Below are 53,075 nucleotides of genomic sequence, written 5' to 3'. Positions count from 1 at the left end.
TTCCGGGTTTTATGCAGTATGGATCGGATGCGTGCTTTCAGGAAATTAATTGTATTTTACCACCCACAATGCAGTGCGAAATTAAACGTAAATCGTCACGTCACGTCCGCCTCCAAATCCAAACAAACATGGATTAATATAATACATTTTTAATCTACAGTTAAAATCCTGACTGAAATCGCTACTTTTAATTAACAATAGAAAATAAAACAAATGTTTGCATTATTATAAAACCTTTCCCCCTCTATCTAAATAATGATTTGACTATTCAAATGGGTCTTTATTGGTTTATTTTACTTTATATTTTGTATATTACTGTCTTTCATTAGTACTTTTCTTTATGTAGGCTACTGTATGTTATTTAGTTATTTAATCTGCCTTTTACTTGATTTACATTGTGATATTGTTTTTTGTTTCCCTGACTGTATATGAGCATTACTCTTCTTGAAAAAAGCTAAACAAAGTGCAAATTGACAGATAGTTTACAGACTTCGAGAGAAATGAGAGGCTGGAGTAAATTCAAATGCTTTACTGGTGTCATCATACTCATGAAGCTTCTATCATTGTAAAACTGAAAAATACAAAATAAAACAAGCACAAATTAAAGGATGCTATCTTAAACATTAGCATTTTTAGCTTGTAAATTATCTGTCTTTAAACTATACAAAATGCATCAAATATATCAAATAGATTGTATGTATAAATATAAAGATCTGTTCTTGCGAATTAACTTACAAGGGATGCTTTCCAAGGCACACAGACAGGAAGGAAAGAAACAGCTGGCCTGTCCACAAAATAAATGAAGCCCCTCCTAACTAGAGTCTCATAACTGAGTCACATGACTTAAAATGACCAATCAGAAAATACAGTGAAAAATAAAGAGCAACAATTAAATTATCTCAAATGACCAGCAGGGGGAAACAGAATTAAAATGAATTGAAACATTCCTGCTATACATGAAAGAAAGTGTATAAAACTGTTTTATGGGGGATTTGGAACAAATAAATGACTCATTGCGCTACAGCTTAAGGTTTCACAAGTTTGAAGGGCTTGAACAATGTTCTTTCAAAATTGGCCTACGATTCCAAATAATGTAATTTAAAGTATGAATATAGAAATACTGTATCTTACTGTGTCAAAAGATTTCTAACTCGGTGGTTGACCTCCTGTACTGAAGTTAAACCACATTTAGAAATCTGACATTTGGTCAAACTCTACAATTTCCTTGTACCAGTCCAGGGGTATGAAAACTTCAGCTGTTCAAAAGCTCCATCCAGTGGCAGTACTCTGGAAGTGCCTTGGCACCTCTAGCTACTAGACCAACTTACATATTTTGGTCCGTACCAGGACTTGATCTGGTGACCCTCCGGCTCTGATCTCAGGTCTGTGAAAATAATCAAGTTCAGCTGAATGTTATACAAGTTTACAGTAGTATTTGTCACACAAATCAAGTGGTCATCATCCAAATGTTTGGTCCGCTGAAGAGGGGCCGGAGCAGGCTGTGCGTGAATGAGGATGGTGATGTCATGTAACTCAGCCCTCATTGCTTTCTAAACTAGTCAGACAAAACCTTATAAATTGAAGGTTGAATGTTTTTATTGATTTCATTAGTGTTGCAAAGTTATGCACTCAATTGTAAAGCTTGTCATAAAAACAGCCCAGTCATTGAGGTTTACAGAAGTGAACAGTTAATATGATTTTAATCATGATTATTTGCATTGAGATCATGATGACAATAAAACGTTTTTCAGGCTGGTGCACTACAAGGCAGGGAATAAAGAAGTCATGATCTCCAGTTCAACAAGCCCCTTCTCTCTAGCTTTACATCCTCAATCACTTCCGATCAGCCAGTCTTTGAAGCAGGGCGATGACCGTGTCCTGTTTCGAGGAGAGCAACTCGAGGGCCGTCGCTATCCTACCGAGCGACTCCGCCATCCGCACCTCCCGTCTCTCACGTCTCTTCTCTCTGGCTTCCACTCTGCGCCGAGCCACCCGATCCAGGTAGGACTGCTCCTCCTGTCGCTTCAGGATCTCCTGGACCCCGGTGGTGCCGGATTGCTCCTGGTCTCCTTTCTGGTACTGTCCTTCTGAGCCGGACAACGGCGCTGCAGATAAGGTGGAAAGAGAAGACGGAACACTAGGGGGAAAAGAGGAGGCGAGGCCGAGGAGATTCTGATTGCTGCTGATTGGCGCATTGCTGAGGCGAAAGGGGATGACACCCGACGGGAAAGGATGAGTTTTACGGCATGTGTAGTGTGATGAGTGGAGGTCTGTGTTACTGGTCAAGCCAAGGGAAGGGGAAGTAGAAGCTGTCTCTGTAAAGCAAGGTGCAGAGATAAAAGGCGGAGATGGCACAATGGATGCTGGGTGAGCACTTGTGGTGACAATGTCGCTGTTGAGGACAATCAGGGGCTTGAGGTCAGGAGCTTGTGTTGGGCTAATGCTGGCTATGGACATTGAAGAAACAGCAGCGGTGCTACTGATCATTTGACTGCTGATTGTTTCCTGACCCGCCAAGTCAACACCCTCAGTGGAAGCAAAGTCCCCGTTAGGGCGGATGGTGGTGGCGGGCGCTGGAAACTTTGGCTTTGCCGCTATCTTTGCTAAGGGAGCAGGTAGGGTGGAGGCAGCGCTTCCGCCTTTGTGTCTCTTGTTGTTGATCTGAGTGCCGACCGTGTCACAGAGCGTGGCATCCATCAGCTAGGCGACACAAAGAGACAGAGAAAGAAAATAATACATCCAAGTTCTTTTTGGCACCACAGTCAGTAAATCACAGGCTGATATCTGAGCGCCGAGGACACAGCCATTCACACGAGAGGGCAGAGCATTGGTATGAAAGGCTCCATATGCTGCAGCTGTTAATTGGTTAAAGAGCTCACATTCTGCCCTTTTTGGGGTTCGTATATTTAATCTATGTTCCTACTTTTGTACGTTCACAATAGCTAAAGTCCGAAAAAAGTGTCTGTTTTCATGTACTGCTCCTCCTTGCTCCCTCTACGCTCTGAGTCCGTCAGCTGCACTCTGTTGAGCCCACACTGTTAGACCCCACGTGGGCCAAGTCTGCTCTGATTGGTCTTCCCGATCCGCTCTGTCGTTATTGGTCAGTTGCTCAGCACGCGTCTCGGAAATTTCAACATGAGCTGCAGGGCTTGCCACAAAGAGCCAATGGGCTTAGATCAGTGATCTCAGACTGACAATGACGTCGCACTGACGCATTTTTATCGAGGGGGGCAAGAACCGAGCGTTACATGCGGCTAACGCTACAGCTAACAGGAGAACGTAGGACTTTGAATTTTTGCACATAGATGAGCCTAAACATGCACAGAACACTTGGAAAACACACTAAAGAGCATATAAAACCAGAAAAAGCATAATATGGGACCTTTAAAGACTGAGCTTCCTGTACTGGGCCATATTACACAACATTGCTAATTCTACCTGCTACAATAAAACATGATGACGAGAATACTTTGGACTGGAATTATAGTCAAACCTATAGTTTATCACACAGCTTTTTTGAATACTTTAGTCTGATTGGTTAAAGACAACATTGTTATGTCTTCACAACAGACTGCTGCTTTACACACTGTTTTGACGAGCGTCCAGCCTTGATAGTAGAGATGGGACCGATTTGATCTTTAAATCAGTATCTAATTCGATATTGAAGTAATTCACGTATCGTATATCGGTCGGACGATATGCGCTATTGAATCCAACCGTTTGGAAAGTGTGGAAAGACTCCCATGATCAGACTTACGTCAAAGAACTCCCAGGACGTCTTAGCGTGGCCCGTCTCCCGGCTGCGGTCCTTCACCCTCTTGTACGTGACGATGAGGTTGTTCCACTTGCGTCGAATCTTTTCCACGGGGAGCACGTGCCCCTTGGAGGCCATCTCCTCCTGGACGCTTTGGAAGAGCTGAGAGCGCTCCCTGGTTTCGTACAGGCCCCAGCGGCGGCCGACAGCCTCGATCAGACACAAGACAGCTTTGGACGAGAAATCTGAGCCCGTGGGGAGCGTCTTTTCTGAAGGAACAGGAGGCATTGCTGAAGCTGAGAGACGACATGGGTTTAAAAACATCTGTTGGTGTCACTTCAAATACTGACTATTATTATTACTACACATTAAACTAATATACACTGAAATTCATTTTAAGGGCCCGGAAGTGTCTTGCATCAGCCAACCCCCTACAAGAGCCCATTTTATCTCATCCACAGAGTCCTTCAAAAAAATATAATCTGCTGAGCTTTTCCCCTTCAAGTTTGACCATATCATGGGAAAATATCTTTTTTTTTTTTAACTTGCTTTTTTTTACTGCAGTTATTTAGAAGTCTTCAACAACAAGAAAATAAATCTGTTAATTCTCTTAACTTAGATGCGCATACCTGGAGCTATCTTCAAGTACGTTTTCCCGTCCCCTGCTGTGGTGAAGAAGCGGTCTGTACCCACGGGGTCTAATGGTGAGAACAGGAAAACAAACAGGTTGAGACAGATTTTTATTGGTTATTCAGTGTTCTACATGGTATAAGACTGATAATAAAATAAGTAGAATGTACCAAAAATGTTTGACCCAGGGGTAGTATAAGCAAATCATAATGCACAATCAGATAAATACATATGACACTACCAAACAATACAGTGTTGCACTAAAAAGGTCAAAGGAGACGTGCACCATGTGAAACATTATTATCAAAAGAGCTCTTGTCTGCACTCACACAGCAGCACAGGAGTAGTTGTCGCGGCTGCAAGCAGCTCTGTGTCAGCCAGCTCCTCTGCAGCCTGATCCACTCCTCCCACTCCTCCTCTGCATGCGGTACTTCCACAGGGCGCAGGCGACTCCTGGCTGCCCAAATGAACCAGCGCAGATGTGTTCTCGTCGACAGCTTCGATCTTCACACGCATCGCCGCGACATCGCCGCTGTCTCCCGTCGGATTCCCCTCCATCGCTCGCTCAGACGGACAAAAAACATGAGCTGAACCGAGGGGGGGTGGAGGGGTGGGGGGGAGATTTGCTTGTCTGCGCAGGCGTTGAATTGGAAGAAAGTTTTGCGGTAAAGGATTTCATATGCGGCGACGCAGAGTTCGACCTCGGCGTTTTGCTGCAGGACTCACAACTCCCGCACGTCTTGTCAAAGTGTGTGCCGGAATAGCTTTCCCCCCCACCACCACCTTGTATGTTTTGTATGAGGGGCAGAGAAATGGCTGCGCTGTCCCCCCCAACAGCCGACGGATGCGCATGGCGGCTGCGCAGCTTGCAGTACAGATTTGCTGCTGGCAACGCTGACGTCAGCTGACCGCACGCATTCACAATGGCGGCGGTGAAGGGGGGGTGGGGGGGGGGAGCAGCCCCTAAGGAAAAGCCCCCTTCAGCCAGTAATTAAATATGAATATAATAAATAAATAATACAATTAAATTTAAAACATTAACATCAAGAGGCATCAACCTGGCTCAGCTACATTTTGATAACTAAAATATTTAACATTATTTAATTAGAATTTGTGATAATCACACCACCAATATTTAATTGATTTATTATCTGTGTCAGAACTTTAAAACACTCACCTGATCTGAATCAAATAATTTTTTAGGCTTAGCTTGCAAATAACTAGCCAACCGTAGCCTATCAACTATCATCATCCAGCTGTATGTGTCTTACCGTTAAGTGTCAGACTGGATCAATCAACAAAATACGGTTGTGCATTGTTGTTTTTAAAAGCTAATCAGCTTTTATGTTTATTTATTTATTTACTTTTTTTGATGAAACAAGGGGGGGGGGCTAACACCAGCAATGTATGTTAACTTAATAAGGACATTATATTAAAGGCACAGTAAGTAGATTCCTCAATCAATACAATGACAAAAGACGACATTGAGGCTGGAGGGGAATCATGGGAGTTCTCTCTGCTAAATGTAAATTCATATCAATGGGTAACTTGTGTCATGTGCTACAGCCAACAGGCAGCTACTAACTAGCTGGGTTAATCTTTATTTTAGTAGAACTATTATATGACTGCTTAAAATGTTATATTTAACTCAAGCAGTACCAACGTCTTGTTTGCTCATAGTTCAAGTATTGCGACAATCCCTAAATGATTATTGTGGTAAATGTTATTAGAATTGTGATCAATACTTTGTGTTGCATTTATATAGTTTCACGCCTAAAAAACAACCTGCAACACCAGCTCCCAAAAATTACAAAGATCAGCCACACAAGTGCTTTCCTTTGAGGTTCAGACAGGTCACAACTTTATTTTTCCACACACAACATTAAAAGCAATACTGCCAAAGTCTTGTGAACCCGTCTTGTTTTGTCAAAAGTGCACTCAAGTCAAAATTTAAAAAAATGTTAACAATTATTAGAAAACATGGAAACAACAATAATAAAACAGAACATAGGAAGAAACAAATGAAAATAGGCAAACACATCATGTATCATAAAAAGTTTTTCCTCATTGTAAAAAAGTTTTCATGCTTTAAATGAAAGATGCATTTGAGATTGTCAATATCACCCAAGGTAACAGGAAAGATGAATATACTGACTCCACATTCATATTTGCATGATTACACTGTTTTGCTTTTTTGACAAAGGAAGTTTATTTTCCTCACAAATCTTATATCTGAAAAGCAAAAGCTGCATGATGGTTTATATTTAAATTCATTCATTATGAATAACTATCCAATCATAAATTATCGCCTTGATTTTAAGGTGTAACCAGACCTTTCATTTTCTTAAAGCTTAATATCTTTTGTGTCGGCTCGTATTTGAGTGTGTAACTGTGATGACTTGGGGACTTGACCGTGCGTCCCTTTTATTTATTATTTATCTGTCTTGTAAACTAAGCACACTTCTGCATGTGTTATTGTGATGTTATGTACAAGAGATAACCGTGCTTAAGCCTGGTTAGTCCTGGAGCAGTGTGTGTGCTTAAGCACGGTATGGGACAAGTGTGAGTGCGCCCCATGGTCAGGGCTCCTGCCTTGCCTGCAACAAAGTTTATGCCAGGTCTTAAGGTCTTAAAAATTCTTATTTTAGTCCAAAACCATTTCAGTTAAAGGCCTGTAACTTATCTCTTTGTAAATTGAGATTTAATTAAAAAACTAAAAATACATCAAGGCTGTAACCCACAATAATAATCTATTTTTCTCCCAGTACCTGAGTGTGTGAACTAAACACCGTTCATCAGTCATTACTCTCTTCACGTATGTTGAACACCTTCTTGAGTTCACTGTCAAATAACTCCTTCAGTTTGTTGCTCATGGTTAGGAATCCATCATTCTCCTGCAAGAGAACATAACAGTACCTGTCAGTGTTTACTAAAAAATGACATCTTTGATATTGATACGTTGTTAGCGCGTTTGCTTACTAGGTTGTAAAAAGCACTGTTGGTAAATATGAGCTGAACGTCAGACACAAACTCCCCAACAGTTTGGTAGAGGTTGTTCTGGAGTTTGTCAGTCACTTTTCCAGTCCACATGGGCATTTGGATGATGGTGGAGTAGTCTTTCAACTGTGGGTGCAAAGCAAAAACGTAAAAAAAAAACTAAAGACTCATAAAACCCTCAGCTTCATATTAAGTTTGCATCAATTTCAGACTTCAATTAACAAAAAACTGAAAGTGCAATCCCACCAGTCTCCAGGTTATTAGTACTTCTTATTGAATAGGAAAATCATCAAAAGGAGTATGGTAACAGAAAATATCGAAGACTTACATAGAGGCTTGGATTTGTAGCAAAATGTTGTTCCTTATCAGCACTGCACAGATATAGGAGAAGGTACTGGCACCTCTGTTGATGGCAGGAGGAAAAAATAAATGATGGCAAAAATAGATATGAGATACAGTGTAACAGATAGAGTCATAGATTATGCCTACCTTCATGTGTTGTGATATCTGTTCGGACATTGCTGCTTCCCTTTCCATTTCTTCCCTGAACATCCACTTCTGAGCTGTTCTGAATTCACAGAAGGTACACATCCAGCGGCTTTTGTCCCTGCTCTCAGTCAGAAACACACACACTTGTAAAGTCAAACATTTATCAGTGTGTTTCAAAACAGCATATGCCACTCATATGCCACGGCATTTGCCGGCCTGACACAGCACATGAGTGGACCAGAACGGCATGTGCCACTCATATGCCACGGCATGTGCCACTCAAATGCGACATATGCCGTGGCACATGAGTGGACCAGAACAGCATATGCCACGGCACATATGCCGGTCAATCAATCAATGATAAACTTCAATTTTAAGCTTTAAGCTCACCCTAAAATGATGTCGACAGGAGGGAGGTGACATTTCTGATGGAAAGAGAGAGGGCATATATCACACACCACCAACTCTTCTCCTTCTTCTCTTTTACAGATGAAACACTCGTCATCGTTCTTCTGATTCTCCTGCAAGGTCAAACACCACAGCAACTCTGTTTACTTCACATCAATAGTGCTGCAATGGAAATCGGTTTATTCATGCAGAACAAAAGTGGATGTAGCAGGCAAAAGTGCAGCTTGAAGCTGAACCGGGAACTTACCAAGTCTTTTAACCCTGGCATGCACAGTTCGCAGGAACAATTCAGTGAGTGCATTTGCAAGATTCTTTCCTGAAAAACAGAAAATAACAGTTTCTTTCACTTTGTAAGGTTGTTTTAGATTTGACAAACACTGTCCCTCTCTCTGACACTGCTTTTGAGGAAGTGAGAGCTTTTCAAAAGGGTTGACTTTAGGTTCTGTGGGCTGTTTTTTACTGGAGATGTTCAAGGCAAGTTGACTAAATAATCAAACGTTGTCGCCCTCACTAGTCAGCACCAGAATTACAAATCTATAAAATGAATGAGTGTATTTTTATTCATGTAGACCCACAATGCCAGTAAAATGTTGTGTCTAAGCTGTAACGCAGTCACTGGATGGCGCTTTAGCTCTGATTAATGGACCTGCTTTTCCTGTTTTTACTGCCCAGCACAATAGACAGATGACATTTCATAGCAGCAGTGCAGGTAAACTGGCATTTAACCAATTGAATAGAGCAACAGGCAACCAGTCAGCACAGACATGTGGAAGTTAACTTGCATGGAGGACTGAAGGCCGGTTGTTAAGATACCCCTCAGTAATTTAAAGAGCCCATGTTATGCCCTTTTTGGGGTTCGTATATTTAATCTATGTTCCTACTTTTGTACGTTCACAATAAAAGTGTGTTTTCATGTACTGCTCCTCCTTGCTCCCTCTACGCTCTGAGTCCGTCAGCTGCACTCTGTTGAGCCCACACTGTTAGACCCCACGTGTGCCAAGTCTGCTCTGATTGGTCTACCGATCTGCTCTGTCGTTATTGGTCAGTTGCTCAGCACGCTTCTCGGAAATTTTAACATGAGCTGCAGGGCTTGCCACAACGAGTCAATGGGCTTAGATCAGTGATCTCACACCGACAATGACGTCGGACTGACACATTTTTATCGAGGGGGGCTAGAACTGAGTGTTACATACGGCTAATGCTACAACTAACAGGAGGAGGTAGGAGAAACACACTAACACACTTGGAAAACACACTAAAGGGCATACAAAACCAGAAAAAGCATAATATGGGACCTTTAAGTGACATTCAAAATAGCCTTTAGTTCTCTTATTGAAGAATGTGATGAACTGTTTCAAATAGCAGTTGAATAAGCTACACACAGTGTGGTTTGGGAGAGTGACAAGCCATGTTAAAGGTGTAATACGTAGAATTTTTACACTTGAATATCTACATCCATTAAAAGTTGACTAGACCTACCGTATGTTGTATTTTTTGTTGAGTACTTACATTAAATCGGATTTTTCCAACAGTAAATCCATAATTCTATAGTTTTAAAGACTTGTGTCTTTCATGGCGGCCGCTATTGACAGAGCTGTCATGACAGACACTTCATGTTTATCGTTGCCATGGAAACACCGGAAGGGTGGTGGTGGGGGGGGGGGGTTGCGGTAGCAGAGAGATTCAGCCATGACATCATCTTTTGTTAATATTGTGATTGAGAGCCCCCTGCGGTGGCGGAATTTACTTACTGTGCGTGTTTTCTTACCTTTACACTAGTCAGCTTGCGTGAATTTAGATTACTGTGGGGAAATTAGTCGCTAGGAACATCCCTAGATTTAAAAAGAATGTCCCTTCTCAGTAGGGATTTCAGATTAGACTAGACTTTGATGACACACCTCCCAGACCCCCATTACCTCTGTGAGGACACAGAGCGGGTTTCCCTCCCACATGATGTCTCTCCTCCACGAGGGATCTGTCTGATGTGATGCCCACGTAACAAACTCCAACGGGGTCATCCAGCTTGTCTCAGTCCGAATACTTTTCCCACAATCCCCTGGCGGAGAGAACATGTTCAGAAGCTGCGTCTAGATGGCTTATACAAAGTTAATTCTACTGACATTTAATGGGCTGCACCACAGACGTGTTCAGGTCAGAGACAACTTGAACTATTACAACTGAATTAAAAGAAAATGAAAGCATAATTATTTACACATTGGACAGATCAAGAATTGCATCCATATTTCTGTTCATAACTTCAAAAAGGGAACAAGTAGTCGAAGCTTTGTATCCAGTTTATCTGACAAAACCTGATGGGGTTACCTGATGCAAATCGTTTCACATGTAAGGTGGCAGCTTTAGTCCCACATGTAACGTTGAACACCTTTTTGCTAACGTCAGGATGCTGCTCAGCTTGTTCCACCTCCTGCTCTTCCTCATCTGTAAATGACAAATAAAAATGGGGGCGCAGATGGCCTAGCAGTTAGGTGACGTCCGATGTATGAAGGCTATAGTCCTCCAAGCGGGCAGCCAGCGTTCAAGTCCGACCTGTGGCTCCTTTCATTGTCATTCCCCGCTCTCTCCCGATTACCTACACTATCCACTGTCCTATCAAATAAAGGCAAAAAGCCCTAAAATAAATCTTTAGAATATAAATAATAATAACAAAAATAATAGTAGTAGACAGTTAGACATTGACTTTGTGTTGATGCTGTGTTAGGATACAAATCTATTCATTTCTGTTATAATAACATAATTTACTTCTTCCCCAGCTCCCCCTTTGTAGAAAACAGCACCTGAGACATTTGCTTTTCGACTTGAAGAACCCTGCTCTTCCTCCTCATCTTCCTCCTCATCTTCCTCCTCATCTTCATCCTCATCTTCATCCTCATCTTCACACACTAAGAAAGGAGGAGGTGATAAGCAATTGTAAAATTATGATGTATGGAAAACGACATGGAGAGATAGAAAGAGATTGATAAAAGAGAAGTCGATTTTGATAGATATAAAGACAGACTTATTGACTGAACAAACCTGTGATTAAATCAGATGGCGATAGCAACCTCTTTGCCTACAGGCATAAAAATAAGAGCACAGAGTAGATCAAAATCACCGAAAACAAAACAAAGTCTGACTGTATGTGTGTGTTTTTGATTTATTTTGGGGCATACCGTTTTTCTCCTGACTATGAAGCCCGCTGAGTTCAGGTGACCTTCCTGCAGGAAAAACAAAATCAAATACCATCAAGCTTCAAATAAAGGCCCATCAAAATTTAAGGCTCAGTCTCTTTTACTAGCCTGGTGTTTCTGCACGCACATCTCAGTTAGAGGCCACTTTGCATTAAGTGTTGATAAAGTTTTGGATCAAATGATAACAGCAACTTACAAAAAATAAAGACGAATTTGTGCTTGTTTAAGAGATGGAAATAAAGGTTGACATAGTGCACAAGAGGGTCTCTCTCTCTCCCCTCACACTGATGGGCGGTCTTACAAAGAAAGATCCAATTAGTGATTAGTGATTAGTAATTGAATTTGTTTTATCGATATCCTCGTTTTGTACACATTGAATTATTCTTTCTGGTATAAATTTACAGTTTTAAATTCTTTCCCGTCTTTGCTGTGCACAAGTTTTGTTTGAACATACTAACAGGCCCGTCTCGTATTGATGCTTGTGCTGAATAAAGGCAGGGTCACTTCAGAGTCTGACTTAAATCAAAGGTTGGGATATTAATTGAAGTTTTACGGTAAATTCATTTCAAAGGGCCCAACAATCTGATTCCACTTCAGTAAAAGAAGAACAATCTTAACAAACCTTTATAAGTTTTCCAAGGCATACATTCGCACATCGAATGCTCATCTTCCAGTTCCTACAGTTCTCCTTCCCTGCAAAGCTCTCAAACTGAGGGGGGGTGAACCACTCTCTGCCGACTGCAATGCACTTCTCCCCTGAGACAACAGGAAGGTGTCGATGTCAACAACATCCACTGAGACGGTCAATGTCACATTTGTTTCCTCAGTAATAATTACAATTAAATGTGTTAATGCTTTACAGGATACAAAGTAAAAGAAAACACAAAAACAGACAGATAATCAAACAAGAAGTAAATAAAACACACAGATTTAAGACCCCAAACATCATTAAAAACACTTTATATCAATAATAAGATGATGTAAAAGTACAACAAAGTCAGCGGTTACGTAAAAGCCTGATGATAAAAGTGAGTCGTATAATGAGATTTTAAAAGGAATTTCTTAGGGTTTTCAAATTTGCAGAAAACTCCTGAAAAAGAGCATGTGTGAGTGCAAACAGCCATATTTTTCCCTCGGACTTCACCCGGAGTTTCTCCTGCCAGACCCCTGGTATTTTTTCCGCAGCGAGTCCGAGTGAGCTGATGTGAGAACGCAGCAGGATGTTATATACTGTGACTGCTGCACTGGCACCCTAACAGAAAGGTAGCAAAAACTAGAATGTAGTGATCGGTTATTTTGGTTCCATTCCCGACTTTTGACAGTGAAAACACCAATGAATGCGAACCGGACTGGTTAGTGGAAACAGGCCTTTAGGAGGGCCCTGCTTGGAGATCTCAGGCAGTGGTCTGGGACTAAGCAGATCACAGAGGTAGGCTGAATCCTGGCCTTTAGAAACGAGCATTACAACTCAAATCCTTCTAAAACTCACAGAAGGGATTCAAGTACCGGTTAAATATGGTCCCTTCTCTTGTCATGTGTTAAACGCCTGGCAGCAGTGTTTTGAATTAATGCAGTGTTTGGATGTTCTTATTCATGTCCAGATCAGGTGAATACAATAATTCCAAGCGATCAAATCTGATTTAAGATCCATTCTTTACATGATGCACAGTGTTTCTCTTCTTCTCTTTAGATAACACTATAGAAATAGTGTTTCTTTTTCTCCATTAGATACTCTACAGTCGACTGACCTTTCGCCAGTCTGTCTCTGTTCAGCATCCCCTCCTTCTTTCCACAGGTCACAGGTATCTGAAACTTATAGATGGGCCAGGTCCAAATCTCGCCTTTCTCGCCCCTCTTCAGGGGAGAAGCTGTAAAATAAAAAACTCAATTCAAATTCAAACTTGGAAGTATTATACGGTCAGTTTTACAGAGCGGTGACTTACAGAAGACTACTTTCTTGGATCTTTTCCTTTGAATTGGGGTTAGCTTACATGATGAAACAGACGGCTCCTCCCCCTCATCAAGCACAATCTTTCTCCGTTTCTTCTTCTTTTTTACTGAATTTGCTTGGGTCTCCTCTTCCTCCTCATCTTCTGACATTTCCTTCCTTTTCCCTTCGGCTGACTCTTCCTTTTCAATTTTCTCAGGCAGTTGTTTGTAATCACGGAAGGATCCTGCAGGTGAATTGTTGTTGATGGATATTAGAAATATCAAGTCCCAACAGACACAAATGAAAACAAAATTCTCAAAGTCTCTCAAGTCACATAGTTCACAAAGTCTGCCGGGGGGGGGGGTCGTGCTTAAGCATGCTACAGGATAACTTTGCATAGTGGGAGTGCGCCCTAAATGTGAGAACATTTCCCAAACAGACTGACTAATATAAAGAGCTGTGAAGAAGATTCACAAAACAATAGTTTCTTACCGTCCAGGAGGCTGTTGCGAAGTAATCGAAGCTGAGGATACTGGTTCATGATGGTCTCCTTGAAGACGCAACTCCAGAAGACTTTAATGTGCTGGGATTGATTTTTCTCCAACCAGCTGAGAAGATCATAGAGCGCTTGTTTTATTCTATCTTTGCTCTTCATGCGAGTTAACTTCTGCACGCACACAAAAGTAGAAAGATGATGAGAGTGAAGAATATGATCCGATGTCAATTTCACAATCCATTTTTTGATTACTTTAATGAAGTGTAACAAGTATTTCCCCCCCCGATATTTTACAAGATGTCAATGTAACCTAAGGATTCTCCATGGCCTTTGCTCTTTGAAAAAGTACAAAAAAAGCAAAACTATTGTGTAATTCTAAGTTCACTTTGTCACCTATTATGGGGATAAATATCTCAAATAATTACATGGCTGTGATAAATACTTGATTCTGATTAGCCAATTACACATAGACACTGTCCAATCCCTCTAGAGAAGCAGACTATTGCTAAGAACAAAACAAAGTGTTACTATGAAGAGCAGGCAGTTGTTAGGAACACAGGTCTAATCACAGATCCTGTTGGACTAACTGTAATCATGTCAATCCGTCTGTGTGTTTATTGTGGGAGAAGGAGAAGACAACAGTGGGAAAAAAAGTGGTTAAACCTAAAAAATGATGACTCAGTAGTTCAGGCTATTCACAAAATTCAGCTGGTGGAGACAGAGGGGGTCAACATCTAATTTCTGCCCTGGGGCCCTTTAGGGGGTTTATCCAGCCCTGTACAGTTTAATCAGTTTAATTGTTGAAGAAGATGAAAACTGGAGGTCATTTTGACTCATTTTGGTTCAAATAATCATTCAGCTGTTGAATATAGTGGGTTACGGTGTGTAAGTTTTGCACATGGCCCTGTTAAGAAATCTCTGAGGCCTGCAAACTGCTGACCAGTCTTGCTGTTCCCGCTTTTCACACAAGCGCGCATTTCAATCGGGGGGGGGCTGTGAACGGCAGTGACAAATGCTCAATGTTTCCACTTCAGTGTCTTACCTTGTAGCTGTCTTCCGGTATCAGGTTATGATCCCTGAGCTGGTTTATGAAGACGGTCGGACTCTCATAGCAGGACATTTCTGTTTTGTGACAGTGAAAAACCTGCAGCAGTTCCTCTGTCTCCAGGAAATCCAGCGGGTCCATTGTCGTGTCGCCCAGTACCTTTCTCCTTTAATTCACCCCCCCCAAAAAAAAAATCTGTTACAGAAAGCTTCAAACTACTTCAATGCTTACTTTTTGTGGCATTCCAAGTACTGCATTGAAAATGGTGTTATATAACCCCGCCGATGTAGGCCTATCGTGCAATTATTCATTCATTCCGCATCAACAGTTCTGTTAAGTATTAAGTTATAAAGTAAAAGTACAATAATGAAGGTTTTACCGCACTGCTTCTGAAATCAAAACAAATAGTGGGTAGCATATTACGTAAATCTAATCTCATTCGACCATATTTTCTTCCCCACAAAATGTTTTCTCAGTTCCTCCCTTCTGTCACAACCCCTCTCTGACGTTTGGAAAGTGAAAGTAAAGTTGCCTCGACGCAGTTCTTGACAGTGTCAGCAGGGGGCGGCAAACACCACAGAGTTATCTGTAAAATCCTTTCCATCTTTCTATCTCCGGACTTCTATAATGTGTAGACTTTATTGTTTTTTTTATTTTTCTTTGATATATAGTTGTTGTTTTTTTTTTTGATGTGTATACCTTATTATTTTTGTAGTTCTTGATGTTTATTGGGATTACCATGATTAATAATTATGCACATAGGACGTTGCCAGGGGTGGACAGTGATTCCCAGCAAGGCTTAACAAAAAAAGCACACCTTCTTTCACTGCTGGCAAAGCATTGCAATTTTTATGAGAGGATTTCCAGGTAGCCTAAACGTAAGAAATCTACAAGCCTACAGTGTCATGATTTGTTCTGTTTATTTTTGTTTTTCACTGTTAGATGTTTTTTTATCTTTTAGATCTCATCCTTCCCCGGTGTTTCCCTCTATGTTCTAATGTTTCTTAATTTTTCATTCTACAGTGTCTTCAGTGTTTCATGTATTTATTTTGTAGTTGTCCTCAGTGTTTCTTGTCTTGTGTTCATTCCTTCCTCTGTGTGTGTTTGCCTCCAGTGTTGATTGCCCTCATTGTCTGCACCTGTGTCATTAGTCTCACCTGTGTTGATTACCCCTGTGTGTTTCGTCCCTTCTTTGTCAGTTCATTGTATATCGTAAGCAGAGTGTAGTTTGTTTGTCTATGTCAGAATTTCTAGTGTTTCCTCCTGGCTCCTTGTTTTCCCCCCTTTGGCTTTTTGTTGCACATTTTAAATTAGTGAGTTTTGTTTGCCTTTGGCTTTTTGTTAAAATAAATTATTTTTTGTTAATTCTGCATCTGGGTCCTCCTCTAAGTTTTCTCGATCCATAACATACAGTGTAAATAAATACTTCAAGGTCATTGTTAAATTCCTCTTGGGACGAACAACTGCATGGTTTTCACTTTTCGTATTTTATTTTGAAAATTCACATCGGAAGTTTGCGTTGTACTAAACCGCAATCTGGAAAAAAAACCGATCTGATGCTGTGGGTGATTTGCTATTTGCTCGGACATTAACAGAGTTAAATCATAGTCCATGTTTCATGATATGTGTGAAAATGTATCAGCGTTTATTGTTTTTATTTAATATCAAATGAAACGCCTGTAGTATCTGTAGTTTTACCACTTTGTGAGGACTTGTTGATTTAATTCATATGAACCAGTAGCATTTAAGCGAGTCGCTAATGACCGTTAGGAGTGAACTTCGAGCGGGAACAGACACCTGAACAACTTTATTTTTGAACACCTGTGGTTGTGTGTGTCCCATATTGTTGTAGGTATGTTTCATTTTCGAACTGTTGAATGTTTTATCAAACTGCTGGTTGAGCTCAAAAAAGTCAAAATGTAGTTTTAGATGTGTTTGTTCTAATATGTTGATTTAATATGTAAAATACCGTTTGTATTGTAATATAGTGATATTTGAGAACCCTGTCATTAGATAGATTTTTTTTGTTGTTGATAGTACTAAATTACTACATGTCTTTTTTTTTTAATCATTTTAACTTTTATGATTTGTTACCTTTTTTTTTTACATTTATATTTATCTAAATCAGCTGTACCTTCACTGTAAAAGCAGCAGCAAACAACCCCATGCTGGTTCAAGTGGGAACAGACTAGGGCTGGGCGATATGGACCAAAACTCATATCTCAATATTGTTTAGCTGAATGGCAATACTCGATATATATCGATATGTATTTTATTAACAGTGAAAACACATGAATTAAAAAAGTTATATTAAAAAATAAAACTGTTCCTTAAATACAATAAAAGAGAGAGAGGAGGGACAGACAGTCATCATCATCATCAGTGAGATGAGAAAAAAGTGACCTGGCACCTCTGTAATGTTATTTTAATGCAACTTACACTATATCGATATTAACCATATTGTCTTGCCCTATATCTTGTTTGAAAATGTATCGATATATCTTAAAAACTCGATATATTGCCTAGCCCTAGAACAGACATCTGAACAATTGGCCATTAACAGTCTGAATGCTCTGGCCATCTTGTGTTGAAAACAGCAGAACTATATAGAGAAGGTCACACTAGCATCATATCAAATGAAAATGTGATATTCTCATGCTGGGTGAGTATTCGCATTAAATGTTTACAAGATTTGTGTTGGTGGACTTTGGTAAAAATGTTGTACAAGTTTCTTTAGTGTTGTTTGCAATTTGGTTTAGACTATTTTAAGGTAAATGCCAAATAAATATTTTGTTTAATGTGGTGAAGTTGTAAAGTAAAGTTTGTGTTTTACATTTAATGTACAGTTATGTTATGAATTCAGTTACTGTACATGACTTTTCAGTCTTGAGTTAAAGAGAGTGCTGGCTGAGATGTGTTTAAGCCTGTGTGAGTCAGTTACCTGCTTTCTGCACCTGCAAGCTTCATATCAACTGAAAATGTGATATTCTCTTGCTAGGTTATGGTTGACTTCAGACGATGAGTGACTGCTTCCCCTGCTTGGTGACTGATGGAGAGGAGCAGATCGCTGACACAAAATTGCCTGAAAAAATGAGTCTTGAACGTTCGCTTGCTTGTGTTCGCTGTGATCACTTTCTCAAAGTAAGGTAAGTTTAAATATATATTATATGTTAATATCTATGGATTATGTAGCTAATGGCTTCCTAACTTTGTAACAGTAAAAATAAGATATTTATTTGGGCGTTTGAACTCCTAACTGAACAACAAACAGTAAGTAACAACTGTGGTAAGGCTAACCAACTTGTTAAGTTAAGATAGTGTTTTCCTTTCTTTGATCTACTAGCATTTGAATACATTATGTTGTTCCCCTCAGGCTGCCCAAGCTAAATGATGTTCAGTCTGGAGACTGTGTCTCTTACCTTTTACCTTTATTACCATTTTCATGTTTATATAAACATTAAACACAAGTTTGAAAAAGGTCATAATGATAACTTCATGAATTATAATATTTATATTTTACATTAAACAAATTATGGAAAGATCTTACAGAGCATCCAAAAACACAACTGTTCACAGTCTTGTTGAAAGAGTGCAATAGTCTTTGTTTATTATTAAAAAATGTCCCTTTTAATGAGACAGTTTGAAATTTTGAGGTGGAGATCCAAAGTTGCTGGCAGAATCTTCGGTTGGAGGAACTGGAAGTCACTTGATTTAATATTGCACATGTGGAGGGTGGTGATTGTTTCCTGAATGGTCACAGGTTGGAGTTAGAGGCATAAGCTGCAACTGTTTATCTTAAGCTGAAGATTGAGATGCACGGTTGCAGGTCAGGTGAAGGTATGCTGCTGCTTTCAGCCACCGTCTGCAGGTAGAAGCTGCTGCAGGTTTCTGGCAGAGGTTGGAGATTGACACATTTTTTGCAGCTGTCTTTCATATTGTGATGGTGAGGGAAGTGGAGGCATCTGTAGGTTTCTGGGAGAGGATTGAGTTGGAGGGTTGTTTTTCCTGCAAAGGCTGCAGGTTGAGGCGTCAGCTCAAGGTTGTTGGCTGAGCTTGCAGAGCTGGAACCTCACATCGGGCCACCACCTGTTCTTAAGAAGAAAATGTGTTTTTAAAACCCAAATACGTAATTTTTTAAGGATTTGATATGTCAGTGCAAAATAATGTATTGTTTTGTAAATTTTGGTTAAATAAAATGTGGAAATACATGATTTAATTATGAGCAGCTTTTTTGTTACATCATGTTATGTTTGATCTGAACTGCAAAATGCTAAATTATGAGTATAAACTTCACACTTACTCATATCGTTTTATATAACTGATCAATAGCAGAAAAAAGCGTACTAACTTTTTTGAGAAAACAATTAAGACATATCTTACCTAGATATTGGTGAATGACGCTCATTGCTTGTGCATTGCTTGTGTAGGGGCAGCAGCTGTTGGTGTTTGGCAGTGGTCTGAGTTGGATTAATTGACGGCAGCTTCTAGCCAGGCTTGCAAGCTGAGGTGCCGATGACTGGTGGCAGCTGCAGGTGATGGCAGCCAAGAAGGTCGCTTTCAGAAACTTCAGTTTTACTTCAGGGAGCTTCAGGGAGCTGGCAGAGGCTTGGGTTGAGGGCATTGATGGCAGCATTCATTCTTAACTTGCAGGTGGAGGTTGAAGCTGATGTCTTCTGGCAGAGGCTTGAGCCAGAAGCATTTGAGGTAGCTGTGTTTCATATCCTGCAGGGGAAGGCTGGGCCTGCAGGTTTTTGGCAGATGCTTTCAGGTTTCCTGTCATGGCTTCATTTGTCCTTTATATTGTTCAGGTGGAGGTTGAGGCTGATGGTTATTCTCAGAGGTTGCTGATGGAGCTATATCAGCATTTTGAGAAGAGATTCTACTTAGATGCATGGGTTCCAGCTTTTAGCGGCCTAGTGGAGTTTGCAAGTGGAGGTTGCTGTAGATTTCTGGCAGAGGCTTGAGTTGGAGATACAGTAGTGGCTGCTGGTCAAAGGAGATGCTGCAGGTGATGGTCGCTGGCTATAGCTGTTAACCACAGGAGACTGCAGTTTGAGGTGGCTACAGTTTGCAAACAGAGGTTTGAGTTGAGGGCAACGAAGGCAGCTGTCTCACATTTTGCCAGAGTGGAGGTAAAGACTGAAATTTTAGGAGAGGCTCCTGTTGGAGGCTCAAGCTACAGCTGTTAGCCAAAAACTGCAGTTGGAGGTGACTGCAATTTACTTGAGTGAAAGGCATTGATGGCTGCTGCCTTTCATATTGAGCAGATGGAAGTAAGGCTGCTGCGGCCTGTTGCACCAGCTAAGTGCTAAGCTAAGTGTAAGTCCACACCACACCCTTGTAACTAGTTAGGCCCTACCTTAAGTTGTGTCATTGTTTGGTTGCACCACAGAGACACAAGAGACATAAGGTTCATCTTAACCAGCAGAGCGTTGTATTTCAAATAAGAGTTAAAACCTTAATCTACAGCTGGTGTAAAATAATAGTGACATCAAGTGGTGAAATCTTCCACTAACATGTAATTTAACAATACTCTGTTGTTGGACGGGTGGAATTATCTTTGCACATAGAAAATGACAGCAGGATTACCCAGGCTTTCCATAAACAACCGACTATTCACGTCATTATACCCATCTACTTTTTTCCTATTGTTGATTCTGATAAAAAAAAAAGTTTGACTTACAAGTTGCTACCCGCTTTCCCCATACATTTAAGAAGCACTGTCATCTGTGGAATTTTACTACATAAATATGGTCTTCATAATAATCATATAACAGGCAACGTTATAAAAAAAAACAGAAACAGTGGTGACAGCAACTTAATGCCCGCATGCACAGTAAGCATTTTTTTTCCTTTAGCATCTCTCTCTCTCTCTCTCTCTCTCTCTCTCTCTCTCTCTCTCTCTCTCAATTGACCCGAAAGAGAGAAATACGTCTTAATAGCCCATCATTAAATTCATATTCAGCACCCTGACGTTTCAATAAAATGATGTCACAAAACATAAGCGTTTCATTTCGTGATAGAAAAGGCTCTGATGTACTGCGAGACGCATCACAGGGCGCATTACAGACTTAACATATTGATAATTAAAGGGTGAAAACAACTAAACCTGCCACTGAGGCAGGGAGAGAGTGGAAGACAAGTAAGAGTTTGTTTTATTCAGTCAGAGTTATAAAGATTAGTTAAACTATCTGGGGAGTATAAAAAAAAGCCAAATGTTTCAACAGTGTTTCTATTTTAAGAAAAATGCTTCTATACAATATAAACATTGAATTAATCTCCTTTTTCTTTGGCTGTTATGTAAGGTTGATTACATATTTGAATATCCACCACAAAGTGTTGCATAAATATTCATTGCAAAGTGTTGGTTGCTCACAGAAAAACACACTGCTGATGCTAACAGTAAACCCCTCTGCTTATCCACTTTAAATATTGATACATCACAATGACAGTATTTTAAGGAGGACTTTGAATCAATTAGGAACTAGCTGTGATGTTTAAGTTTTCACTTATGCCTTCATTGTAACTATCTCAGCTGGTGCAACACTTAAAATGTTAGTAGAGCGTAAACTTAAGTTCAAACTAGACTACGTTTGAACTCACATATGGCTGGTGCAACCTGGAACTAGTTTCTAGTGGTGGCTGCAGTCGATGGCAGTGGCTGAAGATTCTTTACAGAGATGCAAGGTGAAGGCATCAGCACACATTGCTATGAGAGGCTGCAGGTGGAGGAGGCAGCTTCTTATGTCTGGTAGAGGCTGCAGGTGGAGAAAGAAGCTTGTTATGTCTGGTAGAGGCTGCAGGTGGTTAAAGCAGCTTGTTATGTCTGGTAGAGGCTGCAGGTGGAGAAAGCAGCTTGTTATGTCTGGTAGAGGCTGCATGTGAACAAAGCAGCTTGTTATGTCGGGTAGAGGCTGCAGGTAGAGGAAGCAGCTTGTCATATCTGGTAGAGGCTGCATGTGGAGAGAGCAGATTGTTATGTCTGGTAGAGGCTGCAAGTGGAGAAAGCAGCCTGTTATGTCTGGTAGAGGCTGCAGGTGGAGAATGCAGCGTGTTATCTCTGGTAGAGGCTGCAAGTGGAGAAAGCAGCCTGTTATGTCTGGTCGAGGCTGCAGGTGGATGAAGCAGCCTGTTATGTCTGGTAGAGGCTGCAGGTGGATGAAGCAGCCTGTTATGTCTGGTAGAGGCTGCAGGTAGATGAAGCAGCTTCTTATGTCTGGTAGAGGCTGCAATTGGAAGAAGCAGCTTCTTATGTCTGGTAGAGGCTGCAAGTGGAGAAAGCAGATTGTTATGTATGGTAGAGGCTGCAGGTGGAGGAAGCAGCTTGTCATGTCTGGTAGAGGCTGCAGGTGGAGAAAGCAGCTTGTTATGTCTGGTAGAGGCTGCATGTGAACAAAGCAGCTTGTTATGTCGGGTAGAGGCTGCAGGTAGAGGAAGCAGCTTGTCATATCTGGTAGAGGCTGCATGTGGAGAGAGCAGATTGTTATGTCTGGTAGAGGCTGCAAGTGGAGAAAGCAGCCTGTTATGTCTGGTAGAGGCTGCAGGTGGAGAATGCAGCGTGTTATCTCTGGTAGAGGCTGCAAGTGGAGAAAGCAGCCTGTTATGTCTGGTCGAGGCTGCAGGTGGATGAAGCAGCCTGTTATGTCTGGTAGAGGCTGCAGGTGGATGAAGCAGCCTGTTATGTCTGGTAGAGGCTGCAGGTAGATGAAGCAGCTTCTTATGTCTGGTAGAGGCTGCAATTGGAAGAAGCAGCTTCTTATGTCTGGTAGAGGCTGCAAGTGGAGAAAGCAGATTGTTATGTATGGTAGAGGCTGCAGGTGGAGGAAGCAGCTTGTCATGTCTGGTAGAGGCTGCAGGTGGAGAAAGGAGCTTGTTATTTCTGGTCGAGACTGCAGGTGGATAAAGCAGCCTGTTATGTCTGGTAGAGGCTGCAGGTGGAGAATGCAGTGTGTTATGTCTGGTAGAGGCTGCAGGTAGAGGCTGCAGTTAGATGAAGCAGCCTGTTATGTCTGGTAGAGACTGCATGTGGAGGAAGCAGCTTGTTATGTCTGGTAGAGGCTGCAGGTGGAGAGAGCAGATTGTTATTTCTGGTAGAGGCTGCATGTAGAGGCTGCAGGTGGAGGAAGCAGCTTCTTTTGTCTGGTAGAGGCTACAGGTGGAGAAAGCATCTTGTTATGTCTGGCAGAGGCTGCAGGTGGAGAAAGAAGCTTGTTATGTCTGGTAGAGGCTGCAGGTAGATGAAGCAGCGTGTTATGTCTGGTAGAGGCTGCAGGTAGATGAAGCAGCTTGTTATGTATGGTAGAGGCTGCAAGTGGAGGAAGCAGCTTCTTATGTCTGGTAGAGGCTGCAGGTGGAGGAAGCAGCCTGTTACGTCTGGTAGAGGCTGCAGGTTGAGAATGCAGCTTGTTATGTCTGGTAGAGGCTGCAGGTAGATGAAGCAGCTTCTTATGTCTGGTAGAGGCTGCAGGTGGAGGAAGCAGCTTGTTATGTCTGGTAAAGGCTGCAAGTAAAGGAAGCAGCTTCTTATGTCTGGTAGAGGCTGCAGGTGGAGGAAGCAGCTTCGTATGTCTGGTAGAGGCTGCAGGTGGAGGAAGCAGCTTGTTATGTCTGGTAGAGGCTGCAGGTGGAGAGAGCAGATTGTTATGTCTGGTAGAGGCTGCAGGTGGAGTAAACAGCTTCGTATGTCTGGTAGAGGCTGCAGGTGGAGAAAGCATCTTGTTATGTCTGGTAGAGGCTGCAGGTGGATGAAGCAGCCTGTTATGTCTGGTAGAGGCTGCAGGTAGATGAAGCAGCTTGTTATGTCTGGTAGAGGCTGCAGGTGGAGGAATCAGCTTCTTATTTCTGGTAGAGGCTGCATGTGGATGAAGCAGCATGTGATTTCTGGTAGAGGCTGCATGTAGAGGCTACAGGTGGAGAAAGCAGCTTGTTATGTTTGGTAGAGGCTGCAAGTAAAGGAAGCAGCTTATGTCTGGTCTCTGCTGCAAGTGGAGAAAGCAGATTGTTATGTATGGTAGAGGCTGCAGGTGGAGGAAGCAGCTTGTTATGTCTGGTAGAGGCTGCAGGTGGAGAAAGGAGCTTGTTATTTCTGGTCGAGGCTGCAGGTGGATAAAGCAGCCTGTTATGTCTGGTAGAGGCTGCAGTTAGATGAAGCAGCCTGTTATGTCTGGTAGAGGCTGCAGGTGGAGGAAGCAGCTTCTTATGTCTGGTAGAGGCTGCAGGTGGAGGAAGCAGCGTGTTATGTCTGGTAGAGGCTGCAGGTGGAGAGAGCAGATTGTTATGTCTGGTAGAGGCTGCAGGTGGAGTAAACAGCTTCGTATGTCTGGTAGAGGCTGCAGGTGGAGTAAACAGCTTCGTATGTCTGGTAGAGGCTGCAGGTGGAGAAAGCTTCTTGTTATGTCTGGTAGAGGCTGCATGTGGATGAAGCAGCCTGTTACGTCTGGTTGAGGCTGCAGGTGGAGAAAGCAGCTTGTTATGTCTGGTAGAGGCTGCAGCTGGAGGAAGCAGCTTGTGTCTGGTAGAGGCTGCAAGTGGAGGAAGCAGCTTGTCATGTCTGGTATAGGCTGCAGTTAAAGGTGCCTTTGGTGTTTGGCAGTGTTTCAGTTTGAGTCTTTGGTGGCAGCTGTCATCTGAAACAGACAACAGAGGCTTTAAAGTTTGAGGTAGAAGGATGTTCTTTCCATGTGCAGCATCTTGGTGGTAAAAGCTGTTGGCACATGTTGGAGGTTACAGATGTTCTTCTTTAGGATGGAGGCAGTCTGAATGTTTAGACTGGTGGTTGTTTTGGTCGAGGCAGGAGTCATAAACTGCAGGTGGAGGCAGCTGCAGGTAGATGACAGAGGCTTGAGAGCTTGAAGCTCTTGTCTTGAATTTGGAGCAGGTGGAGGCAGAGGCTGATGGTCGGGTTCAGAGGCTTGAGCTGGAGGTCAAAAGATACTTTTTCTTTTGCAGCATATAGATGGTAAAAGCTGCTGGCACATGTTGGAGGTCACAGATGTTTTTTTAAGGATGGAGGCAGGTTCGATGTTGAGACGGCTGGTTGAGGCAGGTGGAGGACGGTTCAGGTACTTAAGGTTGTTTGCAAAAAGTTTTTTATCCAGGCACTTGGTGTCGTTTGAGTTCTTTCACTAACATGTTCTAACTAACTATTACATTTAAATCTAAACTTGTACTTACTGGTAAATCTAAAATTCTATTCTTTAATCTAAATTATTTCTAATATTTACAGATCCTAACTGATCAACTAAGGTAAAGACTATCGTATCAGTTCTTTACTCTTTTTCTCAGTGTTGCTCCAGGTTCCGGTTCCCCAGATACGTCCACATCATACAGGGGAGGATTGACTCCAACCCCGTAGGAGACGTTCACATGAACGAGTCCTGTCTCGTATACAGTTTCAGTGAACATCGGGCGATCCAGTCGCTCCCACAGCTTCTGCTTCATAAGAAGTCCAAGAGTTTTGCTGTAAGCTCGAAGACGGCCGTTCTTGTACCGCAGCATGTCGTCTACCACAGAGTGATAGAGCGACTGGTACTGTGGCACTGAAAGCTGGTGGATCATAGGTGGGCCGTCTTCGAGCAGAGGAGCGATGGAGGGCTGGGGACCGGGGAGCACAGAGGAGACCGTTGGTAGCTGGTCAGCTGGAATTGTGGCCCGGGGCCTGAGGACCAGAGCAGGAGAGTCAGCATCGTTGGCAGGGTGCTGAGGAGCAGGAGAAGTGGAAGGAGGGGCCACGGAGGTCCGCTTCCTCTTCCTGGACTGTTCCGCAGCAGGAGCTGCGTGGTGGTGGTTTGAGTCCTGAAAGAACACCAACAAACAAAAACATGTCAGGCTCCAGTTGAGTTCACAGAGGCATACTTTTACAATCTCAGGAGGAAATTTAAACTGCATGCAGAAACTGTTTGGTTTCAGGTAGATTTAAGTGTTAGGATTTCTGTCAGATGTTCAAGTGACTTAATTTCTGCATATTTTGGTAAATATGAATTGGCCTGTTTTAGGGATGCAGTTGATCAAATGCTGATTTATATTCAGACTAGTCGACAAGTTTAAAGACAAGATAACACTCATTGAAATGTCAATATTGAGCACGTTTATGCAATACTGCTAAACAGGAGATCACTGAGCAATTTTTAATGTTAATAATTTTCTAGCAGTTGACTTTAACACTTGACAAAGTTGGAAATTATTTTCTCAAAACATGAAAATCAAATGTCTTACCAGGTCGTTCCTGCAGCACGAACATCGAGTGAAAGCTTGAGGCTTTCTCTCAGCCAGGCGTGATGAGACTCTCACTGTCTTACAGTGGCAGGGTGCTGTTATGTCTCATAGAGGCTGCAGTTAAAGGTGCCGGCTTTTGGTGTTTGGCAGTGTTTCAGTTTGAGTCTTTGGTGGCAGCTGTCATCTGAAACAGACAACAGAGGCTTTAAAGTTTGAGGTAGAAGGATGTTCTTTCCATGTGCAGCATCTTGGTGGTAAAAGCTGCTGGCACATGTTGGAGGTTACAGATGTTCTTCTTTAGGATGGAGGCAGTCTGAATGTTTAGACTGGTGGTTGTTTTGGTCGAGGCAGGAGTCATAAACTGCAGGTGGAGGCAGCTGCAGGTAGATGACAGAGGCTTGAGAGCTTGAAGCTCTTGTCTTGAATTTGGAGCAGGTGGAGGCAGAGGCTGATGGTCGGGTTCAGAGGCTTGAGCTGGAGGTCAAAAGATACTTTTTCTTTTGCAGCATATAGATGGTAAAAGCTGCTGGCACATGTTGGAGGTCACAGATGTTTTTTTAAGGATGGAGGCAGGTTCGATGTTGAGACGGCTGGTTGAGGCAGGACTTTTAAAGAGGCTGAAGGTGGAGGACGGTTCAGGTACTTAAGGTTGTTTGCAAAAAGTTTTTTATCCAGGCACTTGGTGTCGTTTGAGTTCTTTCACTAACATGTTCTAACTAACTACTACATTTAAATCTAAACTTGTACTTACCGGTAAATCTAAAATTCTATTCTTAAATCTAAATTATTTCTAATATTTACAGATCCTAACTGATCAACTAAGGTAAAGACTATCGTATCAGTTCTTTACTCTTTTTCTCAGTGGTGCTCCAGGTTCCGGTTCCCCAGATACGTCCACATCATACAGGGGAGGATTGACTCCAACCCCGTATGAGACGTTCACATGAACGAGTCCTGTCTCGTATACAGTTTCTGTGAACATCGGGCGATCCAGTCGCTCCCACAGCTTCTGCTTCATAAGAAGTCCAAGAGTTTTGCTGTAAGGTCGAAGACGGCCGTTCTTGTACCGCAGCATGTCGTCTACCACAGAGTGATAGAGCGACTGGTACTGTGGCACTGAAAGCTGGTGGATCATAGGTGGGCCGTCTTCGAACAGAGGAGCGATGGAGGGCTGGGGACCGGGGAGCACAGAGGAGACCGTTGGTAGCTGGTCAGCTGGAATTGTGGCCCGGGGCCTGAGGACCAGAGCAGGAGAGTCAGCATCGTTGGCAGGGTGCTGAGGAGCAGGAGAAGTGGAAGGAGGGGCCACAGAGGTCCGCTTCCTCTTCCTGGACTGTTCAGCAGCAGGAGCTGCGTGGTGGTGGTTTGAGTCCTGAAAGAACACCAACAAACAAAAACATGTCAGGCTCCAGTTGAGTTCACAGAGGCATACTTTTACAATCTCAGGAGGAAATTTAAACTGCATGCAGAAGCTATTTGGTTTCAGGTAGATTTAAGTGTTAGGATTTCTGTCAGACGTTCAGGTGACTTAATTTCTGCATATTTTGATAAATATGAATTGGCCTGTTTTAGGGATGCAGTTGATCAAATGCTGATTTATATTCAGACTAGTCGACAAGTTTAAAGACAAGATAACACTCATTGAAATGTCAATATTGAGCACGTTTATGCAATACTGCTAAACAGGAGATCACTGAGCAATTTTTAATGTTAATAATTATCTAGCAGTTGACTTTAACACTTGAGAAAGTTGGAAATTATTTTCTCAAAATATGAAAATCAAATGTCTTACCAGGTCGTTCCTGCAGCACGAACATCGAGTGAAAGCTCGAGGCTTTCTCTCGGCCAGGCGTGATGAGACTCTCACTGTCTTACAGTAGTCATGGTCCTTCAGGTGAACGGGCACAACACGCTGTAACAACACAGACACAGAACAACACTTCAGAAATACAGTCAATGCAACAACAACACTTCATGATGTCACATTAATAATGTTCTGCAAATGTTAATACAAGACTTTTTGAACTCATCTAACACATAATGTTAAAATAAATCATTCAGAATAATCACTCTTTCTATACAAAGCTACTTTCTAAACTCCGTTACAATGTGCTTTACAGCGACAACAAACTGCTGCAGATGTTGGACATCATTCAGTATTTTTAATTTTTTCTCAATTCTTCATGAAGAATGTTTTAGAGCACAAATTTATATTTTGTTTTTATAAAATAATGATTTGAAAATAGGGCCTGTGTCTTAAAGATGGCATCACTGTAATTAACTTATTTTATTTAGTAAACAGAACAGAGAAATGATCCAGTAAAGTTTTGACTGTCTGCATCATAACAGATCAGATCATTAAAACATTTAAATGTTTATTTTTCTTCAACATTTGTAAAGTTGATCTCTTAAATCTCTGAGTCTTTAGTTCTTGTCAGAATGAAAATTAACTCAATTAATTATTTAATTTATAAATGTTTTTTTACTGTGAAACTTGTGAAATACTTCTTGTGACTCTTTCAGGTTTTTTATGTTTAAATGATCTGATATAAATGATGCACTTTGAGGGTAACCATAGCAACCAGTGAGTATTTCGGCCATTTTGTACATATTTGTGCTTTTACAATGGACACACAAATTGATCCAGAAACATGACAAAGATTTTAAAAAGTAACCTGCACACACAAACAGACAGTCGCATAATTACTAAAACCCTCCAATGTATGAAACAATTATATTACAGTTTAAAATGAGAAAAAAACTGTAAAGACGAGTGAGTCTGCAGAGAGTGAGACTGATGAGTCTGAAACATGTCAGTACTGAGCTCCTGTTTTCACCTGATGTTTGTTATATAATCATTTTATTTCTGAACAGTAAATCCCCCAGAAGAAACTAATGAAGTGAAATGTCCACTCAATAGTATTTCTGACACTTATCTAATGACACTTATCTGTTTGGGAATTATAAACTGTAACAAATATCTATAACACACATTTTATTCATGGCTACATTTCATTCATGGCTGTGTCTGATGGGATTTTATTTTCTTTAATGAACCATTTATTGAATATGTGAAAAGATTTCAAATATTATTGAAGTATTCAAAGATTTATTTTAAATCTATTCCAATAAATGGATGAAAAGAAATCTGGTGCAGTCTAGTTCAGACAGTTTAAACTGTATAGTAAACAGCAGAGAGTCAAAAAGTGAAAATCTTACATTTTCCATGACACAAGTTGGATGTTTGGCTCGTGTCAGTTTAAGAAAATCTTTGGTCCTTCTTAGGGTGGAAAAAATCTGCAGTTTGAGCGTGATTTTCAGAGGAAATCGCTGATTTAAACTTGAGAACAACTTTCTGTGGCTGTCTTGAGAGTTTGTTTGAGTTGAAATGATGATCTGATATGAATGATGCACTTTAAGGGGAACCATGGCAACCATAGAATGTTACACGACCATTTTGCACACATGAGTTTTTACAGTCTCCTCTCACCTCTAAAGTTTACTTTCTTTATAAACAATGCAGAAAGGATCAAACTTTCACACACAAATAGATCGCTCCTTGATAAAAAAAAACCAACTTAAATATATTGATTATTCTTCCACTCTGATTGTTTATTTGTCCTTAAAAGAAAAAAAAATAACAACACATTTGTAGTTCTTCTTGGGCTTACTTCCTACATCAAATAACATCAAAGTTCATGATAAACCTGAAACTGAATGAATGAAATGTAGTCGTCATTCTTGTCATTCTGTACAAAGTGAACATGTCCCAGTTCAATGAGTAATATTGAAGGCTGCTCTTTTTCTTTCAATATGATCTTTAAACAGGAACAGCACCCCCAATGTTCATGAAATCTATCACCAGTTTTCAAAAAAAGTTTGGAAGCGCTATTTCGGTCAATAATTTCGCCCCTTTAATAATAGTAATTGGTGCTAATTGTTATTATATACGGTTGGAAAGCCTTATTAGTCACCTTTACAACAAGGTATAACTTGTAAGGATCGTGCATTCATGGATCCTTCCATCCTTTGAATTATTGTTTTATTTTGTGTACATTTATGTTCTCCAGAATGTTTTATTGTATTTTGTTAGCTGTTGGTATATTGATTTAATTGAAATATCCTGAATATGTTATTTTATTAGCCATGGAGCCTAGCTCGCCGTGCACAGCTATTTAAGATAGTTAACGTGCACGTGCATTAAATTAGCATACATAACGTACAGCACTTTTATTTAATCTGTGTAGGATCTGGAGTGGACTGGGAAGTTGAAACAGAATTTTGTCTGTGCTTTCCTTTTGCCAGATAAAAAGTGATCATAAGAATCCACAGCATCATCAATTCACACAACACAACGCAGAAATCCAGAAGTTACATATGCACTCGATCCACCTGTCTGAGTTCTCCAGATTACACTAGACAAGAAGAGAAATTATTTCTTTCACACGGACATGCCTATATCTTTTTGATCCAAAACCTGCAAGTGAAGATGTGAATTTAAAACTATTTGTTCTTGTTGGTCAAAAACCCACACATGCATAAGCTTTATACTCTACAATGTATGCTTATTCCTCAGTCAAGCTGTTGATCATATTCATGTTCATATCCTTCCAAGTCGTTATAAATCACATCTGTGTGCTGCTCCTGACAGCTCTGCACCACCTGCAGGACTGCAGCGAGGCGGCGGTCCAGAGCAGAGAGATGTGCTTCAGACAGCAGGGGGGCCACACCAGCTAGAGGGTCCTGGGGAAGGGAGTCCCGCATGACATCGCTCAGACGGAAGCTTGTGAGGGACAAGAGGCGCAAGCGGAGGAGTGTGGAGCGACGGATCCTACAAGCATAGGTACAGAGAGTCAATATGTTGATGCAAAAAGAGCATACCCTCTTAAAAACTTGGAACAGTTTTTGAAGGTTTGATTTCTTCAGACCTTTTTTTAAGGCGCACTCAACTAGCCTTTTGAGTTCTGTTTTACCTGCAACACTGTTTCAAAGGAGCCAGAATAGATGGCTCATCCTGAGAGTGGCGCCCAAACCTGGAAGACATTATCAGTCAAAACAAAATAATATATGCTGCCTCAGTGTCCAAAACATATCAGAAGTGAGACATGTCAAACACTTAGTATGCTGTTGCTCCCACGATAACAGTGACAGAATGACAACATTAGTGATAGTACTCACGCCCGTCCATTATCCAGGTGTAGCAGGAAAGTATCATTGCCAAATTCTTCAAAGGTCTCATAGTGATGTCTGTCCATGTTGCCTTTGAATGAGAAACAAATCAATGCCTTAACAAGAGAGATTCTCTGATTTGTGGTTTTTTTATTTTTAATTCTCGTATCTGTGACTCTTCCTTTAACTAGAGGTCGGACCTGTAAGCCTTTTAAGCTGCAAACAAACTCACTACAGGGTTGACATTAAAACAAAGAGACTGACTCATGAGGAAGTCCAGTATGGCCATATCTATGAGATCCACCAGTCTGGTGCCGTGGCTGTAAGGAGGTGTCTTTTTCACCGTGTCACAGTATGCAGCGTCCTTCTCCCACCTGGACACAACAGAAGTAGAGCAGAGTCACATTAACCTAAGCTCCTGCAAATATGCATGCTAAAAAAAATAAAATGCACAACTAACATGTTGGAAAATAGTCTTCTAATTGTCCAACAGCCTTCTAATTGCACGCTTCTTAATACACAAACGATAAAGTCTCTATGTTGTCATCAATATTGTTTGCACTGACAAAAAATATTTTGTGCTGCAGTTCTCCCTCCACACCTCTGGAGGTCACTAATGACTCACAAAAACACAGCAGTAATGCAATGCAATAAAAAAAGCACTCATTTGATCTTGAAAATCACTCATTTTTCATCACTAATACATATAATCTGAAAATTAGTAATGACAATCAAAAAGACACTGTACTGATAGTTTACCTACTTCGCTAGCTTTTTGTGGCTGTAGGCGCGTCTCCATGGTGACCTCCAGGACCTGCGAGGAGCTATGGTGAGGTCAGGTAGCATGGCAGCCAGGGAAACCTCCAGCGCATGGGGCTGGCCGCATACTGGGTGCTCTGATGAACAGTAGTACTCACACTGGCCATAGAAACATATGTTCCCAGCTGGAAGCAGTCAGAGAGATGACAGGTTGAGAGTAGCGGATGGTTAGTTCGTATGACCAGTGAATGTCAATGTGTCAATCAATTGTTTTTTATTTATAGAACACCAAATCATAAGAAAACATATCTCAGAACACTTCACATATATAGAATAGACCTAGACTGTAAATACTCATCAGTATTGTTGGTTTGTTTAAGATCCCCATTACAGTAACTACTCTTCCTGGGGTCTCCATATCTTTGGCAATATTTCATTAGTTAGAATACATAAAAACACATCCATAACATTCATACTCACACTACAACAAAACACATGACATAACCAATACAACAAACTCAAAAACTGTCTTAACACAGACAGAAGCTCTACATAAATATTTTTCACTTAAATAGTTGTGAACAGAAAAAGGAAAGTACATGGCAACTAAATCACAAGAAAAAATTGGATAGATAGCTTGAAATTGATTTAATATATTGAAGAACGTCAAAAATAACCTTATTGTGTTCTATACTTTAAAGAGCAGCTATCATAGTTATGAACAAACTGAAATTGATCTGATGAAACCAGCTTAATACAGTTCTTAAAATGCCAACTACAACGTCTGGTCTCTGTAACGGGATGCAGTGGTCAATTCAGCACTAAGATACAACTGGACGAGCATTCAGAGAGAGTCCTTCACAAGGAAGATCACATGACATTTTCTGGAAGACATCAATGTATGGTGATTAACTTTGTGAAAGTGTACCTGGGGAAGTGAAGAATGACCTGGACAGCCTGTTGTCAGTAGTGATCTCTCTGATCTCTGTGGTGACGTTGATGAGTCGACCAACCACTGGAGGTATCCTGTTGAAGCCAAGCACTCTGGGATAGAAGGGAATAAAAATCCAAAGTGGAAACCAGAACGCAACAGCAAGAATTAACATCCGATGGAATGAGTGAGAAAAAAACAAGTAGAAAAATTTAACAGCAGCCCTCTAATATCTTATTAACTCACTCTTTACTTGTTTCCTTTTTGACCTAAGCGTTCTAACAGCTTCGTCACAGAATACACCATATTCACACAGCAGCCATTTTCCCTTGACAATGTGCTCAGGGTACGACTTCTATCTTTAATGTTGTACACCATGTAAGTGTAGGGTAATGTAAAAGTAATGATTGCACTACTTATTGATACATTAGCAACTGAAAAGGAAAATGATCATGAAGATCTGAAAGATTGGACCATATTTGCTACAAGGACACATTTGATAACCCCAAGCCAACATTACAAAACGGCTAATGATAGTATGTTAGCATCTAAATATATTTGATCAGCTAGGTAGTAAATTCCTTTCAAATTTTTTGTTTTTTAAGCTTGGAGTAGATTACTTTCCTGTTGTTGTTTTTATACTTTCTGGCTAATGCTAGCTAGAAAGTGGTTTAAATTCAATGTTAGCTGTTTTCTGCCGGTAGGCCACTAAATCGGTTGTTTTAACTTCAAATATTACCACATTTCCCTCTGCTTTGTCAATGCACATTGTGTTTTCAGTTGTTAGATTCACTTTATAAAAAAAAAAGCAGAAAGACATTATGACAGCATTTAAGTTTTCCAACCTGAGTATGATGTCAGAGGAAAATGGCTTCTTTGTGAAAATAGTTTATTCAACTGACTCTGTACCTGTCGAGGTGAAAGGCAGCGATCTCCGCGTTGTGTCTTTCAAAATCTGAGAAGTAGAAGAGGTTCACGTCTGTCTCCGCATCTCTAGCTTGTCTATATGGGGAAAAAAAAGAAACACACAAACATCAACACAGTTTCTTAGGTTATGTAATTAAAATATTTTCATCTGATCATATAATTTGAATGAAGCATGGCATCCTCCAGTGGATTGCGAAAGAATGTTTTTACTATTGTGGTACCTGCAACATTACTAAAAATGCTATTAATTGTGTATACAATACTATCTAACTTAATATCACAATACCAGGCTTTTATTTTTTCTCCACCACCTTTATACTTTATTGCGATGTGTAAGAGAAGACGAATGCTTTGCTTTGTTGCTTTATAAGAAGCCTCTCTACGTAAATCAGTGTTGAACAGGAACAACAAAAACACTCTGATGGCTCGACTTTCATCAGTCAGTCATATGTTGGCAGTCACAGTGGGGTCTTACCTCATGGGTTTCAGCAGAGCTTCTCCGTAGTTTGGGAACGAAATGAGAAGTTTGAGCTGCGTACCTCCTGTCTTCTGAACTGAAAGACATGCATAAAGGGAAGAGTAAGTCATCATGAGAAACACATATCGGCCGTATTTGATTAAGGTATTTGTGGTGTTAATCCAGAACTGCACTGTATAAATCTGTAATACTGTGTATCACAACGGTTTCTCCATTTGGTGGCATCTTACATAATTATACAGCACTGCAGCCGGCTCTTCCAGTTTGGACGTGGATGGAATACTTCAAATATTGGCCTGATGGAAACAGTTTTATTCTCCCCATAATGCATTATTCATGTAAATAATAATGAATCATTTTGAGATCCTGAATGTCTCTGTATTGATTGTTTGGCAGTAATTGTACTCTTGCAGCACTGAAGGCAGCGAGAACTGTGTCATAAGCTTGTTTGTAATTTTGATTCATTGTCGATGCATCTGTGAGTTGCACAATGAGACACATTCTTATGTCCATAAAACAAAACATGAGCTGACTCACCCACACTTCAGACAACTGGCTCTGAATCAAAACATTAGTTCTTTCAAGTCAACAAGATACGAACATGTTCAGGTCCCAGACACTCAGAGCAACAGACTGCTGGTTGTTTCACACCTGTTTCTCACTCGTTTTATAAAGCAATTTATTTATCCTCTGCGCTAAATAATTTAAAAGATATTTACACTGTAATTGAGGTTTAAATGTGAAGGAAAAAAAGGACGAAAGCATCAAAAACAAATCAGTCTGTAGCTGTGAGAAGCTTTTAATCTGCGGCGTATAACACAAATCTCGCTGCATTATTCATCCTGCAATGTGCTGAACACAGGCACGGTGTCTGAGAGGAGAAAACACAAAAAGAACATTTGCATGTGTGGATGCTGGGACGTTGTGTTCATGCTGCTTTGTTTCTGTGCGGTGTGGGGTTTAATGGATTTTAAAAGTTCAGTAGGATTATATCTATGACCTTATCACAAAAATAATGTGAGCTGCAGATTTAAGACATTAGGTTTTCTGTGATATAACATATCTGCCTTTTCTTTTCATAATCTTGATAGTACTGACATCAACGGTACATTAGATTCAGGATTTTGTTAGCGGCTGTTGTTGGTGTAAGTTATTTGTGATACTTTATATACAGAGCAGGTCCAGACTGTAAACATTTTGAGCGAACCAACATATATCTACTAATGAGTAAACACTTGACAAGAGAGGAAAAAGTTTCTCTCAACATAAAGGAACCTGCAGCAGAAGCAGACCTGATGATGAACAATGAGCAGCCATATAGCTTGAATGAATCAGCTGAGAGAGAGCCAGAAAGGGATGGACGGATAGGTAAATAGACAGAGAGACGGATTGAAGGACAAGAAGACAGACAGGAAAACATGCAGATAGGAGATAGACAGACAGGGTGTGAAAGAGATGTATGTGGAGACAGACAGTGAGACAGATACACACAGACAAATGGATACATGGACAGACAGACAGGGAGATGAACAACAACAATTACAGACGCAGTAGAGTTGCCTGAAATAGCTATTTAAAATGTGTCTAACATTTGTGATAAAACTATCATAATAGTAAATTAAATATAACCCAAAATAATAAGTTCAGTAGTGCAAATGTTCGTATTTGTGTCAACCTTTAAACAAATTTTTTCACTCATTCATAAACAGTCAACAATGAGTGTATGCCCGTTCGTACCTGCATCATCAATGTTTTCTTTCCCTCCACCCAAAACAAGAAGTCTAAGACCAATATGGCTAATCAACAGAGAGCTGAATCATCCAGCCTTTACTCTTTTATTGTATGAATTTGTTTTCAATAGTCACTATTTTCATACATCAGTGTGAGTCTAAGCTACAGTATGTGTACATGAAGACATTTCATCCTAAATGTGTGACTTTGTGTGGATGCCTGTCTCAGTACGTACCCTCCTCTGTTCTAAAAATGAACTTTGGCACGGTTTACTGTATTCACTGAGAGAAAACTTGAGTGAATACTCTGTGTTGCCTCTGGCTCTCTTACAGAGCGACTTGTTTGTATAAAGAGATTAGAGTTTGAGTGAGCTGCATGTTTGTGGCTTCTGAAATGTGTCAGAGAGGGAGAATCAGAAAACAAGAAAGCGTGAGCACTATAAGGACAAGTCAGGCTAAATATCTGGGCAGTTTCTGGTTTTAGTTTTTTTTGTGCAGTATTATGATCTGGGATTAAGTATTGTGTTTTATCTGTGTGGCCTTGAACCCCATGAGACAAAACTAACGGACAGAACTATAACAAACCAGGATAGTTGCACAATTTAGCTTTCAAATGTAAAGTACTCGTGTCCGGCTGACACTTCAGGATCTTTTTTTTTTTTTTTTTTGCAGAAGATAAAAGGCAGAGTAATAAATTAATCTTTCACCTTCCTCTAACACCTCTCCCTTCTATCTGGTTCCTTTCCCGGGGCCTGTCCTCTCTGTTTCTGTCCCCTCCCCCTTTGATCCTGCCCCCCCCTCCTCTCATTGGCTTACCAGCACGGAGGATTTGCTTTGTTGCCAGATAGTGAGTCAGCTGGGCCAGGTTGGGGTCCTTCCTGTTGTACAGCTCCCAGCGAGAGATGCCCAGGTGGAACCTCAGCCAAGGAGGGTGGGTCTCCACGTCGTTCGTCCAATTGAGTTTGTCGTAGCCTTCCTCCTGACTGGAACTCTCCCTGCAGGAGGGCGAGTAGAGTATTAATGGGAGTCACACTGTTCAGAGATTCACCCATACAGCTTACTCTATGGGTGAAAAAATAGAACTATGCAGATGGGGTTTAGCATATATTCTTTCAAATGGTGACCTAATTTGATGGTGCCACAAAATGATGAAGTTGCAACCATGGTGACCGTAGTAGCTACCTTTAGTGAAAATGTGGTCGGAATAAGAAACAACAAAAACAAGATAACATTGGCCAGAGAGCTCGCTGAAATAGAGGCTAATTATATAATTAGTTAAGTAACTTCAAACAAAGTTATTTTGGCTCTCAAACCCCACAGCCACATTAATAACATGAATATAGAAGCCATAGTTATGTATAATCTAGTGGACATTTGAATGATTTATATATTTTCTCCAGCAGTTTCACTCACCACTCGCTATCACTATTGATGGCGTCTTCCCTCTCTTCCTCACTTTCTGAATCTTCTGCATGTTCATTTGTTTTAAGCCGTAGCAGCCAATCAGCTTCTTGCAGCTCAGGGCGTGGCAGGTTATACAACGGGTGCTTGAACAGCGCCTCCAGTTTAGAACGGCCTTTGACCTTTTGAATCCCTTTTCCTGGTGCAGTTAGTTTCTTTTCATTGGCGTTGACGAATGAGTACTTCTCTTTAGGGTGCAGAGCTTTGGCAATCAGCTTGTGATTCTCTTCATTCTGGGGGATTGTGGGTAGTTTGTGTGAAGAAGAGGCAGCTGACGAAGAGGAGGAGTGGGAGATAGACTGATCATCGGTTCTTTTAATGGTGGAGGAGTTGGGAAGGATGCAGGCTGTCTGGAGGACAGAGAGACAAAAAATTGCCAGAAGGAGGTGGAGAGCGAGGGACAGACCCGCCAGAACCAGATAGATGGAGCGAGTGGATCGGCCCGGCTTCAGTCTTATCATGCTGGAGGAGAGAGAGGAAACAATACAGAGACAGAAAGAGAGAGAGAGAGAGACATTTAAAATCCAAACAAACCATGAAGCCCTGCCAACCCTTCAAACGTGATCATGATGAAACGTCTTCTGATCGTTGCCTTGCACTTCTACAACATGCAGGATTGAACCAAATAAGAAAAACACCAGCTGAATACAAATGTGTCCTTTGAAGTAACTGGGTTGCTCACTAAGGCAGCTGTATTAAGGTAGATTTCGGATTTGAAACCTGTAGAAGAGGCCTTGCATACTAAGTTAAAAATGAATACACACAAAAGCATTTCGTGTTGCAAAGGAAACACTTTCTGACATCATATATATAGAAAAGTTGTTGGAATGGAATTGTTCTCAGGAAGACAGTTTTCTCCTCACTTATTCTAGCAACTCTGTGAAGCTAGACTTAGACACATTGGTTCCTTTAGCTAGATGTTAACAGGCCCACGTGTTAAGCAGGTACTTTACGTTTTACGGTGTTTGGCACATTAAGCATCACCATTAGCATAGCGGGAAATTATTAACTGCTTCAGAACAGATTAGTCCTTGGCAAGGAACATCAATGCAGTAAGCTGCGTTACTTTTGCTTAGCTTGCTATCTTTCTCCATGACAGATCTTCAGTGTAATGAATCTTACTTTGATGCAGAGTAACTGGTAGCTAGGATGAGCAAACCTTTCAAATAGCTTGGCAAACTGCTGTTTACTTAAAAAAAAAAAAAAAATAAAAATAAAAAAAAAATTGCAGGGTTGAAAACAGTTAAAGATGCTAACGGCATTATGCAACCCTGACATTTTGTTGTGAATGCAGCTCAGTTACCATCATAACAGCAACTTACTATAAAACTAACACCAGGACCCAGTTAAACACCGGTTTTCTCCTTCGTTAAAACAATTGAACAATTTCCAATACCAGTGACTCAAACCCCAACTTAAGCTTTTCTGAAGGGAAGCACTTCACTTAATTATTTAGCCTTTATACATACCGTGCATCATATTTTGTTGTATTACTTAGTTATTCTCATTTAGTCAACATTCACAGGCATTTACAATCACAACTACTCGACTATTTGAAATTGTCTGACAGGTGAATGGGAAGATAGACATGAAAACTAAACAGGTTTAGAAGAAAAGTGTCAGATAATCATTAACACCAAATCCTTGAAGAAAGGAAAGCTTATGAAGAAAATCGATACATTATTGAACAACTTGCTGCTCCCATATTCCCTGTGTGGGCCAGCAGGCCGGAGGAATCACTTACATCTCTTTCCATTCAAGGCTTTTTTTCCTTCTGTCTCCCTGTCCCGCTCCTCTTCCTCTGTTAATGAACTAGATATTCAGAGTTTTTACTTGGTTCTTTCCCAGGATGATTGCATGCATGTGTGTTATCATGTGGTAACTGCAATGTAAATAGAAGGAAGAGGACCTTCATGTTGTGGTTGAGGTGACCTGTGTCTTTATGACCCGCGGTCTAGAGGGAGGGAATGACATTTTAGTTTCCAAATGATCTAAATGGGCCAGAATCAATGAAGGGTTGGCGATAACATCTCATTATACCACTGAACTCATGTGTTGCCCCTTTAAAAATGAACTAAGCTAATTTTATAGCAGCTGCTACAAATATGTAGTATTAAAAAATGGCTAACGGGTATTTTATCTCATATGACCACATTGACAGCATTAGGGCTAATCAATCCAAAATAATGCATAAACACTTAAAGGCCTATATTTGGCTAGCTGCTGTTTGTGATAAACTTATCAGGCTATAACTGAATTTCATGTGTTACACATAAAGTGGCTAAACTAGAATAAACTCCAAGAGGTTAGAAAACTGGGAAAATTTATACAAACCGCCTGTCGTACAGAGCCATCTTGGCGCTTTTAGCCTTTATGCTAAGCTCAACTAGCTAACTATCTGCTGTCTATAGCTAAGAGTCGGTTGCCCTGATTTGAATTCTGTCCTTCTTTCTGCTTTAATTCATCAAATATTGTATAGCCACCCTCGTCTCCACATTTTGTATCCTAACTAATTCTTTTCTGGTTTTTAATTCTACAGGAAACTAATTTTCAGTTAATTTTGTGATTTCCTAGAGGCTCTTTTTTTAGCAAACATAATGGTTTTCTGACTCCGTATGAAAAGAATGTTAAGAACAGCTGTCTACATGTCTTATAAACTGTTTTATACTGGCAGCACATTCGTGTGCACACACACGCATCAAATTACAGAGTCAGAGGAGCCCAGATTAAATCAAATATTCATCTCTTTATTGCAGGTGTATAGGCTATATGTCTGTCTCTTCTTTTCTACCTCATAACATCCCCTATATTACTTCTCCTGCCATGACTTTAAATATTTAAAATACGTCTCTCTGACTTTCAGTGTCTTCTTCCCTCCGAGGGTTGTAAAACGTTTCTCTCACACACGGCTAATTATCCAGCTATGTTTCTATTAATTAGCTGACTTTGCTCTGGGAGAGAGCGAGAGAGAATGCATTATGCATGGTGAAGCAGGTCCCAGCAGATTACGCTGTTGTTTTTCCAACCTGCAGCAGTCTCCTGTGGTAGTGTGCGGCTTCTGAGACTATTTCATTACATGCAAACAAATTGTTAAATGTCACAAATGAAACAACAACAAACACACAGATGAAGCCGTGCTGAGTCAATCTGGAAAATTCAGAATGCCTAGACAAGGGAAATCAATCCTTATCAATTGTGAAGAGGACGTCCTTGCAGTTTAATATTAAAGTTATGTAACTGGAACCGTGTTTAATCGGGGCCATTTATCAACACATTTTTATATGCCAAAGGTATAAAGTGCCTGAGAATGTATTTGGAGGTGAAGCAGCGTTTTGAATACATTTATATATATACACCGGCTGCTCTGTTTGACTTGGCTCAGTTACAAGGGTTGCTTTGGGCTACATGCTAACTCATGATTATTCTAGCACAGTTGTGTTAAACAGCTTCAGACCTATTTATGGAGAGGGGGGGGGGGGATGATAGATAATATATTGGCCTCACACACATTGCTGTGTTCCTGAAAATATTACGCAACCATGATGTGTTTATTAGGCCTGTCAGCATTAACTAGTTAATCACAATTAATTAAGGTCTAAAAATAAAGGCATTCTTTTTTTTTTAAATTGCGATTATTCCCATGCTGTTTTGTCCCTTTAGTCGCACCGTAGATAAGCCTCGACAGTGTCTCCCTGTGGTCACAGTGATGGAGAAAAACGGCACTGCTCAGTTGAAGAGTCAAAAATAATATCAACCTTATGACATCAAACATTTCACTTTTTTAACTCTTCTCTTGAGTTGTTCTTCAAGATTTATTTTTGGGCTTTTTCTGCCTTTTATTGTAGAAATAGGACCGTGTATAAAGACAGAAATCAGGGAGAGAGAGTAGGGAATGACACTCGGGAAATGAGCCACAGGTCGGATTTGAACCCGGGCCTCCTGCCTGGAGGACTATTGCCTTCATACATGAAGCACTAACCACTACTGCTGCTACAAACTGACTAAATCTAATGAAACAAAATATTTAAAGTCGGTGTTGCTCTCAATTTCCTTATAGCCTCTCTCCCATCTTTATTCCCTTCACACACACTATAAAACACACTCAAACACTCAAACAGCCACATCATCCGTCTTTGAAGCCCAGTTTCCCTCGCAGCAGTCACAGCTTAATGTAGGTTGCTTGGAAACAACCCAGAATTTGACACCTAATTGGAGTGCGTTTGTGCTTCATCCGTCGGGCGGGCGGGCGGGCGGGCAGGCGGCGACTCTGTTGTGCAAACTCAGGATAATAAGAGAAAGTGAATTCCAAATCAGTAGTGACACATTACATGAAGGGAGAGCGGCAGGATGACTGTCAGATGATGTGTGTTTGTGTGCACTCGCATTAGCTGCATTGCTAACGCGTGCATGTATGTTTTGTTCTGTCCTGTACGTGTAAAATGACTTCTTATGTCTTATGTGTGCCTGGTTGTAAAAACTGCTTAAGTGGCCTTATGAGGACCCAAGGGCGCTAGACTTTTTTTTATTTTTTTTAAGGATTGAACGAGTGTGGAATAGAAAGACAGCGAAATGTTTAAACGTGTGTCAGGCAGTGTTTGAAGTTCTTCAGGCGCTGCATCTCTCTGTGGTTTTCTCTCTCTTTGTGTTTAACCTACAGCTTCTGTTTACAGGTGTGTGTGTGTGTGTGTGTGTGTGTGTAAAATGCATAAGAAGCGTTTCATCATGCGCCGCATAGTGTTTGATGTGATGGAGAGAGCTCCTCGGTCCTTTCACTCATCCTCCTCCTCCGTCTCTTCTTTTTTCTCCCTCTGTCACAGCTCCTGTCTCTATCCCTCTCTCTCTCACCTGCTCTTTTCTGTCTTCACCTCCTCGCCTGTTTTTCCCCTGCCTACTCTCTCTCTCTCTCTCTCTCTCTTCCTCCCCCGCCACCTTCCTCTTTCAGCTCCCTCTCTCTTTCTCCCTGAGCTCAGAGGCCCATAGTCTTTGAAAGCATTGACTCCTGTGGCACTGGCTGCTGCTGCTGCTGCTGCTGCTTCGGTATGGATGGGCATAAATATTTCATCTAGGGAGAGAGAAGAGGGATGGAGGCATGGAATGAAAGAATTTGGAGACGGAAGGAGAAAGAACATGAGAGAGGGAGATGTAGGGGTGATGGAGTGATACAGGTTAGAGGAAGAAATAAAGACAAAGAGGAACAAAAGGAGATGAGAACAAAACAGGAGGAAAAAAAGGACGAGCAAAGGGGGAGATTGGCAGGTAAGATAGATGTGGTATGAGATTGAGACCAAGAGGAGAAACTCGCATGGAATACCAACTAAAGATAGAGCAACAATGTGTTTGAAACGCACACTTTATTTAGAGAGACACACTCACTCCTCCATGAACAAGTCTAAATCATATAAAACCAATGCAATCCTGCTCCTGTGTTCCCAGAAGAGCAATTCCTATCCCTCTTATCGCCTCCATTTCTTGACTCCATCCATGTTTTATTACCTCTTGTGCCTCTCTCACTCCCTCTCGCTCGCTCATCATCAATTTCAAGGTGACAGATTGTGAGATAATCTAATCCTGCATCGTCTCCTCGTGGGACAATCTGTCATCAGCCGAAGCGAATTGTTTGGATCTGTGTCGTATGTGCATGTTACTGTGAAAGGAAATGCAACAAGGCAATTAGAAGGCCATAATGAAGGGCAACAAATTAGGATATAAAATAACCCAGAGTACCCCCTGCTTGAATTTTTAAATAAGATATGGAGAGACCACATGAATTATGTATGCTGATTAGGCGCTGGGAAAATACCACAGTTTGCATAAAGATACTTAATGGGTTTGAATCTAGGCCTACATTTGGCAGGGTCTGTGCAGTGTTTAATTCCAATAGCTCGCAAAACTCCTGCTTTTAAATTCCAAGGTGATCTTCATGTGTGAACACTGGATAAGTTTTTCACATTGACTTTATCTGGAATTGTTTTTTCCTGACACCCCACTGTGTCTTGGCAAGAAGTCTGCTTGAGCTGATATGCAAACACACAGGCTGGTATTCAGGGAAAGCGAGTGGAAAGGGGTGATTGTAGGGCCGCTCGATTATGGAAAAAATCATAATCACTTTTGTTTTGTTTGATATTGAGATCTCGGTTATCGAACACAATAAGTCATTGATTTTTCCACCTCTGAATCACATGCATTTATCAGACTTGAACACTCTGAAAAATTACCAATATAAATGATAAATAAATTAACTATGTTTTTTAGGTAGTGGTGATGTACTTGTGGCCACAATATAACAACAACTATTTTAAAATAAACGAGTAGGTACGAGTAAAGCAACACTGGGCTTGGCAGCGTCCCAGCAGACTTTCAAATGCAGACATATTCTAGGAGTGTTAAATGATTTCTGTGCGTGACGTGTTATCATAGCTCACGACTCACAAAAGCAGCACCGGCGTCGTGCCGCTAACACATGCTCGTGGTTCTCAAGTGATGAGTTTTATTTAGTGACCGTGCGTGGATCCAACACTCTGTTACTCATGAAGTCAGACTGAAGACGTGGGATGTGTTATTTTCTCTTACGACAGTCTACAAACGATAAGAATGATGATTCTTTTTTTGTTTTCTCAGCAACAACATAAACGCCTGCAAAAAGACTGTAAATTGTGTGAATGTGTTTGTGAGCATGCATTACCTTTGGGTACATCTTTCTTGCAGGTACCTGATTTCCTGCAGATGGCATGAAAACCCCTCAAAGGAACCAAATGTGTGCGCCCTTAGAAAATATTTGGAGGACAAAACATGGAGACTGATTCATTTTTAAACAGGTGGATTGAGAAACACACACACACACACACACACACAATCTAAAGCAGTGAGAGTAATTGGAGGGTCACTGAGTGTAAGCTCATGTATGTTTCCACTGTGGTTGTAAAATAGTCTCTGTCACTCCATATTTTACTTTCTGTTACTTAATTGAAATTTTGGTTTTCATGTTGTTGCTGCATTTTCTCACACTTCTCCGTTTAAACGCTCATCCTCTCGCTCCTCCGCTCGTCTTCTGACACTCATTTGTCCCCACATGACACCTTCACATGTCTTATTCCCTTTTTTGTTGCTTATACAGTGAACTATCATAAATAATTAAATATGTGGGGAGAATACTAAGATTTACAAAATGTATGAGCTGCAAACACTGCAGGTAGAGCTGTAATCATTTAGATGTCACAGGAAGAACAAAACACCTGACAGCTTCCTGCCTGGAGCATAACACCTTTAGTTTGAAGTCCAGAGAGAGGACCAGGCAAAAGTTAAACAAAAAACATGCAGCTTAAATGAACATCTCCAAAGTATGCGGCACATGGAGGGAATCATTTTGGGATGTGTTTTAAAAATGAATGAAGGCACAAAGTGGATTGTCACAAACAGGCACAACAACGAGGCGAGCGAGCTGTGTTTTTAAACGCTCGCTTGTTTGATGTCAGAGCCTGAGTCCTAACTGATTCAACTCACAGGCTCCAAAACTTAAAAACTGTCATGAGCTCAGAGTCCAGACAGAGAAAGGACTACTTTAATGATGTTTTAAAGTGAAACAATACAGGACAAAATAGACAAACATAAATCTTATAAAGAAATAGAAAAAAGGAATGTACAGAATAACAATAATACATGTTTATTGAAGACATATTCCTGGTATAATTGTCGCCTGTTTTCATGAGCTGCTCCCATTTCATTGAGTTGTTTATAGAGTCATGTCACTTGAGAGCTTCTTATATAATATTATCCATTTCCAGTTCAATCAAGGATGTTGAATAACCTTTGAACAACAACTGGGGAAGTCACATGTGTCTGAAATAGGTGGAACAAGAACAAAAACACAGTGAAAGACTGACAGAGATAAATAAATTACATAATGAATAACGACCGCTGGATTTATTTATTTTTTATCAATAAATGGCAATGGACCAATCTAAAAGGCTCTGTCCACGAGTATCAAAAAAGGAAGGTTGTTTTCTGATCAAACTACTGTGAATTGAAGCAAACCAACATTTGTGAGTGTATGCATTTGTGTGATACATTTTTAACATGAGCAGACTCAAAGGGAACACATCCATTGACTCTGGCAGGATTACAATAACTACAGTACTTTGTACACAATGTTATGGCCACCTTCCTGTATGTGTAAGAATATTACATTCAAGCAGGGAGGATGAGCTGGGGGAGGGGACTGGGGGTGGAGGAATATGAGATGCAAAGTGGGTGACAAAAACAGAGGAAGAGCAAATCGTGTTCCTGTCCAGATGGAGCCTCTGTGGGGATTTTGGACGGTGTGTGTGTGTGTGTTGGTTTTATGTGTGTGGATGAAGAGTAATGATTCTGGTACGCTGCCATGTGGAGGCTGAGTAGGTGGATTACCCACTCTGGTTCAAAAGGGAAAGTGATGAGTAGGTGGATTTATGGATTTTGACAGAAAGTGGTTGTCAGGATAATCTCAAAATGTCCAAATGCTTCTGTCTGGGGTGAAAATAATTTCCACCCCAGTAAAACCAGAATATTCTATTCAAAATTCATGAAATCAAATGCTCCTAATATTATTTTTCAGCTATAGACATTCAAAGTATCTACATTTTGTAACAGCCAGTGTATGTGGTAATATTTTTGCCCAGTTGGCGGAATCAGCCATTTTTCTTCCCATGAGCTCAGAAAATAATCTCCAGATCCTTGGTGTGGTTGTGGAGTTGTAAAAACACACACTTGTTGTCAGGTATTATCCTTATTGCTCGGTAATGATTTTTATTTTATTTTATATTTGGTTGTCATATTCTTGTTTATACTTCTTACTTTCTCTCTCCTGTATGTACAGTAGCTTTACCTCCTGTATTGTGTTTTTCGTGTACAACATTTCTAGTATTGATGTCTTCTTTTGGGGTTTTTTTTTTTTTTTTTTGGGTGTTCAGGTTTTTTTGGACCTTTTCCTGTCTTTTAAAGATATATGATTCTTTCCTGCTCAAAAACCGTTAGTCTTTTGTTTAGCCTTTTTAAGTAAGTGACAGTCTTCTTTTGGATTTTTTCTCTTAATGCCAAATTGCCCTTCGATGTAAACTTCTTCAACCAACAGAGATGTTTGTTTCCTGTTTTGTCCGACTCGATTTAGCATTAACTTTGCGCCATTAGTAATAGCCAGAATACGTTAATGCTAAATGTTGTTCTTCTCAGCCTAAGTCTCTCAATCGTTCTTATATTGGAGGTTTACGTTTGTGTTTGAATTTTACCTTGTTGACAGTTTCTGATAAGAGTCTCAAGGTGGTGTGCATGAAGCTTTGACCCTGGTTTCTGGATTGTCGGTTGTGCTTTCGGGTGCACACAAGTTTTTGAGTTTTAGAGCCACTACACAACCTGGGCTATGCACTGCTGCAGACTGGGCCATTTGTACCACGTCATTTAGCTAATTTTGTTGGTATTATGCATTTGTGAGCTAAAAACTTAATTTGAAGACAAATCTACATTCAGCTTTTCTGATTGTCCAATATATTGTGTTTTTAATGTAGTCTGAGGTAAATCCATAGACTGTAAATATTAATGGACGAAGCCTTAGTGACATCAGCATTCTCAGCCTAACTTTCAGTCAACCTAACGACAGGCTTAGAGCCTGAGCTGAGGCGGGTTTTAAGCCTCTTGACGAACCATTACATCGCACCCACCTGTCAATCATGTCAGCTACGTGTCTAACTATGGAAAACACAAATCGATTTATAAATAAAAACAAGTTTTCAAAAAATTTGAACCCCGTGTACAGTTTGTGCCAGTGATCATAATAACTAATCAGACCTATTTTGTTTTTTATACAGTATATGTGAGGGGTTTGCATGCTGTTGTCATTTCTACCGCACTATGTTTCGAGATTTAACGGAGCCTCAAGCCAAAATGTGTTTATTTATTTCCAATGAGACAGTTCAATCAATATTTATTGGGGCTGTAAATTAAAAAACGGAAAGTTTGACACCCTTAAGTCAAACCCCAGCAAAAAAAAGAACACTTAATTTTGTGATCAGCAGAAACCTCCCGGAGCTGCTCATTAACCATGAAGAGAAGAAAACAGCTCAGAGGCTGAATATCTGCTTCATTTTTTAAAGCCAAATGAGTTTGAATTACACAGCTTTTAGTCAGGAATAAAATTACATGAAATTGAATTCAGTGTGGGGAACCTTGAACACGGTTTACCAGTGAAAGGCAAGCAGATAAGCACATGCTGTGACATAATATACATTTCTATCCTCCAGAATGAACTGCTTTGTACTGTATGGCTGTATGATTGTATTGGTCCATCCATTTCGTGGATTACATGGGATTACAATCTGTCCATTTCTAGATGGAACATTATGGATTAGGTAAGGGTTGGTAATCCAACAGTGAATATCATCTTCTGGCTGTGGATGATATGTGTTAGATTCTGAAGACAGCCAGTGTGGTGGTCACGGAGGTTTTGTAAGAAGTGAAAGGTCACAGGTTAAGTCCCTGCTGCAGCCAGTATATCTATTCATGTCAGAATGTCCTGTGCCCTCACTTAATGCTGCAGGCTGGAAATGTACAGAAAGTGATATGCTTCTGTGAATGAGCAAAGACACCCAAGTGAGGGCAACACCTTCTTTGAAGGTGTGAACAGTCTGCTGAAAGCCGTTCCAAATTATACCTGTGAAACCGACTTTTGCAAATACTACGGGTTACCCATTCAGTATGAAACTAGGATCAAGAATCTAAAATGCCCTGTATGCCTTTTTTATGTTGCATAACTTGGTTCAGAAATATCTCTGCCATTATACTTGAATGTTTTTTTGGATTGGAAAAGCATGTTTAAACTTATGCAGCATCCACAGACCTGCTAGTAGATCAATAAAGTAGATCATAAAGTTCTAAATGACTTCCACATTTGTGATTCCTAAGATCAGCAGCAGCAGGGTTGAGGGCCAGCAGGGTCCAAAACCGCCCACTGAAAAAGTCTCTAATTCCTGGTGGGAGGGGGATGTAAAGGGGGTTGAGTCGTAGAATGTCTACGCCTTTAACACCCCTCACCACCAGTAATTTGGATACTGAAATGTTAATGCAATAATAAAATGACATTTGCTTCTTGTAGTGTGATCATTGGTAGCTTTCTAATCTTGCAATTCGGATGCAATTTTGAGGCAACTTGAACATACTTTATTCTTGCCAAGTAACCAATCATGGACCAAGTTACTTTTGTAATGGTTGTAAAAAAAAAAAGGAGACAGGATTATGTCTGTAGCAGTGATCACTGACTGCTAACACAATCTTTAAAAATGCTAATTTGGTCGAAATGTTTCGGATGAGAAGGTCGATGAGGACTATCTGAATAAACTTTGTTGATTCTCTAAGTTAGCCTTGTGAGCTGAGAGAAAACTACTTCTGATCAGGCTGTGGCTCTCTGGTCAGCGTTAGCTACAGCTGGCAGGCAGCTGCATCTGTTTGTAGATGAGTTTGCTGTTTTCATAGTATTGTAATGGTATTCTCATTCGTTTTAATTGTTTGTATCTTTTGTTGTGTACTATGACATTGCATATAATTAATTTAATTAAATGCATTTTTTTTTAATAAAAATGGCTTGAGATGAAATAAAATTGATTATTTCTCTTCATCCAGGAAAATTTTGTATTCTGTAGCACCTGCCATAAACAATCCATTTCACCCATAGCTCCCCAGAGTGAAATTTCCTGGTGCCACTGCTGATACTGCTTCTAAAGTGACAGACAATATACCTTGATTCTTTCCACTCTCTTTTAGTTTTCTGTTTCAACCACTTAAAGTTGGTCATAGCTTTAGTAAAAAGTGTAGCATCAGTGTTGAAGGGGTTAATATATTCAAAAGTATCAGTCAGCGTCAGCAGTAACCAGGCTACCAGATCTTTAACTCTAAGTCTAAATCCAATGTGTGTGACACCGGCCAGCTGATGTGACTGTCCAGCATGAGCAGGAGAGTTGCTGATAGGCTTAAGTTGTAAGTTCATTACTAAAGAAGAGGATTGCGTGATCAAGTGACACTCAGTTGTGTCTCATCCACTTTAACAGTTGAACAGATTGACCCATGCTAATTAAAGATAGCAGATATTGCTGTCCCTGTTCTGAACCACTCAGTGCTGTACAGGTTGTGTTAGGTATATTTTAAAGACACTTGATGGCTTAATACGCACTTGCCCAAGAGAGAACCAAGATTTGCAGGATTGAACATTTATGTCTTGAGGCAGTGAACAGAAAAAAAACATTTGTATTTAATCCCTGCCTAAAGGTATTTGTTTCCAAATGTCTTGTATGCTTCGTCTTTGTGAAAATGACAGTTTGTTGACAGCTTCCTAGAAATGTCATCCCCCCCCCCCCCCCCCCCCCCCGTGCTGGGGGGAGAAATGGTTAAGAAATGTGACACCAGGAATACAGGGATGGAGAAGGTGACAGTTGACGTAGAATGGAGGCGGAATGCGGAGGAGGATGTGAGGTCTGAAGAAGAGGGACTCGTGAGAGGAAGAGAGGGGGAGTGAGAAAGTGAGAGGCGGGTGAGAATAGAAGAGTGGTGAAGAGAGTGAATGTAGGGACACACGGCAAAATTCAAAAAGCTAAAGCAGATACTGACTGGACATAGCCTGCTACTGATCTGAAGACAGATCTGCACTAACAGGAGTGCAGTTGAAAAGTCTTAAGTTAACTATGAATCTTGAACTGAACATAAAAAGTCAAATCAGAAAAGCATTTGATTATTTCCACAAATAACCTCCAGAACTTCAGTTGTACCTCAAAGGCTGACAAAGTCAATGCTCACCAGAGATTAACCTTTGCACAGAGCCAGGCTTACTTTTGCACTACATTTACAGCCTTCATGCTAAGCTGGACGACTTACATTTAGCAGAACGATACTCAGAAAGTAGTGGTATCATCAAAGCCTAAATGTGTTTTTTCATGAATGTAGGAATTTCAAATAAGAGCTATTTATTTTTACAGGATGAAAACGTAAAATACACATCACGCTCAGCCGACACTTCTGCAGAACGTTCTTTGTTATATGTACTTCGTGCTTTGTAGACAGCAAGATTTGGAGCATGCTGTCCATGTAAGGCTTCCACTGAATGTGAGGTCCTGAACCTCTTAAACGTGCCAACAAAACAGAACCAGTTTTTCTTGATCACCTGATGACTAGCTGATACACAACAGATGACTCTCATGGTTTCCCCAATTGTCAGTGTTCTCTTAACATACATATACACCTGTCACAACCTCTGGGAGAATGCTGCATGCTTTTCTCCTTGAGCTGTGTCCTTTCACTGGCTTGAAAGAAGAATGAGTAGAGGACTAAGACACACAAGGAGATGTATACTTTTTTTTTCTCTTTGAAAAATAAATTCTTGTGGAGTGTGTGTCGTACTGTGTGTACACGTGACAATGCAGAGTCTGGTGTGTGTGTGTTTGTGTGTCTTTGAATAAAAGAGCATCTAACAGAACATATCGTTCAACAATCTTTAAAATGAGGACTTTAATAAGATAATATGAAAGATAACATTAATGCATACATTGAAAGAAAATCATCAAATCGTCATGTAAGAAAAGAAAGCCTTTACAGAAAAAGCTTTCAGTTCCAATGATTGGAAACAGAATAATGCCAGACAAACAAAAAGCTCTGGCATGAGCTGAACAGACATCAGGCATAATATCAACAACACAGACTGAAAGGCATCATCAAAGACATTAGAGACGAGATTTTGACGTGATTTAGCATCAGTTTGGCGGCGATGTGCATAAATGTGTCTGAATCTCTTTTTAAAATCTGACCTTTTAAATCTTTAAAACTCACCAGGGAATTTGCAAAAACACTGATGCTAAATAATTTCAAAATACCCCTTGGTTTTTTTACATCAGGATTATACATCTGGTTATCGTTTAAATGGGTACAAAAAACCCTAACAGGCACTTTCCACTTTGGATTATTGTAATGCTAGTAGGGAGAGCCAGTAATATAGACATTTTAGAAATGAAAACTCTGCATTTAACATCATACAACAATGGAGAAAAATCATAAGTGATGTTCCGACACATAATTATTTACTTTCCTGATACAGGTTCCAATATAGTACTTCTCCAGTATAAGTCAATAAAAAATACAAAATGTTGATGGAAAAACGCTGATTGCTGACATTTTGGTAGCTTTGACTAACATTACATTCTCTGCCAGCAACACAATGTGGTTGTTTCCAATTTTAAAACGTTCAACCCAAACCTTCATCATGGGAGAAAAATTGGTTTTAGTATCACAATAACTTGATAATGACTTGTATTTCAGGCTGTATCGGAGGCTGATGCATCAGAACAACTCTTATAATCTTCAGAGTGTTTTCTGGATTTCAAATATTATCAGAGATGGCTCTTCAGAAACATACATGATGCATCGAGGGATGTTGCAAACACACAAAACAACTCATGCATGGAATGTAATGTTGGTAGAGATGGAGATTGAAGGTTGTTCATTCATTAAACCACATTTTTGAGTGATTGCATGTAAAAAAGAAAATAAAACCAGTCAGTTTCCAATACTGTTAAAATCGCTGAGTCCATTGTGTCTATTGGGAAATACGTTTTGTGTATAATATCTAAAACATCCGGCTTGTGGTGGTGACTTCTTGGGGAGTATGGTGACTTACTTTTTATTAGTTTGGCCTTGACAGACAGACACAGAGATACCAGCTGCCAGACATGATGCAGGAGGCATCGTTTGCGACACTCGTGATTAGACAGTACAGGTGAATTGAATACATCATGCAGAGGTGAAAACAACGTAGCATCATTCCTTAAAAAAGCCGGATCTTTGTTATTTCCATCCCTCGTTCCCTTCTCTTTCATCGTCTAGTCCTAGCTTCCATCTACTACTTAATATTCAGAAAGATTTTCATGACCCTACCTCAACTCAGAGCTCTAAAGCTTTCACGGCCGTCTGACCTATTTGGACTCATTGAGGGATTTCAGCCGGCTTGTTACAACTTCTGCCAGCCATATTGGAGGTTTACAATTCTACAGAAGCTGCAAACACCTGGATGAATCTCTGAAACACTCAACAGAATGAATAGTAAGTAGACATACTGCTTTTCTTTTCCTGCCATTTATATTACGTCGCTGGCTAATTATTGAAATTCAAATTTAGTGTGCTTTGAGTTTAGCCAAGCTAGCTGTTCCCTGTTTTTTCTACTCTATGCTAAGCTTTGTTAGCTGTCTGTGGACAAAAGATTCATATCTACTGTACAGACATGAGTGGTTTCTCTCTATTCTTATGTGTAACACTGTATTTAATAGTTGTGTAATGGCAGTTTCTTAATAAGCTAGTTGTAATAGTTTTGGTCATCAAACCATTACTGTGGGAATAATTCAGAGCTAGCGGAGTGTTAAGTTGTTTGCAAGTATTCTTCAATTACCATGACTTCCTCTTTGCTTAGTAG

General features: G+C 40.5%; 4 protein-coding genes and 1 long non-coding RNA gene across 10 annotated transcripts in view; 1 reads left to right on the top strand and 4 right to left on the bottom strand.

Annotated features, from left to right (window-relative positions):
- Nucleotides 1-1,578: 1,578 nt before the first annotated feature.
- On the bottom strand, nucleotides 1,579-5,272 carry si:ch1073-357b18.4 (uncharacterized protein LOC797129 homolog). 2 transcript variants are annotated; one of them, XM_020659024.3, is made up of 4 exons: nucleotides 4,714-5,272; nucleotides 4,384-4,452; nucleotides 3,758-4,050; nucleotides 1,579-2,700 (listed from the first exon to the last, which is right to left on the bottom strand). In XM_020659024.3, the coding sequence occupies exons 1-4, from the start codon at nucleotides 4,940-4,942 to the stop codon at nucleotides 1,834-1,836; spliced, it is 1,458 nt and encodes a 485-aa protein (XP_020514680.2). In that variant the 5' UTR covers nucleotides 4,943-5,272; the 3' UTR covers nucleotides 1,579-1,833. The 2 variants fall into 2 exon arrangements, with proteins under 2 accessions (XP_020514680.2, XP_065820450.1); XM_065964378.1 differs by having other exon boundaries at nucleotides 3,758-4,023.
- Nucleotides 5,273-6,216: 944 nt separating this feature from the next.
- On the bottom strand, nucleotides 6,217-15,439 carry LOC109976681 (nuclear body protein SP140-like protein). Of its 4 annotated transcripts, none has more exons than XM_029275937.2 (16): nucleotides 14,935-15,439; nucleotides 13,889-14,063; nucleotides 13,410-13,640; nucleotides 13,215-13,334; nucleotides 12,089-12,222; nucleotides 11,449-11,493; nucleotides 11,312-11,348; nucleotides 11,074-11,178; nucleotides 10,601-10,717; nucleotides 10,177-10,334; nucleotides 8,526-8,594; nucleotides 8,261-8,391; nucleotides 7,871-7,988; nucleotides 7,710-7,784; nucleotides 7,364-7,507; nucleotides 6,217-7,278 (listed from the first exon to the last, which is right to left on the bottom strand). In XM_029275937.2, the coding sequence occupies exons 1-16, from the start codon at nucleotides 15,076-15,078 to the stop codon at nucleotides 7,180-7,182; spliced, it is 1,902 nt and encodes a 633-aa protein (XP_029131770.2). In that variant the 5' UTR covers nucleotides 15,079-15,439; the 3' UTR covers nucleotides 6,217-7,179. The 4 variants fall into 4 exon arrangements, with proteins under 4 accessions (XP_029131770.2, XP_020482352.2, XP_029131771.2 ...); XM_020626696.3 differs by having other exon boundaries at nucleotides 10,195-10,334; XM_029275938.2 differs by having other exon boundaries at nucleotides 13,458-13,640.
- Nucleotides 15,440-16,218: 779 nt separating this feature from the next.
- On the top strand, nucleotides 16,219-30,907 carry LOC114918466 (uncharacterized). 2 transcript variants are annotated; one of them, XR_010668815.1, is made up of 3 exons: nucleotides 16,219-16,498; nucleotides 17,936-18,083; nucleotides 30,803-30,907. It is a non-coding gene; the product is annotated as an uncharacterized lncRNA (long non-coding RNA). The 2 variants fall into 2 exon arrangements; XR_010668814.1 differs by lacking the exon at nucleotides 16,219-16,498 and adding an exon at nucleotides 16,509-16,789.
- fam20cl (family with sequence similarity 20 member C, like) lies at nucleotides 29,572-38,067 on the bottom strand. Its single transcript, XM_020651334.2, has 10 exons — nucleotides 37,559-38,067; nucleotides 36,962-37,140; nucleotides 34,413-34,491; nucleotides 33,920-34,012; nucleotides 33,008-33,123; nucleotides 32,084-32,264; nucleotides 31,585-31,694; nucleotides 31,330-31,411; nucleotides 31,125-31,184; nucleotides 29,572-30,982 (listed from the first exon to the last, which is right to left on the bottom strand). Exons 1-10 carry the CDS (start codon nucleotides 38,065-38,067, stop codon nucleotides 30,724-30,726), a joined length of 1,668 nt encoding a protein of 555 aa, XP_020506990.2. The 3' UTR covers nucleotides 29,572-30,723.
- Nucleotides 38,068-51,109: 13,042 nt separating this feature from the next.
- The window catches only part of cbx6b (chromobox homolog 6b), a 12,504-nt gene continuing 10,538 nt past the window's right edge, over nucleotides 51,110-53,075 (bottom strand). The window contains exon 5 of the mRNA XM_020651312.2: nucleotides 51,110-53,075. This exon is cut by the window's right edge and continues 510 nt beyond it. The gene's annotated coding sequence lies outside the window, so the exon portion shown is untranslated.

The sequence above is a fragment of the Labrus bergylta genome, chromosome 16, assembly GCF_963930695.1.
Source record: "Labrus bergylta chromosome 16, fLabBer1.1, whole genome shotgun sequence".
NCBI classification, from domain to species: domain Eukaryota; kingdom Metazoa; phylum Chordata; class Actinopteri; order Labriformes; family Labridae; genus Labrus; species Labrus bergylta.
This window is presented reverse-complemented; position numbering and strand designations above follow the sequence as displayed.

Excerpts from the sequence above, each read along its gene's own strand:
- si:ch1073-357b18.4 (XM_020659024.3), bottom strand. The coding sequence starts at position 4,942 with ATGGAGGGGAATCCGACGGGAGACAGCGGCGATGTCGCGGCGATGCGT. Across the intron at positions 4,453-4,713 it reads AACTACTCCTGTGCTGCTGT|ACCCCGTGGGTACAGACCGC; the intron begins GTGAGTGCAGAC and ends TCTCACCATTAG. Across the intron at positions 2,701-3,757 it reads CGTCCTGGGAGTTCTTTGAC|CTGATGGATGCCACGCTCTG; the intron begins GTAAGTCTGATC and ends TGTGTCGCCTAG.
- fam20cl (XM_020651334.2), bottom strand. The coding sequence starts at position 38,067 with ATGATAAGACTGAAGCCGGGCCGATCCACTCGCTCCATCTATCTGGTT. Across the intron at positions 33,124-33,919 it reads GCTGCCTTTCACCTCGACAG|AGTGCTTGGCTTCAACAGGA; the intron begins GTACAGAGTCAG and ends CTTCTATCCCAG. Across the intron at positions 31,695-32,083 it reads AGCCACAAAAAGCTAGCGAA|GTGGGAGAAGGACGCTGCAT; the intron begins GTAGGTAAACTA and ends TGTTGTGTCCAG.
- LOC109976681 (XM_029275937.2), bottom strand. The coding sequence starts at position 15,078 with ATGGACCCGCTGGATTTCCTGGAGACAGAGGAACTGCTGCAGGTTTTT. Across the intron at positions 11,179-11,311 it reads GCCATCTGATTTAATCACAG|TGTGTGAAGATGAGGATGAA; the intron begins GTTTGTTCAGTC and ends CTCCTTTCTTAG. Across the intron at positions 8,392-8,525 it reads TGCCAGGGTTAAAAGACTTG|GAGAATCAGAAGAACGATGA; the intron begins GTAAGTTCCCGG and ends TTGACCTTGCAG.